The sequence below is a fragment of the Eleutherodactylus coqui genome, chromosome 1, assembly GCF_035609145.1.
Source record: "Eleutherodactylus coqui strain aEleCoq1 chromosome 1, aEleCoq1.hap1, whole genome shotgun sequence".
Taxonomy (NCBI): Eukaryota; Metazoa; Chordata; class Amphibia; order Anura; family Eleutherodactylidae; genus Eleutherodactylus; species Eleutherodactylus coqui.
Genome location: NC_089837.1, coordinates 535,688,557 through 535,760,645, shown reverse-complemented (window position 1 = coordinate 535,760,645; position 72,089 = coordinate 535,688,557). Strand labels below are relative to the sequence as shown.

Sequence of the window (72,089 nt, the reverse complement as noted above, 5' to 3'; positions counted from 1 at the left end):
GCCAGTTACTGCACGGCTGCCTCCACCCTGTGCCAGTCACTGTACCGCTGCCTTCACCTGTGCCATCCACTACCGTTGCCTCCACCCTGTGCCAGTTACTACACCGCTGCCTCCACCCTGTGCCATCCACTAGCGCTGCCTCCACCCTGTGTCAGTCACTGCACCACTGTTCCCACCCTGTGCCAGTCACTACACCACTGCCTCCACCCTGTGCCATCCACTACCGCTGCCTCCACCATGTGCCAGTCACTGCACAACTGCCTCCACCTTTTCCCAGTTACTACACTGCTGTCTCCACCCAGTGCCACTCACTACAACCCTGCCTCCACCCTGTGCCAGTCACTGCACCCCCGCTTCCACCCTGTGCCGGTCACTACACTGCTGCCTCCACCCTGTGCTGGTCACTACACTGCTGCCTCCACTCTGTGCCAGTCACTACACCGTTGTCTCCACCCTGTGCCACTCACAACACCCCTGCCTCCACCCTGTGCCAATCACTACGCTGATGCCTCCACCGTGTGCCAGTCACCACACCGCTGCCTTCACCCTGTGCCAGTCACTACACTGCCATTCCAGTACCCACTGGCATGGACATCGGAAGGGAAATAACAGCCACAGAGAAGGTTATAGTACCTCAGGAGCTCGGGAGCAGTCAGGGCCTGTAACTACTTTACTTCAGAGAAACTTCAACAATACACAAGGCACAAATGACAGGACTTCAATGGTGCAGGACTTAAATGAGCTAGAGTACCTCCACCGGGCAGTCCCAGACTTCAGGACACTGGGGTGTGAACAATGACTGTAGAGTACCTCCACCGGGCGGTCCCAGACTTCAGGGCGCTCGGGTGTGAAACAATTGTTATTGAGTACCTCCACCGGGCGCTCCAGACTTCAGGGCGCTTCAGTGTTAACAATGACTGTAGAGTACCTCCACCCAGCTGTCCCAGGCTTCAGGGCGCTCAGGTGTGAACAATGTCTGTAGAGTACCTCCACCGGGCGGTCCCAGACTTCAGGATACTGGAATGTGAAACAATTGTGACCGAGTACCTCCACTGGGCTGGCCCAGACTTCAGGACACTCGGGTGTGAACAATGACTGTAGAGCACCTCCACCGGGTGGTCCCACACTTCAGGACATTGGAGTGTGAACAATGACTGTAGAGTACCTCCACCGGGCAGTCCCAGACTTCAGGACACTCGGGTGTAAACAATGACTGTAGAGTACCTCCACCGGGTGGTCCCAGATTTCAGGGCGCTCAGGTGTGAAACAATTGTGACTGGGTATCTCTACCGAGAGGTCCAGACTTCAGGGAGCTTCAGTGTGAACAATGACTGTAGAGAGAGTACCTCCACCCAGCAGTCCCAGACTACAGGGCGCTCGGATGTGAACAATCACTGTAGAGTACCTCCACCGGGCGGTCCAAGACTTCAGGACAGTGGAGTGTGAAACAATTGTGACTGAGTACCTCCACCGGATGGTCCCAGACTTCAGGGCGCTGGATTGGGAAACAATTGTGACTGAGTACATCCACCAGGCGGTCCCAGACTTCAGGCCGCTCCAGTGTGAACAATGGCTGTAGAGTACCTCCACCGGGCAGTCCCAGACTTAATAACACTGGAGTGTGAGCAATTACTGTAGAGTACCTCCACCCAGTGGTCCCAAACTTCAGGACACTCGGGTGTGAACAATGACTGTAGAGTACCTCCACCTGGCAGTCCCAGACTGCAAGAGGCTGGAATGTGAACAATGACCATAGAGTACTTCCACCGGGCAGTCCCAGGCTACAGGGCGCTGGAGTGTGAACAATGACAGTAGAGTACCTCCACCAGGCGGTCCCAGACTACAGGACACTGGAGTATGAACAATGACTGTAGAGTACCTCCACCGGGAGGTCTCATACTACAGGACGCTCGGATGTGAACAATGACTGTAGAGTACCTCCACCAGCAGACCCAGACTACAGGACACTGGAGTGTGAACAATGACTGTAGAGTACCTCCACCCGGTGGTCCCAGATGACAGGACGCTGTAGTGTGAAATAATTGTGACTGAGTACCTCTGCACTGGGCCTTGGACAGATGTAGTCACTTGCTGCTCACTCTCTCTTCATTCCAGGAACACACTCAGTGGAATCTCTCTCCTTCTTCCTTCTTCACTGCATGAAGGCTAAAGGTGCCTCCATACAGCTCTGTACTTTCTCTATCAGCTCTAGAAGATGGACCTCCTGACTACGACTCCAGAAGACATGGACTCTCTTCCTGCTCTCAAACACTTTTATACCCTCTCTCATACCACGTGACAGGACATGGAATAAGAGAATATAGATATAAGGGACAGCGCTTCAGTCAATTTTTTATATTTTGTTACGGAATTAAAAGAAAAGATTCCTGCTAAGTCCAGGATTCCACCGGGTCCCTCTTGTTGGAGCACCGAGCCTCTTTTTTCCAGTTTTTTCCACAGGGCATAGAATGATACATTTACATTCTCCAGGGTTTGCAGACATTAACCTCTCACTTGCTGCAGCTGTGCAATACACATAACACAATGACAAGACCGTTCTGCACAGAGCATCTACATAAGGCATACATGTATGACATGATGGAGGGGGCCAGGAAAGCATGTACTAGGCCACTACATGGGCATTGTATGTCAGGTATGTGAGGACTTTATTGCAGCATTATGTGGGCACTGTATGCTAGGGACTATGCAAATCCTGTCCTATGAGGAATGGTTAAAGGATCTGGGAATGTTTAGCAGAAGAGAAGGCTGAGAGGAGACTTAATAGCGGTCTACAAATATCTGAAGGGCTGTCACAGTGCAGAGGGATCAGCCCTATTCTCATCTGCACAAGGAAAGACTAGAAGCAATGGGATGAAACTGGAAGGGAGGAGACACAGATTAGATATTAGACAGTGAGGGGGATCAATGAGTGGAACAGGTTACCACCGGAGGTGGGGAGTTCTCCTACATTGGAAGTCTTCAGAGGCCGGACAGACATCTGCCTGGGATAATTTAGTGATCCTGCACTGAGCAGGGGGTCAGACCCGATGACCACGGAGGACCCGATAATCCTGGAAGACCGAATTATCCCAGAGCACCCTTCCAACTCTACCAGTCTATGATTCTACGTGGGCATTGTATGTCAGTTATGTGGGCACTCACTGTATGGCAATATTATGTGGGCACTTTATTATGTGGGCAATTCATGGAATGCACTATGTGGGCGCTGTATGGCAGTATAATGTGGGCGCTGTATGGCAAGTTTATACTGCATCTCAGTGGCGGTTCTGAGCCCTCAGTAGGTCTTGGCCATGCCTGGCAGTTAAGGGCATCTGTACAATCATCACCTGATAGTTGATGTGTGTCTTACACCCATGCCTTATAATAATGATGTCACCTTCCGGCCGTGGAGCCACACAGGAATGTTGCGCCTCTTTGGTTGGAGAGAACAATCTGTTTCTGCAAGGGAGGCACACGAGCTTGATGGTTATATGCTACAGTAGGGGTTCTTTGTACACAACATTAGGCATGTTATATGCGCCACAGTGTGCAGGTGGAGGTAAAGATGGCGGCAGCACACAGATCTGCAGTCCATGCTGGGAGTTTACGTTGCACCATACGCAGCCTGATTAGGTCCAGCGGGGTCAGCAGACTCATGTAGTCCCGCATACACAACGTGCCGACAAGGCTGGAATCTGAGGGGTCTGTGCAGCACGAGGAGGAAGTTGTTTACCGCAATGTCCATGCATATCAGGATCACAAAAGCAGAAGAGGTCAGAAAAAGGAGAAGTCTGCAGAAGAGCCGGTCAGAGTGTGGCGGCCAGACTTAAAGGGCAACTACTCAATAATGGACTGACAGGACTGACATGGACTGAGAGGATGGGGGTAATCACCCTCCATGGAGTCATGCCAGACTGGTGTATATGGGGCCCGCCCCAGAGGACCCTACACAGAGGCAGCAGTAGAGGATGATGGGGATTACTGCGGGCGCAGCGGGCTCGTCTCCTCACTGCTGTAATTTTGCTAGTTACATTTTGTGACGTTTTCTGCATTTAGTAGATGTAATAAGAACCCAGAAATAAAGTAAGAAGGGCGATGAGGTGATCCTGTGATCTGGTGATCCATTACAGCTATCATTGAGTGATCTGGTCAGCTGATGACCTGATCATGTGACCTGGTTATCTGGTGATGATTATTCAGTGATGCAGTAATCCAGCAATCCTATAATGATTTACTGATGTAATAATCTGGTGCCCCAGGAACAAGATGATCCAGTGATCTAATGATTCTGTGACCCAGTGAATGTCATACTGGATCAATGATCAGGTGAATGACCGGCTGCTCTAATTAGTCAGTGGTATGATAACTCAGTGATTTTGTAAACTAGTGATCTGATGACTCAGTGATCTTGTAAACTAGTGATCTGATGACTCAGTGATTTTGTAAACTAGTGATCTGATGACTCAGTGATCTTGTAAACATGTGTTCTGATGACTCAGCCACAGCATGTAACCGCACGTTCACTATTGGGCCGGCGGGGTGACTGTTCCTCCCATACATTGTTATTGCGTTGCTGTAATGAGGCTCGCTGCATCTGTAACCTTGGAGTGACAATCCTGATCGCCTGTGAACCGCCATAAGTAGGATCAGACGGGTCTCCTCTGTTCATACAGATGTAACATTCACTAACACGACCGGCACATCGTGGCGGGGTGATCTCCAGCACTGCAGTAACGCTTTCTACCTCTATACACCCCAGGAGGTGGCTGAAGCACTAGTTTCACCCCCTCCCTCCTCTGCTGGGACCAGTAGTACACCATCGGAGGAGCTCCAATGATGTAGCCTGGATATTTCTTTTATTCTTCACACTTCAGGCTCCGCCTCCTTCTCAGATTTTGTCCATTTAGGGCAATTAGTTAATTCTGTGCCGCAGGAAGCAACATTTATTCTGTTGGTGCCCCACAGTTCTCATACCGCCCTGCGATGAGTGATTACATGGACAGGCAACTTCCTCATAGTAACTCTGTGTGAGAAGCGAAGGTTCAGCTGTCAGCACCCCAGTAATCAGCGAGGTCACCCACAATCCACTATTTACTATCAATGGTAATGTATGGCAGTATTATGTAGGCACCGCATCACAATACTATGTGGGCACAGTGTGGCAGTATTATGTGGGAACTGTATGGCAGCATTATGTATATATACATACATACACACACTAGCTGATATACCCGCCTTCGCCCGAGTTAATTTGGTACTGGTGTTTATCTGGTGTTCACACGGAAAATCTTATGAAGCCGTGGTTACTTTAGAGATACTGAGGAAAAACATATGTTCACCATTTTGCATAGTTCTCTGCGTTACCCAGGAAACACCACAGGGAGGTAACCATGCGACGTTTCCTTTATATAAAATGACATCAGGAAGTGAGAGATTTAGATTCCGTACATAAAATTTGGACACTAATTCTTTTGCGCTTAGAATTGAATAATCGAGTTGGGACCCATTAGCTTTTCCTATTTATGACATAATCAATGCTCGTGCCAAATTTCCCGTTTCTATGACACCGGAAAGTGAGAAAATTACATTCCGCACGTGAAATTTGGACGCTAATTCTTTTGCGCATAGAATTGAATAATGGAGTTGGGACCCATTAGCTTTTCCTATTTATGACATAATCAATGCTCGTGCCAAATTTCCCGTTTCTATGACACCGGAAAGTGAGAAAATTGGATTCTGTACGTAAAATTTCGACGCCAATTCTTTTGCGCATAGAATTGAATAATCGAGTTGGGACCCATTAGCTTTTCCTATTTATGACATAATCAATGCTCGTGCCAAATTTCCAGTTTCTATGACACCGGAAAGTGGGAAAATTAGATTACGCACGTAAAATTTAGACATCTAATTCTTTTGCGCATAGAATTGAATAATCGAGTTGGGACCCATTAGCTTTTCCTATTTATGACATAATCAATGCTCGTGCCAAATTTCATGTTTCTATGACACCAGAAAGTGAGAAAATTAGATTCCGTACGTAAAATTTGGACGCTAATTCTTTTGCGCATAGAATTGAATAATGGAGTTGGGACCCATTAGCTTTTCCTATTTATGACATAATCAATGCTCGTGCCAAATTTCACGTTTCTATGACACCGGAAAGTGAGAAAATTACATTCCGCACGTAAAATTTCAACACCAATTCTTTTGCGCTAGAATTGAATAATCGAGTTGGGACCCATTCGCTTTTCCTATTTATGACATAATCAATGCTCCTGCCAAATTTCCCGTTTCTATGACATTGGGAAGTGAGAGATTTAGATTATGTACGTAAAATTTTGACGCCAATTCTTTTGCGCATAGAATTGAATAATCGAGTTGCGACCCAATTTTTTTTCCTATTTTGGAGATAATCTATGCTTGCGCCAAATTTCATGTTTCTACGACATTGGGAAGTTGGAGAACTTTTGCCGAGTCAGTCAGTCAGTCAGTCAGTCAGTCAGTCAGTCAGTCAGTGCTTTCAGCTATATACACTACCGTTCAAAAGTTTGGGGTCACATTGAAATGTCCTTATTTTTGAAGGAAAAGCACTGTACTTTTCAATGAAGATAACTTTAAACTAGTCCTAACTTTAAACAAATGCACTCTATACATTGCTAATGTGGTAAATGACTATTCTAGCTGCAAATGCCTGGTTTTTTGTGCAAAATCTACAAAGGTGAATAGAGGCCCATTTCCAGCAACTATCACTCCAGTGTTCTAATGGTACAATGTGTTTGCTCATTGGCTCAGAAGGCTAATTGATGATTAGAAAACCCTTGTGCAATCATGTTCACACATCTGAAAACAGTCTAGCTTGTTACAGAAGCTACAAAACTGACCTTCCTGTGAGCAGATTGAGTTTCTGGAGCATCACATTTGTGGGGTCAATTAAACGCTCAAAATGGCCAGAAAAAGAGAACTTTCATCTGAAACTCGACAGTCTATTCTTGTTCTTAGAAATGAAGGCTATTCCATGCGAGAAATTGCTAAGAAATTGAAGATTTCCTACAACGGTGTGTACTACTCCCTTCAGAGGACAGCACAAACAGGCTCTAACCAGAGTAGAAAAAGAAGTGGGAGGCCGCGTTGCACAACTAAGCAAGAAGATAAGCACATTAGAGTCTCTAGTTTGAGAAACAGACGCCTCACAGGTACCCAACTGGCATCTTCATTAAATAGTACCCGCAAAACACCAGTGTCAACATCTACAGTAAAGCGGCGGCTGCGGGATTTTGGGCTTCAGGGCAGAGTGGCAAAGAAAAAGCCATATCTGAGACTGGCCAATAAACGAAAAAGATTAAGATGGGCAAAAGAACACAGACATTGGACAGAGGAAGACTGGAAAAAAGTGTTGTGGACGGATGAATCCAAGTTTGAGGTGTTTGGATCACAAAGAAGAACGTTTGTGAGACGCAGAACAAATGAAAAGATGCTGGAAGAATGCCTGACGCCATCTGGTAAGCATGGTGGAGGTAATGTGATGGTCTGGGGTTGCTTTGGTGCTGGTAAGGTGGGAGATTTGTACAGGGTAAAAGGGATTCTGAATAAGGAAGGCTATCACTCCATTTTGCAACGCCATGCCATACCCAGTGGACAGCGCTTGATTGGAACCAATTTCATCCTACAACAGGACAATGACCCTAAACACACCTCCAAATTGTGCAAGAACTATTTACAGCAGAAGCAGGCAGCTGGTATTCTATCGGTAATGGAGTGGCCAGCGCAGTCACCAGATCTGAACCCCATTGAGCTGTTGTGGGAGCAGCTGGACCGTATGGTACGCCAGAAGTGCCCATCCAACCAATCCAACTTGTGGGAGATGCTTCTAGAAGCGTGGGGTGCAATTTCACAAGCTTACCTCAACAAATTAACAGCTAGAATGTCAAAGGTGTGCAATGCTGGAATTGCTGCAAAAGGAGGATTCTTTGACGAAAGCAAAGTTTGATGTAAAAACAATGTTATTTCAGATACAAATCATTATTTCTAACCTTGTCAATGTCTTGGCTCTATTGTCTATTCATTTCACAACGCATGGTGGTGAATAAGTGGGACTTTTCATGGAAAACACAAAATTGTTTGGGTGACCCCAAACTTTTGAACGGTAGTGTATATATATATATAATTACTGAGGGCCACATTTTGGGGAACACTATCACTACTGAGGCCACTGTGGAGGCACTATTACTACTGGGGCTACTGTGGGCGAAACTATTACTACTGAGGCCACTGGGGGGATCCCTATTACTACTGAGGGACACTTTTACCCCTGAGGTCACGGGGGTAGGGGGAATCACTGTTACTACTGATGGCACTGGGTGGTCACTATTACTGCTGTGGGTCACTTTGGGGGTCTCTATTACAACTGAAGGCCATTATAGGGAAGACTATTACTACTGAGGCCACTGTGGGGGACACTATTACTACTGAGGCCACTTTGGGGGTCACTGTTACTACTGAGGGCCATTGTGGGGGAGACTAATACTAATGATGCCACCAAGGCATCACTATGACTGTTGAGGGTCACTATTACTACTGCGGGCCATTGTGGGGGTCACTTTTACTGCTGTGGGTCACTGTGGGGGGGGGGGGTCACTATTACCACTTAGGCCACTGTGGGGGACACTATTACTACTAGCGCCACTGTGGGGGTCACTATTACTACTTAGGCCACTGTGGGGGGACACTATTACTACTGAGGCCACTGTGGGGGGACACTATTACTACTGAGGCCACTGTGGGGGACACTATTACTACTGAGGCCACTGTGGGGGTCACTATTACTAGTAATGCCACTGTGGGGGGACACTATTACTAGTAATGCCACTGTGGGGGGACACTATTACTACTGAGGCTACTGTGGGGGACACTTACTACTGAGGCTACTGTGGGGGGACACTATTACTACTGAGGATATTGTGGGGGGACACTTACTACTGAGGCTACTGTGGGGGGACACTATTACTACTGGGGCCACTGTGGGGGACACTATTACTACTAAGGCCACTGTGGGGGTCACTATTACTAGTAATGCCACTGTGGGGGGACACTTACTACTGAGGCTACTGTGGGGGACACTATTACTACTGAGGGCCACTGTGGGGGACACTATTACTACTGGGGCCACTGTGGGGGACACTATTACTACTGAGGCTACTGTGGGGGACACTTACTACGAAGAACTACTGTGGGGGTTCACTATGACTCTGCAATATTGTAGGAAAAAAAGGGAAACAATTAGCTCACCAGTCTTCTTGTGGGTTTCCTGTTTGCTGTAAGCTTGTACAGCTGAAAATATTATTTTCAATAAAGTAGATATGGCCAATAGATATGGCCAATAGATATGGCCAATTAACGAGCAAAAAAAAAAATATTCCTTTATTTGAAGTTTTCACATAAAAGCTTGAGACAAAAGATTAAAATCTTTGTGTCGCATTATGCCATGGCCACTGTGGGGGCCACTACTACTACTGAGGGCCACCATGGGGGACATTATTAGTACTGAGGCAACTGTGGGGGAAACTATGAGGCCCCTGAGGGATCACTATTACTGCTGGGGCCACTATTACTACTGAGTCACTGTGGGGGCCACTATTACTACTGAGGCGACTATGGAACTCACTATTACTACTGAGGCCACTAAGGGGGTCATTATTACTACTGAGGACACTGTATAGGTCATTATTACTACTGAGGCACCGTGGGGGACACTATTAGTACTGAGGCAACTGTGGGGGAAACTATGAGGCCCCTGAGAAATCACTATTACTGCTGGGGCCACTATTACTACAGAGTCACTGTGGGGGCCACTATTACTACTGGGTGACTGTGAGTGCCACTATTACTACTGAGGCAACTATGGAAGTCACTATTACTACTGAGGGCCACTGTGGGGAACACTATTACTACTGAGGACACTGTGGGGGCCACTATTACTACTGAGGGCCACTAGGGGGGCCACTATTACTATTGAGGACCAGTGTGGGGGCCACTATTACGACTGAGGGCACTGTATAGGTCATTATTATACTGAGGCCACTGTGAGTATCACTATTACTACTGAGGGCCACTGTGGGGGACACTATTACTACTGAGGCACTGGGGGGGCCACTATTACGACTGAGGGCTACTGTGGGGGTCATTATTACGACTGAGGGCTACTGTGGGGGTCATTATTACTACTGAGAGCCAATGTGGGGGTCATTATTACTACTGAGGGCTACTGTGGGGGTCATTATTACTACTGAGGGCTACTGTGGGGGTCATTACTACTACTGAGGGCCACTGTGGGGGCCACTATTACGACTGAGGGCCACTGTGGGGGCCACTATTACAACTGAGGGCCACTGTGGGGGCCACTATTACGACTGAGGGCTACTGTGGGGGTCAGTATTACGACTGAGGGCCACTGTGGGGGTCATTATTACGACTGAGGGCCACTGTGGGGGTCATTATTACGACTGAGGGCTACTGTGGGGGTCACTATTACGACAAAGGGCCACTGTGGGGGTCACTATTACGACTGAGGGCCACTGTGGGGGACACTATTATGACTGAGGGCCACTGTAGGGGTCACTATTACTACTGAGGGCCACTATTACGACTGAGGGCTACTGTGGGGGCCACTATTACGACTGAGGGCTACTGTGGGGGCCACTATTACGACTGAGGGTTACTGTGGGGGCCACTATTACGACTGAGGGTTACTGTGGGGGTCATTATTACGACTGAGGGCTACTGTGGGGGTTATTGTTACTACTGAGGGCCGCTGTGGGGGTCATTATTACTACTGAGGGATACTGTGGGGGGACACTATAACTACTAAGGCCACTGTGTGGTCACTATTACTACTTAGTCCACTGTGAGTATCACTATTACTACTGAGAGCCACTGTGGGGGACACTATTACTACTGAGGGCCACTGTAGGGGTCACTATTACTACTGAGGGCCACTATTACGACTGAGGGCTACTGTGGGGGCCACTATTACGACTGAGGGCTACTGTGGGGGCCACTATTACGACTGAGGGCTACTGTGGGGGCCACTATTACGACTGAGGGCCACTGTGGGGAACACTATTACTACTGAGGACACTGTGGGGGCCACTATTACTACTGAGGGCCACTAGGGGGGCCACTATTACTATTGAGGACCAGTGTGGGGGCCACTATTACGACTGAGGGCACTGTATAGGTCATTATTATACTGAGGCCACTGTGAGTATCACTATTACTACTGAGGGCCACTGTGGGGGACACTATTACTACTGAGGCACTGTGGGGGCCACTATTACGACTGAGGGCTACTGTGGGGGTCATTATTACGACTGAGGGCTACTGTGGGGGTCATTATTACTACTGAGAGCCAATGTGGGGATCATTATTACTACTGAGGGCTACTGTGGGAGTCATTATTACTACTGAGGGCTACTGTGGGGGTCATTACTACTACTGAGGGCCACTGTGGGGGCCACTATTACGACTGAGGGCCACTGTGGGGGCCACTATTACAACTGAGGGGCCACTGTGGGGGCCACTATTACGACTGAGGGCTACTGTGGGGGTCATTATTACGACTGAGGGCCACTGTGGGGGTCATTATTACGACTGAGGGCCACTGTGGGGGTCATTATTACGACTGAGGGCCACTGTGGGGGTCACTATTACGACAAAGGGCCACTGTGGGGGTCACTATTACGACTGAGGGCCACTGTGGGGGTCACTATTACGACTGAGGGCCACTGTGGGGGCCACTATGACTGAGGGCCACTGTACGGGTCACTATTACTACTGAGGGCCACTATTACGACTGAGGGCTACTGTGGGGGCCACTATTTTGACTGAGGGCTACTGTGGGGGCCACTATTACGACTGAGGGTTACTGTGGGGGTCATTATTACGACTGAGGGCTACTGTGGGGGTTATTATTACTACTGAGGGCCGCTGTGGGGGTCATTATTACTACTGAGGGATACTGTGGGGGGACACTATAACTACTGAGGGCCACTGTAGGGGTCACTATTACTACTGAGGGCCACTATTACGACTGAGGGCTACTGTGGGGGCCACTATTACGACTGAGGGCTACTGTGGGGGCCACTATTACGACTGAGGGCTACTGTGGGGGTCATTATTACGACAGAGGGCTACTGTGGGGGTCATTATTACTATTGAGGGCTACTGTGGGAGTCATTATTACGACTGAGGCCACTATTACTGCTGGGGCCACTGTGGGATGTCATTATTACTACTGAGGCCACTGTGGGGTAACTATTACTACTGGGGGCACTGTGAGTATCACTATTACTACTGGGGGCCACTGTGGGGGTCATTATTACTACTGAGGCCACTGTGGGGTAACTATTACTACTGGGGGCACTGTGAGTATCACTATTACTACTGAGGGCCACTGTGGGGGCCACTATTACTACTGAGGCACTGTGGGGGCCACTATTACTACTGAGGCACTGTGGGGGCCACTATTACGACTGAGGGCCACTGTGGGGGCCACTATTACGACTGAGGGCTTCTGCGGGGGTCATTATTACGACTGAGGGCTACTGTGGGGGTCATTATTACTACTGAGGGCCACTGTGGGAGTCATTATTACTACTGAGGGCCACTGTGGGGGTCACTATTACAACTGAGGGCCACTGTGGGGGCCACTATTACGACTGAGGGCCACTGTGGGGGCCACTATTACGACTGAGGGCCACTGTGGGGGCCACTATTACGACTGAGGGCCACTGTGGGGGCAACTATTACGACTGAGGGCCACTGTGGGGGCCACTATTACGACTGAGGGCCACTGTGGGGGTCATTATTACTACTGAGGGCTACTGTGGGGGTCATTATTACTACTGAGGGATACTGTGGGGGGACACTATTACTACTAAGGCCACTGTGTGGTCACTATTACTACTTAGTCCACTGTGAGTATCACTATTACTACTGAGGGCCACTGTGGGGGCCACTATTACGACTGAGGGCCACTGTGGGGGCCACTATTACAACTGAGGGGCCACTGTGGGGGCCACTATTACGACTGAGGGCTACTGTGGGGGTCATTATTACGACTGAGGGCCACTGTGGGGGTCATTATTACGACTGAGGGCCACTGTGGGGGTCATTATTACGACTGAGGGCCACTGTGGGGGTCACTATTACGACAAAGGGCCACTGTGGGGGTCACTATTACGACTGAGGGCCACTGTGGGGGTCACTATTACGACTGAGGGCCACTGTGGGGGCCACTATGACTGAGGGCCACTGTACGGGTCACTATTACTACTGAGGGCCACTATTACGACTGAGGGCTACTGTGGGGGCCACTATTTTGACTGAGGGCTACTGTGGGGGTCTCTAATGACTGAGGGCCACGTGGGGGCCACTATTACGACTGAGGGCCACTGTGGGGGCCACTATTACAACTGAGGGCCACTGTGGGGGCCACTATTACGACTGAGGGCTAGTGTGGGGGTCATTATTACGACTGAGGGCCACTGTGGGGGTCATTATTACGACTGAGGGCCACTGTGGGGGTCACTATTACGACTAAGGGCCACTGTGGGGGCCACTATTACGACTGAGGGCCACTGTGGGGGCCACTATTATGACTGAGGGCCACTGTAGGGGTCATTATTACTACTGAGGGCCACTATTACGACTGAGGGCTACTGTGGGGGCCACTATTACGACTGAGGGCTACTGTGGGGGCCACTATTACGACTGAGGTTTACTGTGGGGGTCATTATTACGACTGAGGGCTACTGTGGGGGTTATTATTACTACTGAGGGCCGCTGTGGGGGTCATTATTACTCCTGAGGGATACTGTGGGGGGACACTATTACTACTAAGGCCACTGTGTGGTCACTATTACTACTTAGTCCACTGTGAGTATCACTATTACTACTGAGGGCCACTGTGGGGGACACTATTACTACTGAGGGCCACTGTAGGGGTCACTATTACTACTGAGGGCCACTATTACGACTGAGGGCTACTGTGGGGGCTACTATTACGACTGAGGGCTATTGTGGGGGCCACTATTACGACTGAGGGCTACTGTGGGGGTCATTATTACGACTGAGGGCTACTGTGGGGGTCATTATTACTACTGAGGGCTACTGTGGGGGTCATTATTACTACTGAGGCCACTGTGGGGTAACTATTACTACTGGGGGCACTGTGAGTATCACTATTACTACTGGGGGCCACTGTGGGGGTCATTATTACTACTGAGGCCACTGTGGGGTAACTACTACTACTGGGGGCACTGTGAGTATCACTATTACTACTGAGGGCCACTGTGGGGGACACTATTACTACTGAGGCACTGTGGGGGCCACTATTACGACTGAGGGCCACTGTGGGGGCCACTATTACGACTGAGGGCTACTGTGGGGGCCACTATTACGACTGAGGGCTACTGTGGGGGCCACTATTACGACTGAGGGCTACTGTGGGGGTCATTATTACTACTGAGGGCTACTGTGGGGGTCATTATTACGACTGAGGGCTACTGTGGGGGCCACTATTACGACTGAGGGCCACTGTGGGGGCCACTATTATGACTGAGGGCCACTGTGGGGGCCACTATTATGACTGAGGGCCACTAAGGGGGCCACTATTATGACTGAGGGCCACTAAGGGGGCCACTATTATGACTGAGGGCCACTAAGGGGGCCACTATTACGACTGGGGCCACTGTGGGGGTCACTATTACGACTGGGGCCACTGTGGGGGTCATTATTACTACTGAGGGCTACTGTGGGTGTCATTATTACTACTGAGGGATACTGTGGGGGGACACTATTACTACTAAGGCCACTGTGTGGTCACTATTACTACTTAGTCCACTGTGAGTATCACTATTACTACTGAGGGCCACTGTGGGGGACACTATTACTACTGAGGGCCACTGTAGGGGTCACTATTACTACTGAGGGCCACTATTACGACTGAGGGCTACTGTGGGGACCACTATTACGACTGAGGGCTACTGTGGGGGCCACTATTACGACTGAGGGCTACTGTGGGGGCCACTATTACGACTGAGGGCTACTGTGGGGGTCATTATTACGACTGAGGGTTACTGTGGGGGTCATTATTACGACTGAGGGCTACTGTGGGGGTCATTATTACGACTGAGGGCTACTGTGGGGGTCACTATTACGACTGAGGCCACTATTACTGCTGGGGACACTGTGGGATGTCATTATTACTACTGAGGCCACTGTGGGGTAACTATTACTACTGGGGGCACTGTGAGTATCACTATTACTACTGGGGGCCACTGTGGGGGTCATTATTACTACTGAGGCCACTGTGGGATAACTATTACTACTGGGGGCACTATGAGTATCACTATTACTACTTGGGGCTACTGTGGGGGTCATTATTACGACTGAGGGCTACTGTGGGGGTCATTATTACGACTGAGGGCTACTGTGGGGGTCATTATTACGACTGAGGGCACTCTATAGATGGCAGTGTACCTCAAGCTGACTTACACTATGTTGACACCTGACAGAAATGCTGCAGAATTTCTACATCCCAAAACAGTTACCGTATTTTTCGCTTTATAAGACGCACTTTTTCCGCCTCCAAAGCGCGGGGGGGGGGGGGGGGGAGAGTTGCTGCGTCTTATAGAGCGAATGCGGCAAAAAAATTGTCCCGATCGCCATTTTTAGCGCATCGCTAATTCAATGCGCAATCGCGATTTAGTTAGTGCGATTGCGTGTTCAACTCGCGATCGCACAAAGAAATGTGCGACCAGTCTCCTCCCCACTGCCGTCCATACATACCTCTGATTGGTCATGAGCGCCGGCGAGCACTACTGCTGCTCCCCACCTCCACCAAACCGCTTCCTTCCTTTCTCCGGCTGATGCTAGTCAGGTGAAGATAGTCTGGTCAGGTGATGCTAGTCAGGTTAGGCTAGTCGGGTAATGCTGGTCAGGTAATGCTAGTCTGGTCAGGTGAGGCTAGTCAGGTGAGGCTAGTCAGGTGAGGCTAGTCAGGTGAGGCTAGTCGGGTGAGGCGGGTCGGGTGAGGCGGGTCGGGTGAGGCGGGTCGGGTGAGGCGGGTCGGGTGAGGCGGGTCGGGTGGGGCTGGTCGGGTGGGGCTGGTCGGGTGGGGCTGGTCGGGTGAGGCTGGTCAGGTGAGGCTAGTCAGGTGAGGCGGGTCGGGTGAGGCGGGTCGGGTGAGGCTGGTCGGGTGGGGCTGGTCGGGTGGGGCTGGTCGGGTGGGGCTGGTCGGGTGGGGCTGGTCGGGTGATGCTATGCTGGTCAGGTTAGGCTAGTCAGTTAATGCTGGTCAGGTAATGCTAGTCTGGTCAGGTCATGCTGGTCAGGTGAGGCTAGTCAGGTGAGGCTGGTCGGGTGAGGCTGGTCGGGTGAGGCTGGTCGGGTGAGGCTGGTCGGGTGAGGCTGGTCGGGTGGGGCGGGTCGGGTGGGGCTAGTCAGGTAAGGCTAGTCAGGTGAGGCGGGTCAGGTGAGGCGGGTCAGGTGAGGCGGGTCAGGTGAGGCGGGTCAGGTGAGGCGGGTCGGGTGAGGCGGGTCGGGTGGGGCGGGTCGGGTGGGGCGGGTCGGGTGGGGCTAGTCAGGTGAGGCGGGTCGGGTGAGGCGGGTCGGGTGGGGCTGGTCGGGTGATGTTGCTCAGGTGAGGCTGACGCATTTCTATTTCAAGAAATGTGATTTTCCATGTTGGAATTCTGCCTGTGGCCTTTGCCTAGTGACAGGCCCAATGTGCACATGTGGATCTGCGCCAAAGACTGTCTTAAAAAGCTGCAGATTTTGACCTGTTTTTTAGGTGGATTGTACACGGAAAGTTCCAGAGTGATGTCGGCCATGCGTGGTTGGCCGTGGTTTGGGCGTGGAGTCCTGTAGATCTCTAGGTGTTCCCTGCACACAATGTAACAGACGGCCAGGACAGGAGGGACATTTCTCCTGGTCAGCGTGCGGCCGCCTGCACACAGGAGCGCCGGATCCCGCAGTGGAATCCGGCTCTGTACTGCGGGTGGCCCGCGGCTCGCCGCCGCTCATGGGCAGTGTGGACTTTTCTCTCCTTTTGGTTTGTTTTACCCGACACCGTTGCCAGGCGATGGCGCGAGATCCCCGACCTTTTCCCAATGTCTTAGCAGACGGCTTCCATTGACTTCAATGTCGTAGTCCGCATGAAATCCGCATTACAATGCAGCAGGCTGTGATTTTTCCTCCACGAGTGAAATAGCGATTGATTTCCGCTCGTGGGTCGGAAGCAGCGGGCGGTATTTGTTGTTGCGGTGCGGATGCCAACCATGGATGCCGCAGCAAATATCCATCCGTGAGCCGGAGCCTGACCTCACAGAGGATTCCCTCCACTGTTACACTGTAACAAACCCTCAGCTGTGTGAAATCTTGGCTCAGAACTGCAGCAAGCGGAGATCTGGGGAATTGAATAGCAGAGTATAGAAAGAGACGGCAAACCCTGCGGAAGAGCCATTAGCACAAGCCTGTTCACACATGTGACATGTTACGAAGCGTGTGGGCCCCGGGGGGCGACTCCAGTGTGGCTTCGGCATCTCTATAGGTGGCCGTCCAGTCTATATGGGGTCACCACTTCTCTCCTCTCTGAACGCTGCCTGCCGGGGGCCCCGTAGTATATGGGACCCGACTAAACCTGCGATGAGGTCAGCGGCGGTCCGGGAACACGACATCAGACTGATGGAGCAAAACATCTGAAATATTAATGAGAAGTGCAGTTCATGGAAAACGGATGAAGAGAGAAAAACGTGTCAGTGAGATCCGCAGATCAGTCCCGAATCCCCCAGATCCGCAGATTAGGCCCGCATCCCCGAGATCTGTAGATTAGGCCCGCATCCCCGAAATCCGCAGATCACTCTCGTATCCCTGAGATCCGCAGATGAGTCCCGCATCCTTGAGATCCGCAGATCAGTCCCGTATCCCCGAGATCTGCAGATTAGGCCCGCATCCCCGAGATCTGAAGATTAGGCCCGCATCCCCGAGATCTGAAGATTAGGCCCGCATCCCCGAGATCCACAGATCACTCTCGTATCCCTGAGATCCGCAGATCACTCCCGTATCCCCGAGACCTGCAGATCAGTCCCGCATCCCCGAGAGCCGCAGATCAGTCCCGTATCCCCGAGATCTGCAGATTAGGCCCGCATCCCCGAGATCTGTAGATTAGGCCCGCATCCCCGAAATCCGCAGATCACTCTCGTATCCCTGAGATCCGCAGATGAGTCCCGCATCCCCGGGATCCACAGATTAGTCCCGAATCCCCGAGATCCGCAGATCAGTCCCGCATCCCCGAGATCTGAAGATTAGGCCCGCATCCCCGAGATCTGAAGATTAGGCCCGCATCCCCGAGATCCACAGATCACTCTCGTATCCCTGAGATCCGCAGATGAGTCCCGCATCCCCGAGAGCCGCAGATCAGTCCCGTATCCCCGAGATCTGCAGATTAGGCCCGCATCCCCGAGATCTGCAGATTAGGCCCGCATCCCCGAAATCCGCAGATCACTCTCGTATCCCTGAGATCCGCAGATGAGTCCCGCATCCCCGGGATCCACAGATTAGTCCCGCATCCCCGGGATCCACAGATCAGTCCCGTATCCCCGAGACCTGCAGATTAGTCCCGAATCCCCGAGACCTGCAGATCAGTCCCGTATCCCTGAGACCTGCAGATTAGTCCCGTATCCCCGAGATCTGCAGATCCGTCCCGTATCCCCGAGATCCGCAGATCAGTCCCGTATCCCCGAGATCCGCAGATCAGTCCCGTATCCCCGAGATCCGCAGATCAGTCCCGTATCCCAAAGATCAACAGATCAGTCCCATATCCCCGAGATCTACAGATCAGTCCCATATCTCCGAGTTCCGCAGATCAGTCCCGCATCCCCAAGATCCGCAGATCAGTCCCGCATCCCCAAGATCCGCAGATCAGTCCCGCATCCCCAAGATCCGCAGATCAGTCTTGTATTCCCGTGATCTGCAGATCAGTCCCGTATCCAAAGATCTACAGATCAGTCCCATATCCCCGAGATCTACAGATCAGTCCCATATCTCCGAGTCTAGCAGATCAGTCCCACATCCCCGAGATTCGCAGATCCGTCCCGTATCTCCGAGATTCGCAGATCCGTCCCGTATCCCCAAGATCCGCAGATCAGTCTTGTATTCCCGGGATCTGCAGATCAGTCCCGCATCCCCGAGATCCACAAATCAGTCCCGTATCCCTGAGATCCACAGATCAGTCCCGTATCCCTGAGATCCACAGATCAGTCCCGTATCCCTGAGATCCACAGATCAGTCCCGTATCCCCGAGATCCACAGATCAGTCCCGTATCCCCGAGATCCGCAGATCAGTCCCGTATCCCCGAGATCCGCAAATCAGTCCCGACTCCCCCAGTTCCGCAAATCAGTCCCGTATCCCTGAGATCCACAGATCAGTCCCATATCCTTGAGATCCACAGATCAGTCCCGTATCCCAAAGATCAACAGATCAGTCCCATATCCCCGAGATCTACAGATAAGTCCCATATCTCCGAGTTCCGCAGATCAGTCCCGCATCCCCAAGATCCGCAGATCAGTCTTGTATTCCCGTGATCTGCAGATCAGTCCCGTATCCCTGAGATCCGCAGATCAGTCCCGTATCCAAAGATCTACAGATCAGTCCTATATCCCCGAGATCTACAGATCAGTCCCATATCTCTGAGTCTAGCAGATCAGTCCCACATCCCCAAGATCCGCAGATCAGTCTTGTATTCCCGGGATCTGCAGATCAGTCCCGCATCCCCGAGATCCACAAATCAGTCCCGTATCCCTGAGATCCACAGATCAGTCCCGTATCCCTGAGATCCACAGATCAGTCCCGTATCCCCGAGATCCGCAGATCAGTCCCGTATCCCCGAGATCCGCAGATCAGTCCCGTATCCCCGAGATCCGCAAATCAGTCCCGTATCCCTGAGATCCACAGATCAGTCCCATATCCTTGAGATCCACAGATCAGTCCCATATCCCTGAGATCCACAGATCAGTCCCGCATCCCCGAGATCCGCAGATCAGTCTCGTATCCCCGAGATCTGCAAATCAGTCCCGTATCCCCGAGATCCGCAGATCAGTCCCGACTCCCCCAGTTCCGTAAATCAGTCCCGAATCCCCCAGATCCACAGATCAGTCCGGAATCCCCCAGATCAGCCGTTTAGTCCCGAATCCCCCAGATCCGCAGATCAGTCTCGTATCCCCGAGATCCGCATATCAGTCCCACATCCCTGAGATTCGCAGATCAGTCCCGTATCCCCGAGATTTGCAGATCAGTCCCATATCCTCGAGACCTGCAGATCAGTCCCGTATCCCAGAGATGCGCAGATCAGTCCCGCATCCCCGAGAGTCGCAGATCAGTCCCATATCCTCGAGACCTGCAGATCAGTCCCGCATCCCCGAGAGTCGCAGATCAGTTCCGCATCCCCGAGAGTCGCAGATCAGTTCCGCATCCCCGAGAGTCGCAGATCAGTCCCGCATCCCCGAGAGTCGCAGATCAGTCCCGCATCCCCGAGAGTCGCAGATCAGTCCCGCATCCCCGAGAGTCGCAGATTAGTCCCGCATCCCCGACATCCGCTGGTCAGTCCCGCATCCCCGACATCCGCTGGTCAGTCCCGCATCCCCGACATCCGCTGGTCAGTCCCGCATCCCCGACATCCGCTGGTCAGTCCCGCATCCCCGACATCCGCTGGTCAGTCCCGCATCCCCGACATCCGCTGGTCAGTCCCGCATCCCCGACATCCGCTGGTCAGTCCCGCATCCCCGACATCCGCTGGTCAGTCCCGCATCCCCGACATCCGCTGGTCAGTCCCGCATCCCAGAGATCCGCAGATCAGTCCCGCATCCCCCAGATTCGCAGATCAGTCCCGCATCCCCCAGATCCGCAGATCAGTCCCAAATCCCCCAGGTCCGCAGATGAGTCCCGACTCCCCCAGATCTGCAATCAGTCTCAAATCCCCCAGATCTGCAGATGAGTCCCGACTCCCCCAGAAACGCAAATCAGTCCCGACTCCCCCAGATCCACCAATCAGTCCTGAATCCCCGAGATCCGCAGATCAGTCCCGTATCCCCCAGATCCACAGATCAGTCCCGTATCACTGAGATCCACAGATCAGTCCCGTATCCCTGAGATTCGCAGAAGAGTCGCATATCCCCACATCCGCAGATCAGTCCCAAATCCCCCAGTTCCGCAGATCAGTCCCATATCCCCCAGATCTGCAGATCAGTCCTGTATCCCCTGAGATCCGCAGATCAGTCCCGTACCCCTGACATCCACAGATCAGTCCCGAATCCCTGAGATCTGCGGATCGGTCCCGCATCCCTGAGGTCCGCTGACCAGTCCCGTGGCCCCCAGATTCGCAGATCAGCCCTGAATTCTCTGAGATCCGCAGATCAGTCCGGAATCCCTGAGATCCGCAGATCAGTCCGGAATCTCCGAGATCAACAGATCAATCCAGTATTCCCGACATCCACAGATCAGTCCCGTATCCCCGAGATCCACAGATCAGTCCCGCATCCCCGAGATCCGCAGATCAGTCCCGCATCCCCGAGATCCGCAGATCAGTCCCGCATCCCCGAGATCCGCAGATCAGTCCCGCATCCCCGAGATCCGCAGATCAGTCCCGCATCCCCGAGATCCGCAGATCAGTCCCGCATCCCCGAGATCCGCAGATCAGTCCCGCATCCCCGAGATCCGCAGATCAGTCCTGTACCCCCGATATTGCAGATCAGTCCTGTATCCCCGAGATCTGCTGATTAATCCCATATCCCTGAGATCTGCAGATCAGTCCCGCATCCCTTATATTGGCAGATCAGTTCTGCATCCCCGAGATCCGCAAATCAGTCCCGCATTCCCGATATTTGCAGATCAATCCCGTATCCCTGAGAGCTGCGGATCAGTCCCGTATCCCCGAGATCCGCAGATCAGTCTGGCATCCCCGAGATCCTCAGATCAGTCCCGTATCCCACAGATCCGCAGATCAGTCCCGCATCCCCGAGATCCGCAGATCAGTCCCGCATCCCCGAGATCCGCAGATCAGTCCCGCATCCCCGAGATTCGCAGATCAGTCCCGTATCCCGGAGGTCCGCAGATCAGTCCTGTATCCCCCAAATCCGCAGATCAGTCCCGAATCCCTGAGATCCACAGATCAGTCCCGTACCCCGACATCCACAGATCTGTCCCGTATCGCCAAGATCCGCAGATCAGTCCCGCATCCTCGATATCTGCTGATCAATCCTGCATCCCAGAGATCAGCAGATCAGTCCCGCAACCTGAAGATCCACAGATCAATGCCGTATCCCTGAAATCTGCAGATTAGTCCGCATTCCTGTTATTTGCAGGTCAGTTCTGCATCCCCGATATTTGCAGATCAATCCCGTATCCCTGAGATCTGTGGATCAGTCCCTTATCCCCGAGATCCTCAGATCAGTCCCAAATCCCCGATATTTGCAGATCAGTCCCGTAACCCTGAGATCTGCTGATCAATCCTGAATCCCCGATATTCGCAGATCATTTCCGCATCCCTGAGATCCACTGATCATTCCCGAGATCTGCAGATCAATCCTCAATCCCCGAGATAAGCAGATCAGTCCCATATCCTTGAAATCTACAGATCAGTCTCATATCCCCAAGATTCACAGATCAATCCCGTATCCCTGAGATCCGATGATCAATCTCACATTCCCGAGATCCGCAGATAAAAATCCTTAACCCCTGAGATCCACAGATCAATCCTGCATCCTCAAGATCCGCAGATCAATCCTTAATCCTTGAGATCCACAGATCAGTCCCGAGTCCCCGAGATCTACAGTTCAGTGCCGTATCCCTGACATCCGCAGATCAATCCTGTATCCCTGACATCCACAGATCAGTCCCATATCCCTGAGATCTCCAGATTAATCCCTCACCCCCGAGATCTGCAGATCAGTCCTGTATCCCTGATATTTGCAGATCAGTACCGCATCCCCGAGATCCGCAGATCAATCCCGCATTCTCGAGATCTGCAGATAAAAATCTTTAACCCCTGAGATCCGCAGATCAGTTCTGCATCCCCAAGATCCCTGGAGGACTTGCATGAAATGACCAAAACATGAGAAATAAGGGAAATAATAATTGTAAGACATCTGTGAAATAAGTAAATGCCCCCTTAGTTCTTGCATGTGGTACTAACCATGGCATCTAAGGGGTTACGTGAGGCCACAGGAGGTCCACTGTCAGCCACCATAGTTCTTGAATGCCATCTTTTTCCTCACTGCATTTTGTGGCTTCCTTGACTCTCGTGTTCAGATATTTTGGCCCATGAACAGGACAGTCAGAGGTCTGCAAGGCACGAAGAAGAAAGCTGCGACCGACCTTCACAAGTGTCTCCTCAGGGGAAGACGGACGATTAATGATGGACTTCGTCTTGGAAATGCATTCTGCTGAGCAATAAAACTCTTTCTTGTCTCTTTTACTTTATTTGACCTTCTTTCCATATATTTAACTATGTAAGCCTTAACTAAGCCCAGGAATGCTTATAGATTACTGATCTCAGATGTGACCAGAGACCGACGCCTCTGCATGCGCCAAGCATGAGTAACCAATAATAGACAATTGTAACAAGTTCTGCATCTGTATCAGTCAGGTGACCCCTGGCCTCGTTTTCAGTGTGTTTGTCTAGAGGGATTATAAATACTTCTGCTTGTTAACAAATAAAGAGTCTGTCATGTTTTACACAACTGTGTGTGACCTGCGATTCTCCCAGCAGCTTGACTTAACTTAACCCTGATGTGGAACACAAGAACATACCTGAAGCGCTCCACTGCACTGACAGCAGACATCTCCTGCGGGCACTTTCGCTGGCACAGCTTTTGTGGTTACGCCATCAATATTCTATAGATGTACAGCCCCGTCCATACGCTCAGTGAATTCAATAGGTCAAAATGTAGCTCTGCCCACGATCCTTCTGCACAGTCACGGCTCCAGACCGCTACTGTCTTCAGGATGTGGGATGGGTTATCAGTGTCCAGCACAGAAGAGAGATCCGTGCCGAGCTCAATAAGGTGGTCTGAGCACAGGGCCAGCCAGGGGTAAGATGGCACAATGGCGGAATTGTGATGCCCCATCATAAGAAAAAAACCTATATATATATATATATATATATATATATATTATACTGTAGGCAGTATGCCTGTATCCTGTTTGTGCAGAAAGCAGGAAGATAGCTGCGTAGCCACTCCAGAACAGGGAATAAATACTGTACCAGAACCAAGCTCAACACATTAATACAGAGCCAGAAACAAACTGTTACGGCACTCTGCCCCCCGAGCGCCAGTTGGGGTGCCCTGATCTCCCGCACCCCCACTGTCCCTGCCTACTTGCCTCGGCCCTGGCTAACCCCAGGCGGACAACTGGACGACGGTCCCTGCCCTGGCTAGGGACCTGGCGACTGACAAGCAGGAAACTACCTAATGGGGGGAACAGAGTGCCGACAAAGGAGGCAGCAGAATCAGACCAACAAAACTTACAAGGCTGGAGATGGAGCTCACAGGCAAACTGGCAGGGTGCTGGATAGCAACTAGTGCTGACTGGGCCAGACCAGATTAGGGGCAAACAGAACCAACACAAACAGACAGAGTAATAGGGGACCAGAGGGAGCTGACCGACAACTAGGGACTGGCTGAGGAGAACCGCAGACAGACTGGCTAGGTGCATGCAGAACCAATAACTGGCAATGAGCTCACTTCACTGCCAGTGTTTTAACCACAAGGTTCCGCCCAGGGGCGGAGAGTGGGAGGAGGCAACTCCGCCCACTGCTGTATAAGAAGAACGGAGGAGGGCGGGCGGCACCCTACGGGCGGACACGCCCATGCCGCCGCCCACAGCTGCTGGGATAACCTCGACAAAGGGCTCCAGGCCGCCGGAGCCGACGCCGGAGCGACGCGTCGCGCTGTATGGTAACATTACCCCCCCTCTGACGGGGGACCTCCGGGCCCCCGGAAACTCGACCAGGCTTGTCCAAAAAACGGCTGTGAAAACGCTGTACCAACCCGAGAATGTGACCCTCCCGAGCGGTCACCATGGCCTGATCCTCAGGTCCATGACTTCGGTAGCCTGTGGCTGCCCCATTTCCTTCAGGGGCTCTCCTTTCTACATCTTCTTCAGGACCAACCGTTGACATATCGTCGTGTTTCAGGTCGTCTTCCGAGTCAATGCCCGAACGTTCACCACTATCTCTTGTCCCATCCTCGCTCCCAATGACGCTGCCTTCAAAATATGAGGCAACTCCAATTTTAAAATCACTGTCATCTGAGCTGTCATACTCCAAAAAACTCTTCCGGGGCCCCAAATATTGTAAGGTTCCTGTACCCCGGCGAGAATCCGGGATCTCCTGAGCCTCGTGTTCCACTTCATCACAGACCAGGGTGGGCGGCGGGGGACCGGAGGTGGGCATCACCGAAGAGACAACAGGTTTCGACAACGACTTATGGAACCCCCTGCGACCCCTCCTTTTGCGATTTCCAGAGGACCGGTACCCCTTCAGTCCCACCCTGTACGGCTCAAATACCGACAGACTCTCCTCACAACGCAACTGCATACGAGACCCCACCCCTTTCTTCCGTCCCCTATGCAGGGCATCAGTGGCGACATCAGCAGCAGGGCGGGCGGGGTTTGAAGGTAAGTGAGACCTCGGGGACTGAGTGCGGTATCGACTGGGCAGGGAGGAAGGGAAGCGTGATGGCTATGGCAGGACGGCCCCCACTGGGTTAGCTCCCCAGTGGCCCAATCGAATTGGGGGTTGTGCAACGCCAGCCACGGCATCCCTAGTATCATGTCTACCGACATTTTCTCCATTACCAGGAACGATAGACCTTCCGAATGGCGACCCCCCACCGTGAGTTGTAACACTGGGGTCCTCCATCGTACCAAGCCCGAAGCAAGAGGAGTAGCATCAATGCTAGCAAAACGAATTGGCGTCTTTAGCGCCACAAATTCAGCCCTCAGGGGCTCAACGAGATGCCTGCTTATCAGGTTAGCAGCTGCTCCGGAATCAATAAACGCCTGCCCTAGGCGGGAGAAGTTCCGGAATCTAACCTGGCAGGGTATCAGAAGTCTAGGACGTACCTGAGGTCCTAGGCGACCCTCCCTGCAATCGCCTAGGACTGGAAGTCTTTCTGCCGATTCAGACTGTGGACGCTGAGGCCTCCGGGGGCAGGTTATCACCCGATGTCCAGCTTTCCCGCAGTAGAGACAGAGATGATGTAATAACCGAATCCGGCGTCGCTCCTCGGGGTCCAGCAGGTCCAGTTCCATAGGTTCGGGAACAGAGACTGGTACGGACGGGGAGGGGACAGGACAAATGACCTCCCTGACTCTATGGGTCGGTCTATCTTGCTTCCCAGCCCTGAGCCTCCTATCTGCCTTCACTGCTAACTCCATAGCCTCCTTTAAGGACCCGGGAACGGGATGGGAGATCAACAGTTCTTTGACCGCGTCCGAGAGACCTTGCATAAACACGTCTTTCAGGGCACTATCGTTCCATGCAGTATCACCCGCATAGCGTCTGAAACTGGAGCAATAATCCTCCACACAAAGCGACCCCTGATGCAGCGCCAGCAACCGTGAAACCGCCAACCCCACTCTGTCCGGTTCATCGAAGATGCCCCCGAGTTCCTGAAAAAAGGAGTCCACCGAATGCAGGGAGGGGGAACCCTCGGGAATGGAAAAGGCCCAAGTCTGGGCAGAGCCCCGCAGCAGGGACATTATGAGCCCGACCCTCTGGACCTCCGAGCCGGAAGAGCGGGGACGCATCCGAAAAAACAGGCGACACGCCTGTTGAAAAACGAAAAACTTGTTCCTCTCCCCAGAGAACACCTCGGGAAGAGGGCACTTGGGTTCGGGACTGGTAACGGCATTCTGCTCCTGCGACAACGCCCACTGCTCCTGGGCCACCATGCGAGCTGACAAATCCCGGATCACCGGCACCAGGTCTTGCAGCTGGTTTGCAAGGGCGCTGATCGCTGCCATAAAAAGAAAAACAATATTTTAAGGGCCAGTTATTATGTTACGGCACTCTGCCCCCCGAGCGCCAGTTGGGGTGCCCTGATCTCCCGCACCCCCACTGTCCCTGCCTACTTGCCTCGGCCCTGGCTAACCCCAGGCGGACAACTGGACGACGGTCCCTGCCCTGGCTAGGGACCTGGCGACTGACAAGCAGGAAACTACCTAATGGGGGGAACAGAGTGCCGACGGAGGAGGCAGATGAATCAGACCAACAAAACTACAAAGCTGGAGATGGAACTCACAGGCAAACTGGCAGGGTGCTGGATAGCAACTAGTGCTGACTGGGCCAGACCAGATTAGGGGCAAACAGAACCAACACAAACAGACAGAGTAATAGGGGACCAGAGGGAGCTGACCGACAACTAGGGGCTGACTGAGGAGAACCGCAGACAGACTGGCTAGGTGCATGCAGAACCAATAACTGGCAATGAGCTCACTTCACTGCCAGTGTTTTAACCACAAGGTTCCGCCCAGGGGCGGAGAGTGGGAGGAGGCAACTCCGCCCACTGCTGTATAAGAAGAACGGAGGAGGGCGGGCGGCACCCTACGGGCGGACACGCCCATGCCGCCGCCCACAGCTGCTGGGATAACCTCGACACAGGGCTCCAGGCCGCCGGAGCCGACGCCGGAGCGACGCGTCGCGCTGTATGGTAACACAAACTCATATATACATCACTACAACCAAGCTCATAATGTCAGGGAACCAGGAAAAGCAGGAGTCGGGGGTCCCTGCAACGTAGCCCACAACCACTGTCCCTGCCTACATGCCTCCACTCCTGGCTAACCCCAGGCGGGCAACTGGGCGACGGTCCCTACACTGGCTAGGGGAATGCTGGGGGAATCCACAATCCCTGGAAACAGAAAAACGGACAGACAAACAGACAACCAGAGCGAAGCACAAAGGGAAAACCACAAACCAGTCCAGGAGCAAGCCAGGGTCAAGGACTAAAAGTCAGTCCGGAGAGACGCAGTACAGAAGGAGGAGACGAAGTCGGGTCAGGGGGAAAGCCGAGGTCAATACACTAGAAAAGAGGAGTCCAAGGTAACGCTGGTGAGTGCAGGGAAGCCTAAACCAACACTGGCAGTGTATGGAGGTAACTGAGGGGTTTAAATGCTGTCAGAGCTCCCGCCCCAGCAGCTGATTGGGGCGGAGCACCTGACATCCCGCCCCAGCGGCTGATTGGAGCAGAGCACCTGACATCCCGCCCCAGCAGCTGATTGGAGCAGAGCACCTGACATCCCGCCCCAGCAGCTGATTGGAGCGGAGCACCTGACATCCCGCCCCCGCAGCTGATTGGAGCAGAGCACCTGACATCCCGCCCCAGCGGCTGATTGGGGCGGAGCACCTGATATCCCGCCCCAGCAGCTGATTGGAGCAGAGCACCTGACAGCAGCAGGATGATCAGAAAGTGCTGGGAGAACCTCCCTCAGCACTAGCAGACCAGACTAGGTCAGAGGAGATGCAACAGGCTGCCATGGAAACAGGAACACGGCGCCGGGCAGCAGCCGCCATGCTCCTAGCACCTCTGCGCCGTGTAGGAGCCGGGCGGCCAGGAGTGATGACCAGCGTAGGAGTCCCCCTGCGTCACGCAATCGCAGCAGGGGCGACAGTGTCTGCCGTGCGGCCACGGCAACCCCGATAGCAGCCAATCCTGACATATAACATCAGAGCAGCACCAGAACCAAGAACAGGACAAATGTGAACAAGAAAGGGTCAGAAAAGAGATTTACTGCATGCTGCTAACGACCACTTGTCTGTCCGTCCGTGTGTGACGTGTGAGTTAATCCACCCCTGATCACATGGTGGCGATGTCATCGCAGGTCCTACAACATACATAATAAAATGTACAGAGCCTGACAGCAGCCGTGTGCTCACAGGACCTGTGATGATGTCATTGTCATGTCAGCAGTCATCTGGCTCTGACCTCCACCCCTGATGATTACATCACAGTGACATCATCACAGGTACTTCACTTTGCAGAGCCTTGTGTGTAACAGACAGATGGAGCAGCAGGGCCGTGCATGTGATAGATGGAGGAGCATGTGATCAGTTAACTGTGTGCGAGGAGACATGTGACATGTATGTAGCAGAACTGTGTTACGATCGTCTGGGCAAAACCAAGCATGAGGACCCACACGATCGTACCCAAATGGTAGTCGTAGTAGTAGTTGTAGTATGCATGCACACGGGAACACAGGAGATTCACATGGATTTCACACAGGTTTAAGGCAACTGACCCTGTGCTACAAGGGGGGTAACAGTGGCCCTACCTAAGCGGGGACATCACCACAATGGAGGGCGGAACTGGGCCCTAGCTGATCCTAGGAGCCACGCCACAGAACAGGAGACATACACATGCCACATGACAAAGACAGAACAACAGGACACACAGAGCCAGAATACACAGCAGCACAATGCAACCACTAGTAACAGATGATAAGCTGAATGTAAATACCAGGTATTAGTTGACATTTTGTACAAGATGTGAAAGCTAGCGGGCCACTTCACGGCTCCTGGTTATACTGCTAGTCCCTACACTAACCAGGAGTCCAGCAGAACCGGACACAGGTCACACAGCAAGCTGCAACAGGACAGGACACAGATAGCAGGTCACACAGCAAGCCAACACAAAATAAACGTACCCTGCAGCGGGTTTAGTCTCCACAGGGGCTGCAATGTGAGGAACCAAAGAGTTTGAAAATGTACTAAAGTAAGGAAACTGCAAAGTGGACATCCGGAGCCCCTCTTAAAGGGATTTCCAGAGTTTTGTTTTAACTGCAGGCAAGTGCAAAAAATAATGAAAGCCTCATTCTGAGACCCTCAATCCTCCTGCCGGCTCGGCTTACATGCTGCACCTGGTAATATTCCGTATACACAATGAGCACTGCAACCAATCACAGTCCTCAGCGGTGCAGCAAGACGGACCCCTAGCCCATTCGGCAGCTGTGGGATGAATGGGGCCGACTCCCACAAATGCAGCACAGATTGGCACAGACGCCCCGTCGGATCCGCCGCTTCTCCATTCCGCTAGTGTACCGCTCAGCAGTTTGCAGCAGTTCCCACTCAGCTCTGTGATGAAAGTTACTAGATACTAGGAGAAGGTTGAAGAAAGTACTGGTACCTGTGGTGGTTCTGTCTACATGTCCGGGCTGACCACGGGTCTACCGACCCAACCCTACAGCACTGTGGATCCCCATGCAGCTCAGCTTAGTAACACACAGCCCGGCCGGGACACTAATCCCTGTTACTGGGGCATAGATGCCTACATTTACCCAGAATAGTTCATGTGAAACTAGCTACAATCTGCTCCTCCACCCCGCAAGGCTGCTCTCCCCATACAGTAACCCCTAGATATGAGATCTGGTAAGGGCTAACAAAGAGGCGTGACCTTACAACCGCATGGGAGGATTCTGGCTTCTTCATCAGGCTTAAAAAAGATTATAAACCTGTACATAAATACAGCACCAGAACCAAGGTCACTGCATCAGTACAGCACCAGAATCAGGCTCGGTACATAAATACAGCACCAGAACCAAGCTCATAACACAAATACAAAACCAGAGCCAAGGTCACTACATAAGTACAGCACCAGAATCAAGCTCCATGCATAAATACAGCACCAGAACCAAGGTCACTACATCAGTACAGCACCAGAACCAAGGTCACTACATCAGTACAGCACCAGAACCAAGGTCACTGCATCAGTACAGCACCAGAATCAGGCTTGATACATAAGTACAGCACCAGAACCAAGCTCCATACATAAATACAGCACCAGAGCCAAGGTCACTACATAAGTACAGCACCAGAATCAGGCTCGGTACATAAATACAGCACCAGAACCAAGCTCATAACACAAATACAAAACCAGAGCCAAGGTCACTACATAAGTACAGCACCAGAATCAGGCTTGGTACATAAATATAGCACTAGAATCAAGATTAGTGCATAAGCTAAATTTTAAAAAATGACACTAATAAAAAAGTTGTGAATAAATCCGCTGTTGTCATTTTTTTTTTATTTTTCACTTTTCATAAAATGCAGAAATGTTTGCAGGATAATTTTTCCCCCTTCGGGACAAGAGATGGCGGTGCACATACTGAGTCCCATTATTATAAGCGTGTAGCCCATGAAGGAGGTGGTGGGCGGCTCGGTGGGTATAAGGTGGGCGGTGGGCCGTCTGCTCTCACATCACTCGTCGTTGTCAGGGGTCAAAGGGCGATTTATCACAGCTGGGATGATTATTGGCCTTCGGGTTAAGGGTGGCGGCATTTCTCACACGTTTGCGTGCTGCTGAGGTTAAGGCGTATCGTGAGCGGACAAATGGCGCCATTGGGAATAACCAGCATACAAACTGCAGAGCACCACCGCCTCTGATGTGAGAGATGACCGTCGGCTACGAGGGCCGACATATACGACACAGAATGAAAATGAACCGGGGGGCTCCCAGACCTGGCTAACACAACTGCTCAATGAACCCTAATGGGTACGGGCGGTCACCGCGCCTGCGCTAACAGAGGGGCTTCGGAAGAAAAGCCTTTAATCTGAACGGCAGGATCGGAGTTGGGCCACCGCTGATTGGCTGAGGGCCGCCTCCTCCAATAAGTCACATTTTCTGCTTCATGGAACGGATGGACACGAGAGTCATGCCAGAAATATCAGACGACACACACTCTGCGACCGTTGCTGGAAGACCACGAGCGTGCGGCGGCAGCGTTATGGTTGCGGCGTTCTCTGGCATCCATGTGGAAGGCACTCTGTGTGCTTATGGATCCCTCCTTGCAGATCTCGTACTCCCATACATGATGTCTCTTCCCCGGAGCAGATGGGATCTTACAGGTAGACATGCCACATGGCTAGAAATGTCCGACAGCGGTTGGAGGAGCCGGACCGAGACTTCTAGGTACCTCCTGACCACATAATTCCCCAGACTGGAGCCCAATTGAGCATCGGAGGGACCACCTCGATTGTCGTGTTTGATCTCTGGATCCTCTGCACAATTCATTCTCCAGCAACTGTGGAATACACAGCAGTCAGCATGGCTCCAGCTACCTGAGACCACCTACCTGCACCTCATTGTGCCGCTCCCTGTTGGTCTACTGTCCATGCGGCACACGGCGGTTCCTCTGGATATTAGCCGGGGGTCCTAGTAATATGGCTCCATTCTGTAATACAGGAATTCTTTGACATTGAGAGTAAAAATTCCTTCTTCCTCTACAGCGTCCCCTATAGGAGTGAGAATGGATGTGGTCGGTATAGATATACAACCAGCATCCAGCAGCGGGTTTGACCTTATGGATGAATGTTCATCTTTCCCAGCACTCTCTGCCGGATCTCCTTGGTCAGGACCCCGTACACCATTGGGTTGAGAGCTGGAGCCAAGAGATGATGGAGAAGAGAAAGCACAACGTGTGCCGGCCGGGGAATCTCCTTGACTACTCGATTGGACACTATTGTGGTGGCGACCGTGATGTAGAACATGCAGATGACAATGAGGTGAGAGACACATGTGCGGAAAGCTTTGCAGGCAACGCTGCCAGAACGAGTTGCTGCCACAGTTCGTAGAATGGCCAAGTATGATATGATGATGAGGAGTCCATCACTGCCACCCACCACAATGAAGGCCACCAAGCCGTAGAGGCTGCTGGGAGTAATGTCGCTGCAGGACAGCTTCTCTACAGTCATGCTCTCACAGAAACAATGCAGAATTTCTCGGCTGGAGCAATAATCCAAATTTACTGCCAGCAGAGTTAACGGCAAAGCCACAGCCGTGTTTCTGACCACCATGAACACTAAAGCTTTGGCCACAAATTGTTTGGTCATGACCGAAGGATAGCGGAGAGGATCACAGATGGCCACATAGCGGTCGAAAGCCATGACCATGAAGATAGAGGATTCTGAGGCCGAAAACATGACGGTGAAGAACATTTGGGTGAAGCAGGCACTGGCGGTCACAGTCATGGAGCCCGTCCACAGCATCACCAGGATCTTGGGGGTGACGACAGAGCTAAGACAAATATCTACCATCGAGAGCATGGCCAGTAAATAGTACATGGGATGGTGGAGCCTGGGCTCGATGACAATCACTGCCAACAGCATCACATTGGAGGTGAGGGCCGCCAGAAGAAAGAACAGGAGAAGTCCAGAGATGTCCCAGCTGTGGACCTCAGGGAAACAGATGAAGGTGAACTCCAGGGCAGAAGTGTTGGCGCCATGTGTGTCCGAGTTGTTATCCAGTAACAGGCTGCCTGGAAGAGATCACATCACGGTTAGACCTTACCCAGAGCTGACGGGGCTATATGTACATGGCATGAGTCAATACCATCGTGTTCTCTAATTTACATCCCTTCAAATCATTTTTCTGGGCTCCTGTCTCTGAATCTAAAGGGACATTCCCGTCTTTATTACCTGATGTCCCCTGGATAGGTCAATAACCGTCACAGTGCAGAGGGATCAGGCCTATTCTCATCTGTACAAGGAAAGACTAGAAGCAATGGGGTGAAAGGGAGGAGACACAGATTAGATATTAGACAGTGAGGGGGATCAGTGAGTGGAACAGGTTGCCACGGGAGATGGGGAGTGCTCCTTCAATGGAAGTCTTCAGAGGCCGGACAAACATCTGTCTGGGATGAGTTAGTAAATCCTGCACTGAGCAGGGGGCTGGACCCGATGACCCTGTAGGACCCAATGACCCTGTAGGATCCGATAACCCTGGAGGTCCCTTCCATCTCTACCAGTCTATGAGTCTATGAGTAGTTGATGGATGAGGCTGCACCACATGGGACCCCCATCCATCAGTTGATCATCCGGCCCGCTGTCACCAGTTGAAATCAATAGAAGCGCCGCACTTTTCCTACACTTCCTACTTAGGACAGGACATCCTCACCATGAGAGGAGCAGGAAGTAGCGCAATGCTCCTATTCATTTCAGTGCTGCCTTGCTTCCTCTGACCACTGATGACAGTGGATCAGATGATCAGCTGATGGATGGGGGTCCCGAGCTACATACCCTCATACATCAACTACTGATGACCCATCCAGAGGCTAGATCATCAGTGATAAAGGCCCAGAATACCCCTTTAAAGTGAAATGTCTCCTGTCCATGAAGTGTAGAACAGGCGGCTCCTGTAGAGTGCCCCCTGGCGCTGCCAGTCTCTCCGCTGGTCCCTATGAGGTGTCAGGATTGTCATGAATAAAGAAGAATTGACATGTGAATTAATGATGTGGGAACGGCATGGTGTGGCGGTCTGCGGACGACCCGCTGGATGTGCATCCACATGGACGTATGCGGCAGAATTCAGGCCTCCGAGTCCTGCCATGGGTGACGGGTGCAGTTACCCGGGCGGATGCCACATCGATCTGACTCACTTGCATCATAAATCCAATAGTAGAAGGTGGACACTACACCGCGTGGAGTGTGAGCGCAGCCCGGTTTATTCTGCTCCCCAAACTAGGCCGGCGCCATCTGTATGCTCAGGTAAGTAAAGGCAACTAACGGGTCCCATCTCCGTCTAAGGCCGTACTTACACTGGCGAGACCATGGGAGGCTGCGAAACACGGACCGCCACAGCGCTCTTATATCTGAGATTTACCTGCGAGTGCGATGTGCTTTAGGAGAGAATCGTATCCCTGGCCGTGCAGGCGATTTTCACGCGTGGTTTTCATGTGCGTAAAGATTGCATGTTGTTTCAATAGGAGAAAACACAGAAGACACTCGGCGGCAGCAGATAATGAGCGCGTTTCCTGTGATGCCGCAGAAAAATGGAACATGCTTCAGTTCTTCCACCTCGCAACAAGAGAGTAAACGCTGTGTAAATTAGCGCACTGCAAACAATGAGTAAGTGCGCTGCTTGAGTTGTGAGTGCCATGCAAACGAGCGGAGACGTGCATATGCTGCGTGACATAGTAGCGCTGTGAAGGGGTATTGCGGGCTATCGCACGCGGCCGCGCAGTGTTCTGTACGTTTTAGCGCTGGTAGTGGTGGTGGCACAATACAGTGCATGCCCTGCCAGTTGGGTTCTGTGTGCCGGAGTGATAGTGGGGGTTGTAGTACCATTATATAGGGCAGTTGGTTCTCCTGTGGAGCGGCATGCAGGGGCAGGAAGAGGATAGGAGGGTATTAGTGTCTCTTCTCAGCCCTGTTGGAGGGGTTGGTCAGGGGGGGGGGGGGGATTGCTTCGGTCCTCTTGTGAGATTGAGGACTTTCTGAAGCACCAAGGGGATGGAGATGTCCTCCTGCTGCTCACAGGAATGTCTGGAGGGCTGATAATGATACCCTGTGGGGTGAGGGTGTAATGACCCACAAGCACATCCGATCCCCCCCATAAATGTCATACATGTTTGTCCCATGTGGATGCATCGTGTCCTGTCACATCCAGTGCGTGTTGCACAGCTGCGGCGCTTGAGAGTTTATCTCTAATACAATCATAGTCTGCATGTAAATGTATCAGTCTGTCATGTCATGTGGGACAGGGGAGTGACTGAGAGCGGCAATGGAGTCCATCTTCTGGGTGGAGAGGGTCTAACGCACAGAGCCGTATGCAAGCACCTTTAGCCTCCTTGTGGTGAAGATGGAGGAGGAGGGATTTCCCTGCTGATTGTGTTCTGGATGTGACTGGAGTAAGCCCCAAGAATAAGAGAGAGCAAGTGTAACTACTTCTGATAAGGCCAGTGCAGAGGTGCTATCTGATATCTAATTTTCCTACGCGGCCGTCCAGAGCCAGGATCCCCGCGTAGAGGTACGACCTTTAAGTGTCATGCCCACGCATCTCTGAGCCAGGGTGGAGGTACTGCAAGAAAATAATCTTTACTTTGTTTGAAAGTCATTTGCCTGCACTGTAAAGTCTCTGATTGAACTGCCTTGTATAATCTGTTGCTGCCCGGCCCTAACCGTTCCTAGGGACCTTTGGTACTCAAAGACTGTCTCTGTATTTATTCTCTGCCGAAGGTCATTCTGGTGTGTAGGAACGGTGGCATCACCCGTGACAACTACAACCCTTATTCTCCTGTTGATTGGTATTCCCTATACTAGGGGTGTCCTTGGTCGCCTGCCGTTATACTCTGGCCGTGGCTGCATGTTTCCCTCTGGGAAAGCAGTCTGGTAAGTATTGCCGTGACAAGCCAACACTTAACCCTCCCAGCTCCTCACGTATGTCAGTCGTCCGGGATTTCCCTATGGGACACTGCAATGGCGGTGTCCGGTGGCGTGATAATGGTACCCTGTGGGGTGATGACGATGTCCAAAAGGGTGATGGCAGTAAGTGTCAAGTAAGTGTCCGGTGGAGTGTTGGCAGTGTCCGGAGGGGTGATGCTGGTGTCCGGAGGGGTGATGCTGCTGTCCGGAGGGGTGATGCTGCTGTCCGGAGGGGTGATGCTGCTGTCCGGAGGGGTGATGCTGCTGGCCGGAGGGGTGATGCTGGTGGCCGGAGGGGTGATGCTGGTGGCCGGAGGGGTGATGCTGCTGTCCGGAGGGGTGATGCTGCTGTCCGGAGGGGTGATGCTGGTGGCCGAAGGGGTGATGCTGCTGGCCGGAGGGGTGATGCTGCTGTCCGGAGGGGTGATGCTGCTGTCCGGAGGGGTGATGCTGCTGTCCGGAGGGGTGATGCTGCTGTCCGGAGGGGTGATGGTATAGCGGCCCAGAGTGGATACTACATAATATCTCACAGTCTGTTTTTATGCATTTATGATGAGATTTTGTTGGTTGGATAAAAAAAGGGTTAATTACAATCTGCATGACAACCACTCTGTTCCCCAATTGGCTGTCCATTACCCAGCTCCCCATTGGCCATTCTGCTGTATGGCAACAGCTTAGGGATTGGCTGGCAGACAGTGGGGTGATTGTGAGTGGGATTCTCTGATTGGTAGAGAACAAGAAAAGCCCCTTATGGGAGGAGAGCTAGGGGGCCGTCAGTGAAAGAATCAGTGAGTGAGGAGCGAAGAAAAAGCAAACATCGAGGAAGAGGAGACAGGGGAGGGGACAGGGGGGACAGGAGGGGAGACAGAGTGAGGAGACAGAGGAGGTCACAGGGGAGGAGACAGGGGGGGAGACAGGGGGGGAGACAGGGGGGGGAGACGGGGGGGGGGGAGACAGAGGAGGAGACAGGGGAGGAGACAGGGGGGGAGACGGGGGGGAGACGGGGGGGGGGAGACGGGGGGGGAGACAGGGGGGGGAGACAGGGGGGGAGACAGGGGGGAGACAGGGGGGAGACAGGGGGGGAGACAGAGGAGGTCACAGGGGAGGGGATGGAAGAGGAGACAGGGGAGGCGACAGGGGAGGCGACAGGGGAGGCGACAGGGGAGGCGACAGGGGAGGCGACAGGGGAGGAGACAGGGGAGAAGACAGAGGAGAAGACAGAGGAGGTCACAGAAGAGGAGACAGGGGACGAGACAGGGGAGGTCACAGAAGAGGAGACAGGGGAGGTCACAGAAGAGGAGACAGGGGAGGAGACAGAGGAGGGGACAGAGGAGGTCACAGACAAGGAGACAGGGGAGGAGACAGGGGAGGAGACAGGGGAGGGGGCAGGGGAGGGGACAGGGGAGGGGACAGGGGAGGTCACAGAAGAGGAGACAAGGGAGGAGACAGATGAGGTCACAGAAGAGGAGACAGGGGAGGAGACAGGGGAGGAGACAGGGGAGGAGACAGGGGAGGAGACATGGGAGGAGACATGGGAGGAGAAACAAGAGGAGACAGGGGAGGGGACAGAGGAGGGGACAGAGCTGTGAAAAGGAAGGGTGGAGCGTAATACAACAGAGGATTATAGAAAAAAAGATGGAGAAAGACCTGTGAAGGGAGAAGAAAATTATTAATTTAAAGAAAGTAGATATTTCTCCAATCCCCAATTCCAGTAAGGACCTCTGCTACCTGTCACCGTCTAAAGTCAATGAACATTAAGAATAAACATGAGTTGTATTCTTTTACCTGTTAACCCGACTCCTGCAGCTTCTTTCTCACCCAAGACCACCTGCACTGCACTAAGTACTACACCTCCCTCCAGGGGGAGGGACTACAACCCCCAACATCACCAAATCCCCTTACAAACACTTTGTTCACAGTGAGCTCAGGCCTGGCTATCAACTGGCGTCACAACAACAGTTACCACCATTCCCGACTCGAGGCACGCTCATTCAAAGCCAAATATACTGTTGGTTGTGGCCTGCTTGGGAAATAGCAAAACGTTCGCTAACACCCTGACCCCTGCCGCTAACAATGCACCACAATGGCGGTGTCCGGAGGGGTGACGGCGGTGTCCAGAGGGGTGACGGCCGTGTCCGGAGGGGTGAGGGCGGTGTCCGGAGGGGTGACGGCGGTGTCCGGAGGGGTGACGGCCGTGTCCGGAGGGGTGACGGCCGTGTCCGGTGGGGTGACGGCCGTGTCCGGAGGGGTGACGGCCGTGTCCGGAGGGGTGACGGCCGTGTCCGGTGGGGTGACGGCCGTGTCCCGAGGGGTGACGGCCGTGTCCCGAGGGGTGACGGCCGTGTCTGGTGGGGTGACGGCTGTGTCCGGTGGGGTGACGGCGGTGTCTGGAGGGCTGATGAGGGTGTATGGTCGGGAGAAGGCGGTGTCCGGAGGGGTGACGGCGGTGTCCGGAGGGGTGACGGCGGTGTCCGGAGGGGTGACGGCGGTGTCCGGTGGGGTGACGGCGGTGTCCGGAGGGGTGACGGCGGTGTCCGGTGGGGTGACGGCCGTGTCCGGTGGGGTGACGGCCGTGTCTGGAGGGCTGATGAGGGTGTATGGTCGGGTGAAGGCGGTGTCCGGTGGGGTGACGGCGGTGTCCGGTGGGGTGACGGCGGTGTCCGGAGGGGTGACGGCGGTGTCCGGTGGGGTGACGGCGGTGTCCGGAGGGGTGACGGCGGTGTCCGGAGGGGTGAACGCGGTGTCCGGTGGGGTGACCGCGGTGTCCGGTGGGGTGACCGCGGTGTCCGGTGGGGTGACGGCGGTGTCCGGTGAGGTGACGGCGGTGTCCGGTGAGGTGACGGCGGTGTCCGGAGGGGTGACCGCGGTGTCCGGTGGGGTGACCGCGGTGTCCGGTGGGGTGACCGCGGTGTCCGGTGGGGTGACGGCGGTGTCCGGTGAGGTGACGGCGGTGTCCGGTGAGGTGACGGCGGTGTCCGGTGGGGTGACGGCGGTGTCCGGTGGGGTGACGGCGGTGTCCGGAGGGGTGACGGCGGTGTCCCGAGGGGTGACGGCCGTGTCTGGTGGGGTGACGGCTGTGTCCGGTGGGGTGACGGCGGTGTCTGGAGGGCTGATGAGGGTGTATGGTCGGGAGAAGGCGGTGTCCGGAGGGGTGACGGCGGTGTCCGGAGGGGTGACGGCGGTGTCCGGAGGGGTGACGGCGGTGTCCGGTGGGGTGACGGCGGTGTCCGGAGGGGTGACGGCCGTGTCCGGTGGGGTGACGGCCGTGTCCGGTGGGGTGACGGCCGTGTCTGGAGGGCTGATGAGGGTGTATGGTCGGGTGAAGGCGGTGTCCGGTGGGGTGACGGCGGTGTCCGGTGGGGTGACGGCGGTGTCCGGAGGGGTGACGGCGGTGTCCGGTGGGGTGACGGCGGTGTCCGGAGGGGTGACGGCGGTGTCCGGAGGGGTGAACGCGGTGTCCGGTGGGGTGACCGCGGTGTCCGGTGGGGTGACCGCGGTGTCCGGTGGGGTGACGGCGGTGTCCGGTGAGGTGACGGCGGTGTCCGGTGAGGTGACGGCGGTGTCCGGTGGGGTGACGGCGGTGTCCGGAGGGGTGACCGCGGTGTCCGGTGGGGTGACCGCGGTGTCCGGTGGGGTGACCGCGGTGTCCGGTGGGGTGACGGCGGTGTCCGGTGAGGTGACGGCGGTGTCCGGTGAGGTGACGGCGGTGTCCGGTGGGGTGACGGCGGTGTCCGGTGGGGTGACGGCGGTGTCCGGAGGGGTGACGGCGGTGTCCGGTGGGGTGACGGCGGTGTCCGGTGAGGTGACGGCGGTGTCCGGTGGGTTGATGGCGGTGTCTGGAGGGGTGACGGCAGTCACAGCAGATGGCGTCCCCACAGGAGTCACAGCACAAAAGCGCCCCCACAGGAGTCACAGCAGATGGCGCCCCCACAGGAGTCACAGCAGACGGCGCCCCCACAGGAGTCACAGCACAAAAGCGCCCCCACAGAAGTCACAGCAGATGGCACCCCCACAATAGTCACAGCAGATGGCGCCCCCACAGGAGTCACAGCAGATGGCGCGCCCACAGGAGTCACAGCACAACAGCGCCCCCACAGGAGTCACAGCAAGATGGCGCCCCCACAGGAGTCACAGCAAGATGGCGCCCCCACAGCAGTCACAGCAGGACCGTGCCCCCACAGGAGTCACAGCACAACAGCGCCCCCACAGGAGTCACAGCAGACAGCGTCCCCACAGGAGTCACAGCAGGACGGGGCCCCCACAGGAGTCACAGCACAACAGCGCCCCCACAGGAGTCACAGCGGACGGCGCCACCACAGGAGTCACAGCAAGATCGCGCCCCCACAGGAGTCACAGCAAGACGGGGCCCCCACAGGAGTCACAGCAGGACGGGGCCCCACAGGAGTCACAGCAGGACGGGGCCCCACAGGAGTCACAGCAGGACGGGGCCCCCACAGGAGTCACAGCAGGACAGCGCCCCCACAGGAGTCACAGGAAGATGGCGCCCACACAGCAGTAACAGCAGGACGGGGCCCCACAGGAGTCACAGCAGGACCCCGCCCCCACAGCATGACGAGACCCCCACAGGAGTCACAGCACAAAAGCGCTCCCACAGGAGTCACAGCAGGACGGGGCCCCCACAGGAGTCACAGCGGATGGCGCCCCCAAAGGAGTCACAGCGGATGGCGCCCCCACAGGTGTCACAGCACAACAGCGCCCCCACAGGAGTCACAGCAGATGGCGCCCCCACAATAGTCACAGCGGACGGCGCCCCCACAGGAGTTACAGCGGACGGCGCCCCAACAGGAGTCACAGAGGACGGCGCCCCCACAGGAGTCACAGCACAACAGCGCCCCCACAGGAGTCACAGCAGATGGCTCCCCCACAGCAGTCACAGCACAAAAGCCCCCCCACAGTACTCACATCGGATGGCGCCCCACAGGAGTCACAGCACAACAGCGCCCCCACAGGAGTCACAGCACAACAGCGCCCCCACCGGAGTCACAGCACAAAAGCGCCCCCACAGGAGACACAGCGGATGGCACCCCCACAGGAGTCACAGCGAGATGGCGCCCCCACAGGAGTCACAGCAGAAGGCGCGCCCACAGGAGTCACAGCACAACAGCACCCCCACAGGAGTCACAGCACAACAGCACCCCCACAGGAGACACAGCGGATGGCTCCCCCACAGGAGTCACAGCGGATGGCGCGGATGGCGCCCCCACAGGAGTCACAGCGAGATGGCGCCCCCACAGCAGTCACAGCAGGACGGGGCCCCACAGGAGTCACAGCATGACGGGGCCCCCACAGGAGTCACAGCACAACAGCGCCCCCACAGGAGTCACAGCGGACGGCGCCCCCACAGGAGTCACAGCAAGACGGGGCCCCCACAGGAGTCACAGCAGGACGGGGCCCTCACAGGAGTCACAGCAGGACGGGGCCCTCACAGGAGTCACAGGAAGATGGCGCCCACACAGCAGTAACAGCAGGACGGGGCCCCACAGGAGTCACAGCAGGACCGCGCCCCCACAGCATGACGAGGCCCCCACAGGAGTCACAGCACAAAAGCGCTCCCACAGGAGTCACAGCACAACAGCGCCCCCACAGGAGTCACAGCGGATGGCGCCCCCACAGGAGTCACAGCAGGACGGGGCCCCACAGGAGTCACAGCAGATGGCGCCCCCACAGCAGTCACAGCAGGACGGGGCCCCCACAGGAGTCACAGCGAGATGGCGCCCCCACAGGAGTCACAGCGAGATGGCGCCCCCACAGAAGTCACAGCGAGATGGCGCCCCCACAGGAGTCACAGCAGGACCGCGCCCCCACAGTAGGACGGGGCCCCCACAGGAGTCACAGCATAAAAGCGCCCCCACAGGAGTCACAGCATAAAAGCGCCCCCACAGGAGTCACAGCAAGATGGCGCCCCCACAGCAGTCACAGCAGGACAGGGCCCCCACAGCAGTCACAGCAGGACGGGGCCCCCACAGCAGTCACAGCAGGACGGGGCCCCCACAGGAGTCACAGCACAACAGCGCCCCCACAGGAGTCACAGCGAGATGGCTCCCCCACAGGAGTCACAGCAGGACGGGGCCCCCACGCATATTAACACATTCTGCCGCAGTTCTACAGCGCGGCCGATTCAGCCAATCAGCTGGCTGGAATCGGCACCACGTGACACAGCGGCGTGCCCGCGCATTGCCGTGCACGATGAGCTGTGCCCGCGCGTCACGTGGGCTGTGACGTCACCGTGCCTTGCATTTGCCCGCGGATTTTGAACAGTATTGATCTACGGAGGAAGCAAGCTGATGGTTGGAGCCTTTTCCCCAATTTACAAGATGGGAGAGTAAGATTTGTGCTCTACGTGTGGTGAGTACCTACCTGAGATTTGTGCGCTACGTGTGGAGACGCGGTTACCTGAGATTTGTGCGCCGTGCGCTACGCTGTGCGCTACGTGTGGAGACGCGGTTACCTGAGATTTGTGCGCCGTGCGCTACGTGTGGAGACGCGGTCACCTGAGATTTGTGCGCTACGTGTGGAGACGCGGTTACCTGAGATTTGTGCGCCGTGCGCTACGCTGTGCGCTACGTGTGGAGACGCGGTCACCTGAGATTTGTGCGCCGTGCGCTACGCTGTGCGCTACGTGTGGAGACGCGGTTACCTGAGATTTGTGCGCCGTGCGCTACGCTGTGCGCTACGTGTGGAGACGCGGTTACCTGAGATTTGTGCGCCGTGCGCTACGCTGTGCGCTACGTGTGGAGACGCGGTCACCTGAGATTTGTGCGCCGTGCGCTACGCTGTGCGCTACGTGTGGAGACGCGGTTACCTGAGATTTGTGCGCCGTGCGCTACGCTGTGCGCTACGTGTGGAGACGCGGTTACCTGAGATTTGTGCGCCGTGCGCTACGCTGTGCGCTACGTGTGGAGACGCGGTTACCTGAGATTTGTGCGCCGTGCGCTACGTGTGGAGACGCGGTCACCTGAGATTTGTGCGCTACGCTGTGCGCTACGTGTGGAGACGCGGTTACCTGAGATTAATGCGCCGTGCGCTACGCTGTGCGCTACGTGTGGAGATGCGGTTACCTGAGATTAATGCGCCGTGCGCTACGCTGTGCGCTACGCTGTGCGCTACGTGTGGAGACGCGGTCACCTGAGATTTGTGCGCCGTGCGCTACGTGTGGAGACGCGGTCACCTGAGATTTGTGCGCCGTGCGCTACGTGTGGAGACGCGGTCACCTGAGATTTGTGCGCCGTGCGCTACGTGTGGAGACGCGGTCACCTGAGATTTGTGCGCTACGCTGTGCGCTACGTGTGGAGACGCGGTTACCTGAGATTTGTGCGCTGTGCGCTACGTGTGGAGACGCGGTTACCTGAGATTTGTGCGCTGTGCGCTACGCTGTGCGCTACGTGTGGAGACTCGGTTACCTGAGATTTGTGCGCTGTGCGCTACGTGTGGAGACGCGGTTACCTGAGATTTGTGCGCTGTGCGCTACGTGTGGAGACAACACCCAAGATTTGTGCGCTACGTGTGGTGAGTACGTCACCTGAGATTTGCGCGACGCCACCTGGCGCAACCTGTCTTTTTTTGCAGATTTGTGTGCCTTATTGCAAAATTACGTGTGGAGAGGATCCTGACGTTTGGATGCGTTTCGAGAAGAATTTCGCTTCGCTCGGACCCCACCTGACATCACTCAGCGAGGTAAGCTGCTGCATCTGCCCAAATTTTCATCGCGTGCATCTGCTGATATGCGCATATTTGGCGCATATTTGCAGGTTTTCGCTTGCATCTGCTGATATGCGCATATTTGGCGCATATTTGCAGGTTTTCGCTTGCATCTGCTGATATGCGCATACTTGGCGCATATTTGCAGGTTTTCGCTTGCATCTGCTGATATGCGCATACTTGGCGCATATTTGCAGGTTTTCGCTTGCATCTGCTGATATGCGCATATTTGGCGCATATTTGCAGGTTTTCGCTTGCATCTGCTGATATGCGCATATTTGGCGCATATTTGCAGGTTTTCGCTTGCATCTGCTGATATGCGCATACTTGGCGCATATTTGCAGGTTTTCGCTTGCAGCTGCTGATATGCGCATACTTGGCGCATATTTGCAGGTTTTCGCTTGCATCTGCTGATATGCGCATACTTGGTGCATATTTGCAGGTTTTCGCTTGCATGTGGTGATATGCTCTCCGTTTTCCACAGGACGACTCGTGTGGAGAGGAACCTGACATTTGGCTGCGTTTTGTACAACGTACGGAACCGGAGATTGGCGTTTTAGGTGCTGATCTCACATTTGCCCCCCGCCTTTTGGAGAGGACGACTCTTCTGGAGAGGAATTTCGCTTCGCTAGGACACCACCTGACGTCACTCGGCAAGGTAAGCTGCTGCATCTGCCAAATTTTTCATTGCTTGCATCTGCTCATATGTACACGCATGCCTGTATGCGTACACGCATGCCTGTATGCGTACACGCATGCCTGTATGCGTACACGCATGCCTGTATGCGTACACGCATGCCTGTATGCGTACATGCGTGCGTGCCTGTATGCGTATATGCGTGCGTGCCTGTATGCGTACATGCGTGCGTGCCTGTATGCGTGCCTGTGTGCGTACATGCGTGTATGCGTATATGCCTGTATGCGTACATGCGTGCGTGCCTGTATGCGTATATGCGTGCGTGCCTGTATGCGTATATGCGTGCGTGCCTGTATGCGTATATGCGTGCGTGCCTGTATGCGTATATGCGTGCGTGCCTGTATGCGTACATGCGTGCGTGCCTGTATGCGTGCATGCCTGTATGCGTACGTGCGTGCCTGTATGCGTACATGCGTGTATGCGTATATGCCTGTATGCGTGCCTGTATGCGTGCGTGCCTGTATGCGTATATGCGTGCATGCCTGTATGCGTATATGCGTGCATGCCTGTATGCGTATATGCGTGCATGCCTGTATGCGTATATGCGTGCATGCCTGTATGCGTATATGCGTGCGTGCCTGTATGCGTGTATGCGTGCATGCCTGTGTGCGTGCCTGTATGCGTGCGTGCCTGTATGCGTACGTGCGTGCGTGCCTGTATGCGTGCGTGCCTGTATGCGTGCATGCCTGTGTGCGTGCCTGTATGCGTGCATGCCTGTATGCGTGCCTGTACGCGTACGTGCGTGTCTGTATGCGTGCGTGCGTGCCTGTGTGCGTGCGTGCCTGTATGCGTGTATATGTGCGTGTATGCGTGTATACGTGCGTGTGTGCGTGCATGCGTGCGTGTATACGTGCGTGTATACGTGCGTGTGTGTATGCGTGCATACGTGCGTGCACGCATGCGTGTGTGCGTGCACGCATGCGTGTGTGCGGGCGTGCATGCCTGTATGTATACGTGCGGGCGTGCATGCCTGTGTGTATACGTGCGTGCGGGCGTGCCTGCCTGTGTGTATACGTGCGTGCGTGCGTGCCTGTGTGTATACATGCGTGCGTGCGTGCATGCCTGTGTGTATACATGCGTGCATGCCTGTATGTATGTATGTCTAATTCTTCTGTCCAGGTTGGGGGAGTAGTGGTCATTGTAAGTGGGTTGAGCGGATCTAGGAATCAGTAATACTGGTGGGATGTGACTGTTAACCTGCTGTTTTCTCGTCATTTCCTGCAGATCTGACGTCCTTGAGAACGGGAAGGCTGGCAGACAGTGAAGAGACCCTCAACGTTCAGCAATCTTGAAACCCTTCTTTTTATGAACTGTTTTTTTCCCAGTGACTCCCTTTTTTTAGATACGCTTTTTCTTTAAAAGAATTATGACGGAGGATCCTGAAAAACTGCGCAATATTTTACTGCAATGCATTAAACAGAAAAGAGCCATAAACACAGCGGCCTTTGGTCTAGATAACGGAATGAACCTTGTTGTAACATCCACACTAGCAATAAATTATGAAATCCGAATTGGGTGGAGTCTGTCGTGTTTTCACTATACGTTGCAGTTGGCGGTGTGCCCTGTCCTGCTCCTGATGCAGTTGGCGGTGTGCCCTGTCCTGCTCCTGATGCAGTTGGCGGTGCGCCCTGTCCTGCTCCTGATGCAGTTGGCGGTGCGCCCTGTCCTGCTCCTGATGCAGTTGGTGGTGTGCCCTGTCCTGCTCCTGATGCAGTTGGTGGTGTGCCCTGTCCTGCTCCTGATGCAGTTGGCGGTGTCTGTTATGTGGCATGTGTATGACTCCTGTTCTGTGGTGTGGCTCCTCGGATCTGCTAGGGCCCAGTTCTTAAGATCGCTGGGCCGCCCTCTTACTCGGCTGATGTCCCCGCTTAGGTAGGGCCACTGTCATCCTCCCTGTATCACAGGCTTGGTTGCCTGGATTCTGTGTGACTCTCCTGTGTTCCCTGTGTGCGTGTATACTACTAGACTACCACTCCTTCGGTCACGATCGTGTGGGCCCTCTGCTTTATCTGCTCACACGATTGTAACAGTCTCTTCAGAAAGCCACTGACTACTCCTTTCTTTTTGGGCCCAGTGGTGCATACAGACATAACATTAGGGCCACAATGTGTATACTTGTGAACACGAGACAAAACAGGGGTGTCCATTTCGGAGGTTCAATCCTCCTTTTGATGTGCAATATAGAAAAAAAAAGGTCTTGAAAAGGACATGTTTTCTAAAAATTAAATATTATTTGGTCTCCTAAATTGCATTAATTCCTAAAAATAAATGTGGGGTCAAAATACTCCTGACCCTCTCAGAGAATACATTAAGGGGTGCAGTTTTTAAAATGTGGTAATTTGTAAGTATCTATCATTATGACTAAGGATGAGCGAGTACACTCGGTAAGGCACTACTCGTTCGAGTAATGTGCCTTAAACGAGTATCTCCCTGCTCGTCCTTAAAGATTTGGGGGCCGCCGCGGGGGAGAGCGGGGAGGAACGGAGGGGAGATCTCTCTCTCCCCTGCGACTCACCTGTCAGCCGCGGCGGTCCCCGAATCTTTATGGACAAGCAGGGAGATACTTGTCTAAGGCACATTACTTGAACGAGTAGTGCCTTAGCGAGTATACTCGCTCATCCTTAATTATGACACCTAGCAGCCTTTGCAAACTTGGATTGGTGGAGGAAAACTAAGGCCTCATGTCCACGGGCAAAATAAGAATTAAAATCTGCAGCGGATTTTAACTCTTCTCCCGCGCGCGGATCCGCACCCCATAGGGATGCATTGACCACCCGCGGGTAGATAAATACCCGCGGATCGTCAATAAATGTGATTTAAAAAAAAAATGGAGCATGAAAAAATCTGGACCATGCTCCATTTTCGTGCGGGTCTCCCGCGGGGACGGCTCCCGCAGGCTTCTATTGAAGCCTATGGAAGCCGTCCGGATCCGCGGGACACAAAAATCAGATTTTACTCACACGCTCCGGTTCTTCTCTTCGCCGCGGCGCCATCTTCTCTCATTCGCGGCCGGATCATTTTGCTTCGGCATGGCGCATGTGCGGGGCACGTCACCGACGTCATCATGCACATCCGCCGAGCCGAAGAAAGAAGATCCGTCCGCGACGAGAGAAGATGACGCCGCAGCGAAGGAAGTATCCGGAGCGTGTGAGAGGTAAGTTAATTCTGATTTATTCCTATTTTCAGCGCTCATGTCCGCGGGGCAGGAGGGACCCGCTGCAGATTCTACATGGAGAATCCGGAGCGGGCCTGATTTTCCCCGTGGACATGAGGCCTAAGTGTTCCTCTAAATTCTGAAAAGAAATGTTAAATTTGTACGTCTCCTAAATGGAAAAAATAAATTTACAAAAGTTTTAAACCGTGCATCCAGAATAAAGTGAACAGATGGAAATCTATATGTTCGCACAGATTTGTACAGCATGTTTGCACTTATTTTATGACATTTGACAATGTGAAAAAATGAAAATTCAAAATTGTGCAAAGTAGCAATTTTAATAAATATACACAACTTTTAACAGTCCTTTTTTACTACCTAACAGAAGTACAACAAGGGGAAGAAAACAATGTCAGTCACTTGGATGTGCAAAACCTTTACGGACTTATGATATGTCAAGTGACACATGTAAAGTTCCAAATTTTCGGTCTGTCACTAAGGCGCAAACAGCCTGGTTCTCTAAGGGGATAAATAGCTTAGTGTATAAACTGTGAACCGACTAACGAGGGACAGTGAGCAGCATCACATGCATCGTACTGCTCCATCAGATCCTGATGTACTTCCATAGCAGGTGATGGGCCATTTCCAGCTTTTAAGCGTCCCCCAGAGCCAACATCTGGGAACTTTTGGCTCTCTGGTGATTCAACTCTGTGGTTGCGAGCACCGGAAACGGTTACCACAGTGCAGTATTCTGACCAAAACGTATCAGCTGACCTATAACGAGGAAGAGAAAAAAAATTAACCCTGCCTGCAATTGGCTTAATTCCGTGGGTTTTCCTAGTTATTGCACTGTCCCTGCTTTTCTTCACTCCTACTTTAATAGATAAAGACATCGTATTTGGACAATTGGTATGGTTCTCCGAAGGTTTGTTCAGTTAGTGCAGATTAGGTGCAGTATTGTGATGGAACCGGTACGAGTGCTAAAAAAAGGAATTAAATGCTCAAATCTAATGTAATGTCTTTCGGCCAATAAGACGAATTTAACACAGCAAGTGTGTGTGTGAGAGAGAGGGGGTGGCTGAGTAAGTGGGTGAGCATACATGCATGTACGCATACAGGCATGCACGCATACAGGCATATAAGCATACAGGCACGCACATATACACGCATACAGGCACGCACGCACGCATACAGACACGCACGTACGCGTACAGGCACGCATACAGGCATGCACGCATACAGGCACGCACGTACGCATACAGGCACGCACGCATATACGCATACAGGCATGTACGCATACAGGCACGCATACAGGCACGCACGTACGCATACAGGCACGCACGCATATACGCATACAGGCATGTACGCATACAGGCACGCACGCATATACGCATACAGACATGTACGCATACAGGCACGCATACAGGCATGTACGCATACAGGCACGCACGCATGTACGCATACAGGCACGCACGCATGTACGCATACAGGCATGCACGCATACAGGCACGCACGCATGCACGCATACAGGCATGTACGCATACAGGCACGCATACAGGCATATACGCATGTACGCATACAGGCACGCACACAGGCACGCATACAGGCATGCACGCATGTACGCATACAGGCACGCACGCATACAGGCACGCACGCATGTACACATACAGGCACGCACGTACGCATACAGGCATGCACGCATACAGGCATATAAGCATACAGGCACGCACGCATACAGGCACGCACGCATGTACGCATACAGGCACGCACGCATATACGCATACAGGCACGCACGCATGCACGCATACAGGCATATACGCATACACGCATGTACGCATACAGGCACGCACACAGGCACGCATACAGGCATGCACGCATGTACGCATACAGGCACGCACGCATACAGGCACGCACGCATGTACACATACAGGCACGCACGTACGCATACAGGCATGCACGCATACAGGCATATAAGCATACAGGCACGCACGCATGTACGCATACAGGCACGCACGCATATACGCATACAGGCACGCACGCATATACGCATACAGGCACGCACGCATATACGCATACAGGCACGCACGCATATACGCATACAGGCACGCACGCATATACGCATACAGGTATGCACGCATATACGCATACAGGCATGCACGCATATACGCGTACAGGCATGCACGCATATACGCATACAGGCATGCATACAGGCATATACGCATGTACGCACACAGGCACGCACGCATGTACGCATACAGGCATGCATGCATTACGCATGCATGTACGCATACAGGCATGCATGTACGCATACAGGCATGCATGCATGTACGCATACAGGCATGCATGCATGTACGCATACAGGCATGCGTGTACGCATACAGGCATGCATGTACATATGAGCAGATGCAAGCAATGAAAAATTTGGCAGATGCAGCAGCTTACCTTGCCGAGTGACGTCAGGTGGTGTCCTAGCGAAGCGAAATTCCTCTCCAGAAGAGTCGTCCTCTCCAAAAGGCGGGGGGCAAATGTGAGATCAGCACCTAAAACGCCAATCTCCGGTTCCGTACGTTGTACAAAACGCAGCCAAATGTCAGGTTCCTCTCCACACGAGTCGTCCTGTGGAAAACGGAGAGCATATCACCACATGCAAGCGAAAACCTGCAAATATGCACATATCAGGTGATGCAGGAGAAAACCTGCAAATATGCACCAAGTATGCGCATATCAGCAGATGCAAGCGAAAACCTGCAAATATGCGCCAAATATGCGCATATCAGCAGATGCACGCGATGAAAATTTGGGCAGATGCAGCAGCTTACCTCGCTGAGTGATGTCAGGTGGGGTCCGAGCGAAGCGAAATTCTTCTCGAAACGCATCCAAACGTCAGGATCCTCTCCACACGGAATTTTGCAATAAGGCACACAAATCTGCAAAAAAAGACAGGTTGCGCCAGGTGGCGTCGCGCAAATCTCAGGTGACGTACTCACCACACGTAGCGCACAAATCTTGGGTGTTGTCTCCACACGTAGCGCACAGCGCACAAATCTCAGGTAACCGCGTCTCCACACGTAGCGCACAGCGTAGCGCACAAATCTCAGGTGACCGCGTCTCCACACGTAGCGCACGGCGCACAAATCTCAGGTGACTGCGTCTCCACACGTAGCGCACAGCGTAGCGCACGGCGCACAAATCTCAGGTGACCGCGTCTCCACACGTAGCGCACAGCGTAGCGCACGGCGCACAAATCTCAGGTGACCGCGTCTCCACACGTAGCGCACGGCGCACAAATCTCAGGTGACCGCGTCTCCACACGTAGCGCACGGCGCACAAATCTCAGGTGACCGCGTCTCCACACGTAGCGCACGGCGCACAAATCTCAGGTGACCGCGTCTCCACACGTAGCGCACGGCGCACAAATCTCAGGTGACCGCGTCTCCACACGTAGCGCACAGCGTAGCGCACGGCGCACAAATCTCAGGTGACCGCGTCTCCACACGTAGCGCACGGCGCACAAATCTCAGGTGACCGCGTCTCCACACGTAGCGCACAGCGTAGCGCACAAATCTCAGGTGGGTACTCACCACACGTAGAGCACAAATCTTACTCTCCCATCTTGTAAATTGGGGAAAAGGCTCCAACCATCAGCTTGCTTCCTCCGTAGATCGATACTGTTCAAAATCCGCGGGCAAATGCAAGGCTCGGTGACGTCACAGCCCACGTGACGCGCGGGCACAGCTCATCGTGCACGGCAATGCTCGGGCACGCCGCTGAGTCACGTGATGCCGATTCCAGCCAGCTGATTGGCTGAATCGGCCGCGCTGTAGAACTGCGGCAGAATGTGTTAATATGCGGCCCCCACAGAAGTCACAGCACAACAGCGCCCCCACAGGAGTCACAGCGAGATGGCTCCCCCACAGGAGTCACAGCAAGATGGCGCCCCCACAGCAGTCACAGCAGGACGGGGCCCCCACAGCAGTCACAGCAGGACGGGGCCCCCAAAGGAGTCACAGCACAACAGCGCCCCCACAGGAGTCACAGCACAACAGCGCCCCCACAGGAGTCACAGCACAACAGCGCCCCCACAGGAGTCACAGCGGACGGCGCCCCCACAGGAGTCACAGCACAACAGCACCCCCGCAGGAGTCACAGCACAACAGCGCCCCCACAGGAGTCACAGCAGATGGCGCCCCCACAGGAGTCACAGCGGATGGCGCCCCCACAGGAGTCACAGCGGATGGCGCCCCCACAGGAGTCACAGCACAACAGCGCCCCCACAGGAGTCACAGCACAAAAGCCCCCCCACAGGAGTCACAGCGAGATGGCGCCCCCACAGGAGTCACAGCGAGATGGCGCCCCCACAGGAGTCACAGCAAGATGGCGCCCCCACAATAGGACGGGGCCCCCACAGGAGTCACAGCATGACGGGGCCCCCACAGGAGTCACAGCATGACGGGGCCCCCACAGGAGTCACAGCAGGACCGCGCCCCCACAGCAGGACGGGGCCCCCACAGGAGTTACAGCATGACGGGGCCCCCACAGGAGTCACAGGACAACAGCGCCCCCGCAGGAGTCACAGCACATCAGCGCCCACACAGGAGTCACAGCAGACGGCGCCCCCACAGGAGTCACAGCACAACAGCACCCCCGCAGGAGTCACAGCACAATAGCGCCCCCACAGGAGTAACAGCGGACAGCGCCCCCACAGGAGTCACAGCGGACGGCGCCCCACAGGAGTCACAGCAAGATGGCGCGCCCACAGGAGTCACAGCACAACAGCGCCCCCAGAGGAGTCACAGCGGACAGCCCCCTGCAGGAGTCACAGCACAACAGCGCCCCCACAGGAGTCACAGCACAACAGCGCCCCCACAGGAGTCACAGCACAACAGCGTCCCCACAGGAGTCACAGCGGATGGCGCCCCCACAGGAGTCACAGTAGACGGCGTCCCCACAGGAGTCACAGCACAACAGCGCCCCCACAGGAGTCACAGCAGGACAGGACCCCCACAGGAGTCACAGCACAACAGCACCCCCACAGGAGTCACAGCGGATGGCGCCCCCACAGGAGTCACAGCGGACGGCGCCCCCACAGGAGTCACAGCGGACAGCGCCCCCACAGGAGTCACAGCAGATGGTTCCCCCACAGGAGTCACAGCAGGACCGCGCCCCTACCTCCGGACGGCGCCCCCACAGGAGTCACAGCAGACTGCGTCCCCACAGGAGTCACAGCACAACAGCACCCCCACAGGAGTCACAGCAGGACGGGGTCCCCGCAGGAGTCACAGCACAACAGCGCCCCCACAGGAGTCACAGCAGGACGGCGCCCCCACAGGAGTCACAGCAGGACGGCGCCCCCGCAGCATGACGGGGCTCCCACAGCAGTCGCAGTGGGACGGGCCCCCACAGCAGTCACAGCAGGACGGGGCCCCCACAGCAGTCACAGCAGGACGGGGCCCCCACAGCAGTCACAGCACAACAGCGCCCCCACAGGAGTCACAGCGGATGGCGCCCCCACAGGAGTCACAGCGAGATGGCGCCCCCACAGGAGTCACAGCGGACGGCGTCCCCACAATAGTCACAGTACAACAGCACCCCCGCAGGAGTCACAGCGGATGGCGCCCCCACAGGAGTCACAGCGAGATGGCGCCCCCACAGGAGTCACAGCGGACGGCGCCCCCACAGGAGTCACAGCGGACGGCGCCCCCACAGGAGTCACAGCGGACGGCGTCCCCACAATAGTCACAGTACAACAGCACCCCCACAGGAGTCACAGCAGGACAGCGCCCCCACAGGAGTCACAGCGAGATGGCGCCCCCACAGGAGTCACAGCGAGATGGCGCCCCCACAGGAGTCACAGCACAACAGCGCCCCCACAAGGGTCACAGCAGGACGGCGCCCCCACAGGAGTCACAGTAGGACTGCGCCCCCACAGGAGTCACAGCAGGACGGCGCCCCCACAGCATGACGGGGCCCCCACAGGAGTCACAGCACAACAGTGCCCCCACAGGAGTCACAGCGGATGGCGCCCACACAGCAGTCACAGCAGGACGGGGCCCCCACAGCAGTCACAGCACAACAGCGCCCCCACAGGAGTCACCGCGGATGGCGCCCCCACAGGAGTCACAGCGAGATGGCGCCCCCACAGAAGTCACAGCGGATGGCGCCCTCACAGGAGTCACAGCACAACAGCGCCCCCACAGGAGTCACAGCACATCAGCACACCCACAGGAGTCACAGCACAACAGCGCCCCCACAGGAGTCACAGCACAACAGCGCCCCCACAGGAGTCACAGCGGATGGCTCCCCCACAGGAGTCACAGCGGATGGCGCCCCCACAGGAGTCACAGCACAAAAGCGCCCTCACAGGAGTCACAGCACAAAAGCGCCCTCACAGGAGTCACAGCACAACAGCGCCCCCACAGGAGTCACAGCGGATGGCTCCCCCACAGGTGTCACAGCGAGATGGCTCCCCCACAGGAGTCACAGCACAACAGCGCCCCCACAGGAGTCACAGCGGATGGCGCCCACACAGGAGTCACAGCGGACGGCGCCCGCACAGGAGTCACAGCACAACAGCGCCCCCACAGGAATCACAGCAGATGGCGCCCCCACAGGAGTCACAGCGGATGGCGCCCCCACAGGAGTCACAGCGGATGGCGCCCCCACAGGAGTCACAGCACAAAAGCCCCCCCACAGGAGTCACAGCGGACGGCGCCCCCACAGGAGTCACAGCGAGATGGCGCCCCCACAGGAGTCACAGCGAGATGGCGCCCCCACAGGAGTCACAGCGAGATGGCGCCCCCACCGGAGTCACAGCAAGATGGCGCCCCACAGGAGTCACAGCAGGACCGCGCCCCCACAATAGGACGGGGCCCCCACAGGAGTCACAGCATGACGGGGCCCCCACAGGAGTCACAGCAGGACTGCGCCCCCACAGCAGGACGGGGCCCCCACAGGAGTCACAGCATGATGGTGCCCCCACAGGAGTCACAGGACAACAGCGCCCCCGCAGGAGTCACAGCGGATGGCGGCCCCACAGGAGTCACAGCACATCAGCGCCACCACAGGAGTCACAGCAGATGGCGCCCACACAGGAGTCACAGTGGACGGCGCCCCCACAGGAGTCACAGCACAACAGCGCCCCCACAGGAGTCACAGCGGAAGGCCCCCCGCAGGAGTCACAGCGGACGGCCCCCCGCAGGAGTCACAGCAAGATGGCGCCCCCACAGGAGTCACAGCAAGATGGGGCCCCCACAGGAGTCACAGCAAGATGGGGCCCCCACAGGAGTCACAGCACAACAGCGCCCCCACAGGAGTCACAGCAAGATGGCGCCCCCACAGGAGTCACAGCACAACAGCGCCCCCACAGGAGTCACAGCAAGATGGCGCCCCCTCAGGAGTCACAGCAAGATGGCGCCCCCACAGGAGTCACAGCAGGACGGGGCCCCCACAGTAGTCACAGCAGGACCTCTCCCCCACAGGAGTCACAGCAGGACCTCTCCCCCACAGGAGTCACAGCAGGACGGGGCCCCCACAGCAGTCACAGCAGGACGGGGCCCCCACAGCAGTCACAGCAGGACGGGGCCCCCACAGCAGTCACAGCAGGACGGGGCCCCCACAGCAGTCACAGCACAACAGCGCCCCCACAGGAGTCACAGCAAGATGGCGCCCCCTCAGGAGTCACAGCAAGATGGCGCCCCCACAGGAGTCACAGCAATACGGGGCCCCCACAGGAGTCACAGCAGGACGGGGCCCCACAGGAGTCACAGCAGGACGGGGCCCCCACAGGAGTCACAGCAGGACGAGGCCCCCACAGGAGTCACAGCAGATGGCGCCCCCACAGGAGTCACAGCAGATGGTGCGCCCACAGGAGTCACAGCACAACAGCGCCCCCACAGCAGGACGGGGCCCCCACAGGAGTCACAGCAGGACGGGGCCCCCACAGCAGTCACAGCAGGACGGGGCCCCCACAGCAGTCACAGCAGGACGGGGCCCCCACAGGAGTCACAGCACAACAGCGCCCCCACAGGAGTCACAGCGGACGGCGCCCCCACAGGAGTCACAGGAAGATGTTTTGTCATCAGAAGCAGGAGGAATAGAGTGAAGAAAAAGGAGAGAAAGGAAGAGAGGAAACTAAGGAACGATAGAAAGAGAGAGGAAGCAGGAGAGAAAGACGACAGAGAGCTATAAGACGGAGAGAGAGGAAGAGAAGGAGAGAAAAAGAGAGGGACGTGAAAGAGAGAGGGAGAGAGGAGAAAGGAAGACATGCAGAACACGAGACAGCTGTACAGATGGATCGCCCCGCATGTGGTGAGTGTCCGCAGGTAGAGCAGTCACATGACCTCAGTATAACATCAGTATATAGTCATTGTAAGTTACAGGGAGGTCATGTGATCCAGGTCTGATAGATTGTCAGCTCTTGGGTCAGGGATAAGTCTTCCATCTGTACAGATATAGAGTGTGAGAGTTACTCACTCATGGCTGAGACGCCTCTCCCTCCTGAAGATGACTGATGTGGAGGAGGGTGTGACTCTCAGCTCATTAGTCGGTGGCAAGGAGAAGATTCCTGGAAGTGCTGACCACAGACAGAGGAGAGGGCCCGTCCAGCACCAACCCCCTCACCAGCCAGTACCACCCACCATTACTATAGGGGAGACTTATACCGCAGGATTATATCACTGCCATCATCCCTGACCCCAGGAGCTCACAATCTAACACCCCCACATAATATACAATGTATCACTCCCATCATCCCTGACCCCAGGAGCTCACAGTCTAACCCTCCCTATCATACAATATATCACTGCCATCATCACTGACCCCAGGAGCTCACAATCTAATCCCCCCATCACACACAATGTATCACTCCCATCATCCCTGACCCCAGGAGCTCACAATCTAATCCCCCCATCACACACAATGTATCACTCCCATCATCCCTGACCCCAGGAGCTCACAATCTAATCCCCCATCACACACAATGTGTCACTCCCATCATCCCTGACCCCAGGAGCTCACAATATAATCCCATCACACACAATGTATCACTCCCATCATCCCTGACCCCAGGAGCTCACAATCTAATCCCCCCATCACACAATGTATCACTCCCATCATCCCTGACCCCAGGAGCTCACAATCTAATCCCCCCATCACACAATGTATCACTCACATCATCCCTGACCCCAGGAGCTCACAGTCTAACCCTCCCTATCATACAATGTATCACTGCCATCATCACTGACCCCAGGAGCTCACAATCTAATCCCCCCATCACACAATGTATCACTGCCATCATCCCTGACCCCAGGAGCTCACAATCTAATCCCCCATCACACACAATGTATCACTGCCATCATCCCTGACCCCAGGAGCTCACAATCTAATCCCCCCATCACACAATGTATCACTGCCATCATCCCTGACCGCAGGAGCTCACAATCTAATCCCCCATCACACAATGTATCACTCCCATCATCCCTGACCCCAGGAGCTCACAATCTAATCCCACCACATCACACACAATGTATCACTCCCATCATCCCTGACCCCAGGAGCTCACAATCTAATCCCCCCATCACACACAATGTATCACTGCCATCATCCCTGACCCCAGGAGCTCACAATCTAATCCCCATCACACAATGTATCACTCCCATCATCCCTGACCCCAGGAGCTCACAATCTAATCCCCCATCACACACAATGTATCACTCTCATCATCCCTGACCCCAGGAGCTCACAATCTAATCCCCATCATACACAATGTATCACTCCCATCATCCCTGACCCTAGGAGCTCACAATCTAATCCCCCATCACACACAATGTATCACTCCCATCATCCCTGACCCCAGGAGCTCACAATCTAATCCCCCATCACACACAATGTATCACTCCCATCATCCCTGACCCCAGGAGCTCACAGTCTAACCCTCCCTATCATACAATGTATCACTGCCATCATCACTGACCCCAGGAGCTCACAATCTAATCCCCCCATCACACAATGTATCACTGCCATCATCCCTGACCCCAGGAGCTCACAATCTAATCCCCCATCACACACAATGTATCACTGCCATCATCCCTGACCCCAGGAGCTCACAATCTAATCCCCCCATCACACAATGTATCACTGCCATCATCCCTGACCGCAGGAGCTCACAATCTAATCCCCCATCACACAATGTATCACTCCCATCATCCCTGACCCCAGGAGCTCACAATCTAATCCCACCACATCACACACAATGTATCACTCCCATCATCCCTGACCCCAGGAGCTCACAATCTAATCCCCCTATCACACACAATGTATCATTCCCATCATCCCTGACCCCAGGAGCTCACAATCTAATCCCCCCATCACACACAATGTATCACTCCCATCATCCCTGACCCCAGGAGCTCACAATCTAATCCCCCATCACACAATGTATCACTCCCATCATCCCTGACCCCAGGAGCTCACAATCTAATCCCCCATCACACACAATGTATCACTCCCATCATCCCTGACCCCAGGAGCTCACAATCTAATCCCCCCATCATATACAATGTATCACTCCCATCATCCCTGACCCCAGGAGCTCACAATCTAATCTCCCCATCACACAATGTATCACTTCCATCATCCCTGACCCCAGGAGCTCACAATCTAATCCCCCATCACACACAATGTATCACTCCCATCATCCCTGACCCCAGGAGCTCACAATCTAATCCCATCACACACAATGTATCACTCCCATCATCCCTCACCCCAGCAGCTCACAATCTAATCTCCCCATCATACACAATGTATCACTCCCATCATCACTGACCCCAGGAGCTCACAATCTAATCCCCCCATCACACAATGTATCACTCCCATCATCCCTGACCCCAGGAGCTCACAATCTAATCCCCCCATCACACAATGTATCACTCACATCATCCCTGACCCCAGGAGCTCACAGTCTAACCCTCCCTATCATACAATGTATCACTGCCATCATCACTGACCCCAGGAGCTCACAATCTAATCCCCCCATCACACAATGTATCACTGCCATCATCCCTGACCCCAGGAGCTCACAATCTAATCCCCCATCACACACAATGTATCACTGCCATCATCCCTGACCCCAGGAGCTCACAATCTAATCCCCCCATCACACAATGTATCACTGCCATCATCCCTGACCGCAGGAGCTCACAATCTAATCCCCCATCACACAATGTATCACTCCCATCATCCCTGACCCCAGGAGCTCACAATCTAATCCCACCACATCACACACAATGTATCACTGCCATCATCCCTGACCCCAGGAGCTCACAATCTAATCCCATCACACACAATGTATCACTCCCATCATCCCTGACCCCAGGAGCTCACAATCTAATCCCCCTATCACACACAATGTATCATTCCCATCATCCCTGACCCCAGGAGCTCACAATCTAATCCCCCCATCACACAAAATGTATCACTCTCATCATCCCTGACCCCAGGAGCTCACAATCTAATCCCCATCATACACAATGTATCACTCCCATCATCCCTGACCCTAGGAGCTCACAATCTAATCCCCCATCACACACAATGTATCACTCCCATCATCCCTGACCCCAGGAGCTCACAATCTAATCCCCCATCACACACAATGTATCACTCCCATCATCCCTGACCCCAGGAGCTCACAGTCTAACCCTCCCTATCATACAATGTATCACTGCCATCATCACTGACCCCAGGAGCTCACAATCTAATCCCCCCATCACACAATGTATCACTGCCATCATCCCTGACCCCAGGAGCTCACAATCTAATCCCCCATCACACACAATGTATCACTGCCATCATCCCTGACCCCAGGAGCTCACAATCTAATCCCCCCATCACACAATGTATCACTGCCATCATCCCTGACCGCAGGAGCTCACAATCTAATCCCCCATCACACAATGTATCACTCCCATCATCCCTGACCCCAGGAGCTCACAATCTAATCCCACCACATCACACACAATGTATCACTCCCATCATCCCTGACCCCAGGAGCTCACAATCTAATCCCCCTATCACACACAATGTATCATTCCCATCATCCCTGACCCCAGGAGCTCACAATCTAATCCCCCCATCACACACAATGTATCACTCCCATCATCCCTGACCCCAGGAGCTCACAATCTAATCCCCCATCACACAATGTATCACTCCCATCATCCCTGACCCCAGGAGCTCACAATCTAATCCCCCATCACACACAATGTATCACTCCCATCATCCCTGACCCCAGGAGCTCACAATCTAATCCCCCCATCATATACAATGTATCACTCCCATCATCCCTGACCCCAGGAGCTCACAATCTAATCTCCCCATCACACAATGTATCACTTCCATCATCCCTGACCCCAGGAGCTCACAATCTAATCCCCCATCACACACAATGTATCACTCCCATCATCCCTGACCCCAGGAGCTCACAATCTAATCCCATCACACACAATGTATCACTCCCATCATCCCTCACCCCAGCAGCTCACAATCTAATCTCCCCATCATACACAATGTATCACTCCCATCATCACTGACCCCAGGAGCTCACAATCTAATCCCCCCATCACACAATGTATCACTCCCATCATCCCTGACCCCAGGAGCTCACAATCTAATCCCCCCATCACACAATGTATCACTCACATCATCCCTGACCCCAGGAGCTCACAGTCTAACCCTCCCTATCATACAATGTATCACTGCCATCATCACTGACCCCAGGAGCTCACAATCTAATCCCCCCATCACACAATGTATCACTGCCATCATCCCTGACCCCAGGAGCTCACAATCTAATCCCCCATCACACACAATGTATCACTGCCATCATCCCTGACCCCAGGAGCTCACAATCTAATCCCCCCATCACACAATGTATCACTGCCATCATCCCTGACCGCAGGAGCTCACAATCTAATCCCCCATCACACAATGTATCACTCCCATCATCCCTGACCCCAGGAGCTCACAATCTAATCCCACCACATCACACACAATGTATCACTCCCATCATCCCTGACCCCAGGAGCTCACAATCTAATCCCATCACACACAATGTATCACTCCCATCATCCCTGACCCCAGGAGCTCACAATCTAATCCCCCTATCACACACAATGTATCATTCCCATCATCCCTGACCCCAGGAGCTCACAATCTAATCCCCCCATCACACAAAATGTATCACTCTCATCATCCCTGACCCCAGGAGCTCACAATCTAATCCCCATCATACACAATGTATCACTCCCATCATCCCTGACCCTAGGAGCTCACAATCTAATCCCCCATCACACACAATGTATCACTCCCATCATCCCTGACCCCAGGAGCTCACAATCTAATCCCCCATCACACACAATGTATCACTCCCATCATCCCTGACCCCAGGAGCTCACAGTCTAACCCTCCCTATCATACAATGTATCACTGCCATCATCACTGACCCCAGGAGCTCACAATCTAATCCCCCCATCACACAATGTATCACTGCCATCATCCCTGACCCCAGGAGCTCACAATCTAATCCCCCATCACACACAATGTATCACTGCCATCATCCCTGACCCCAGGAGCTCACAATCTAATCCCCCCATCACACAATGTATCACTGCCATCATCCCTGACCGCAGGAGCTCACAATCTAATCCCCCATCACACAATGTATCACTCCCATCATCCCTGACCCCAGGAGCTCACAATCTAATCCCCCCCCCCCCATCACACAATGTATCACTTCCATCATCCCTGACCCCAGCAGCTCACAATCTAATCCCACCACATCACACACAATGTATCACTCCCATCATCCCTGACCCCAGGAGCTCACAATCTAATCCCCCTATCACACACAATGTATCATTCCCATCATCCCTGACCCCAGGAGCTCACAATCTAATCCCCCCATCACACACAATGTATCACTCCCATCATCCCTGACCCCAGGAGCTCACAATCTAATCCCCCATCACACAATGTATCACTCCCATCATCCCTGACCCCAGGAGCTCACAATCTAATCCCCCATCACACACAATGTATCACTCCCATCATCCCTGACCCCAGGAGCTCACAATCTAATCCCCCCATCATATACAATGTATCACTCCCATCATCCCTGACCCCAGGAGCTCACAATCTAATCTCCCCATCACACAATGTATCACTTCCATCATCCCTGACCCCAGGAGCTCACAATCTAATCCCCCATCACACACAATGTATCACTCCCATCATCCCTGACCCCAGGAGCTCACAATCTAATCCCATCACACACAATGTATCACTCCCATCATCCCTCACCCCAGCAGCTCACAATCTAATCTCCCCATCATACACAATGTATCACTCCCATCATCACTGACCCCAGGAGCTCACAATCTAATCCCATCACACACAATGTATCACTCCCATCATCCCTGACCCCAGGAGCTCACAATCTAATCCCCCCACATCATATACAATGTATAACTCCCATCATCCCTGACCCCAGGAGCTCACAATCTAATCCCCCCATCACATACAATGTATCACTCCCATCATCCCTGACCCCAGGAGCTCACAATCTAATCCCCCCATCACACCCTGGCTGCACTCTGGGGGGCATATAATGTGTTGTAGATGTTACTGGCTGCACTATGGGGGACATATAATGTGTATTAGATGTTACTGGCCACACTCTGGGGGACATATAATGTGTTGGAGATGTTACTGGCCGCACTCTGGGGGGCATATAATGTGTTGTAGATGTTACTGGCTGCACTATGGGGGACATATAATGTGTATTAGATGTTACTGGCCACACTCTGGGGGACATATAATGTGTTGGAGATGTTACTGGCCGCACTCTGGGGGACATATAATGTGGTGGAGATGTTACTGGCCGCACTCTGGGGGACATATAATGTGTTGGAGATGTTACTGGGCGCAATCTGGGGGACATATAATGTGTTGGAGATGTTACTGGCTGCACTCTGGGGGACATATAATGTGTTGGAGATGTTACTGGCTGCACTCTGGGGGACATATAATGTGTTGGAGATGTTACTGGCTGCACTCTGGGGGACATATAATGTGTTGTAGATGTTACTGGCTGCACTATGGGGGACATATAATGTGTATTAGATGTTACTGGCCGCACTCTGGGGGACATATAATGTGTTGGAAATGTTACTGGGCGCACTCTGGGGGACATATAATGTGGTGGAGATGTTACTGGCCGCACTCTGGGGGACATATAATGTGTTGGAGATGTTACTGGGCGCACTCTGGGGGACATATAATGTGTTGGAGATGTTACTGGCTGCACTCTGGGGACATATAATGTGTTGGAGATGTTACTGGCTGCACTCTGGGGGACATATAATGTGTTGGAGATGTTACTGGCTGCACTCTGGGGGACATATAATGTGTTGAAGATGTTACTGGCTGCACCCTGGGGGACATATAATGTGTTGAAGATGTTACTGGCCGCACTCTGAGGGACATATAATGTGTTGGAGATGTTACTGGCTGCACTCTGGAGGACATATAATGTGTTGTAGATGTTACTGGCTGCACTCTGGGGACATATGATGTGTTGTAGATGTTACTGGCTGCACTCTGGGGGACATATAATGTGTTGTAGATGTTACTGGCTGCACTCTGGAGGACATATAATGTGTTGTAGATGTTACTGGCTGCACTCTTGGGGACATATAATGTGTTGGGCATGTTACTGGCCGCAATCTGGGGGACATATAATGTGTTGTAGATGTTACTGGCTGCATTCTGGGGGACATATAATGTGTTGGGCATGTTACTGGCCGCAATCTGGGGGACATATAATGTGTTGTAGATGTTACTGTCCGCACTCTGGGGGACATATAATGTGTTGTAGATGTTACTGGCCGCACTCTGGGGGACATATAATGTGTTGGAGATGTTACTGGCCGCACTCTGGGGGACATATAATGTGTTGGAGATGTTACTGGCCGCACTCTGGGGGACATATAATGTGTTGGCGATGTTACTGGCTGCACTCTGGAGGACATATAATGTGTTGGAGATGTTACTGGCTGCACTCTGGAGGACATATAATGTGTTGGAGATGTTACTGGCTGCACTCTGGGGGACATATAATGTGTTGAAGATGTTACTGGCTGCACTCTGGGGGACATACAATGTGTTGTAGATGTTACTGGCTGCACTCTGGAGGACATATAATGTGTTGGAGATGTTACTGGCTGCACTCTGGGGGACATATAATGTGTTGAAGATGTTACTGGCTGCACCCTGGGGGACATATAATGTGTTGGAGATGTTACTGGCTGCACCCTGGAGGACATATAATGTGTTGTAGATGTTACTGGCTGTACTCTGGGGGACATATAATGTGTTGGGCATGTTACTGGCCGCAATCTGGGGGACATATAATGTGTTGGAAATGCTACTGGCTGCAATCTGGGGGACATGTAATGTGTTGGAAATGTTACTGGCTGCAATCTGGGGGACATATAATGTGTTGGAGATGTTACTGGCCGCACTCTGGAGGACATATAATGTGTTGTAGATGTTACTGGCTGCAATCTGGGGAACATATAATGTGTTGGAGATGTTACTGGCCGCACTCTGGAGGACATATAATGTGTTGTACATGTTACTGGCTGCACTCTGGGGGACATATAATGTGTTGGAGAGGTTACTGGCTGCAATCTGGGGGACATATAATGTGTTGGAGATGTTACTGGCTGCAATCTGGGGGACATATAATGTGTTGGAGATGTTACTGGACGCACTCTGGGGGACATATAATGTGTTAGAGATGTTACTGGCTGCACTCTGGGGGACATATAATGTGTTGGAGATGTTACTGGCTGCACTCTGGGGGACATATAATGTGTTGGAGATGTTACTGGACGCACTCTGGGGGACATATAATGTGTTAGAGATGTTACTGGCTGCACTCTTGGGGACATATAATGTGTTGGGCATGTTACTGGCCGCAATCTGGGGGACATATAATGTGTTGTAGATGTTACTGGCTGCACTCTGGCGGACATATAATGTGTTGGGCATGTTACTGGCCGCAATCTGGGGGACATATAATGTGTTGTAGATGTTACTGTCCGCACTCTGGGGGACATATAATGTGTTGGAGATGTTACTGGCTGCACTCTGGAGGACATATAATGTGTTGTAGATGTTACTGGCTGCACTCTGGGGGACATATAATGTGTTGTAGATGTTACTGGCTGCACTCTGGGGACATATAATGTGTTGTAGCTGTTACTGGCTGCACTCTGGGGGACATATAATGTGTTGTAGATGTTACTGGCTGCACTCTGGAGGACATATAATGTGTTGTAGATGTTACTGGCTGCACTCTTGGGGACATATAATGTGTTGGGCATGTTACTGGCCGCAATCTGGGGGACATATAATGTGTTGTAGATGTTACTGGCTGCATTCTGGGGGACATATAATGTGTTGGGCATGTTACTGGCCGCAATCTGGGGGACATATAATGTGTTGTAGATGTTACTGTCCGCACTCTGGGGGACATATAATGTGTTGTAGATGTTACTGGCCGCACTCTGGGGGACATATAATGTGTTGGAGATGTTACTGGCCGCACTCTGGGGGACATATAATGTGTTGGAGATGTTACTGGCCGCACTCTGGGGGACATATAATGTGTTGGCGATGTTACTGGCTGCACTCTGGAGGACATATAATGTGTTGGAGATGTTACTGGCTGCACTCTGGAGGACATATAATGTGTTGGAGATGTTACTGGCTGCACTCTGGGGGACATATAATGTGTTGAAGATGTTACTGGCTGCACTCTGGGGGACATACAATGTGTTGTAGATGTTACTGGCTGCACTCTGGAGGACATATAATGTGTTGGAGATGTTACTGGCTGCACTCTGGGGGACATATAATGTGTTGAAGATGTTACTGGCTGCACCCTGGGGGACATATAATGTGTTGGAGATGTTACTGGCTGCACCCTGGAGGACATATAATGTGTTGTAGATGTTACTGGCTGCACTCTGGAGGACATATAATGTGTTGTAGATGTTACTGGCCGCAATCTGGGGGACATATAATGTGTTGGAAATGCTACTGGCTGCAATCTGGGGGACATGTAATGTGTTGGAAATGTTACTGGCTGCAATCTGGGGGACATATAATGTGTTGGAGATGTTACTGGCCGCACTCTGGAGGACATATAATGTGTTGTAGATGTTACTGGCTGCAATCTGGGGGACATATAATGTGTTGGAAATGTTACTGGCTGCAATCTGGGGAATTTAGAATGTGTTGGAGATGTTACTGGCCGCACTCTGGAGGACATATAATGTGTTGGAGATGTTACTGGCCGCACTCTGGAGGACATATAATGTGTTGTACATGTTACTGGCTGCACTCTGGGGGACATATAATGTGTTGGAGAGGTTACTGGCTGCAATCTGGGGGACATATAATGTGTTGGAGATGTTACTGGCTGCAATCTGGGGGACATATAATGTGTTGGAGATGTTACTGGACGCACTCTGGGGGACATATAATGTGTTAGAGATGTTACTGGCTGCACTCTGGGGGACATATAATGTGTTGGAGATGTTACTGGCTGCACTCTGGGGGACATATAATGTGTTGGAGATGTTACTGGACGCACTCTGGGGGACATATAATGTGTAAGAGATGTTACTGGCTGCACTCTTGGGGACATATAATGTGTTGGGCATGTTACTGGCCGCAATCTGGGGGACATATAATGTGTTGTAGATGTTACTGGCTGCACTCTGGCGGACATATAATGTGTTGGGCATGTTACTGGCCGCAATCTGGGGGACATATAATGTGTTGTAGATGTTACTGTCCGCACTCTGGGGGACATATAATGTGTTGTAGATGTTACTGGCCGCACTCTGGGGGACATATAATGTGTTGGAGATGTTACTGGCCGCACTCTGGGGGACATATAATGTGTTGGAGATGTTACTGGCTGTACTCTGGGGGACATATAATGTGTTGGGCATGTTACTGACCGCAATCTGGGGGACATATAATGTGTTGGAAATGCTACTGGCTGCAATCTGGGGGACATATAATGTGTTGGAAATGTTACTGGCTGCAATCTGGGGGACATATAATGTGTTGGAGATGTTACTGGCCGCACTCTGGAGGACATATAATGTGTTGTAGATGTTACTGGCTGCAATCTGGGGGACATATAATGTGTTGGAAATGTTACTGACTGCAATCTGGGGAATTTAGAATGTGTTGGAGATGTTACTGGCCGCACTCTGGAGGACATATAATGTGTTGGAGATGTTACTGGCCGCACTCTGAAGGACATATAATGTGTTGTACATGTTACTGGCTGCACTCTGGGGGACATATAATGTGTTGGAGAGGTTACTGGCTGCAATCTGGGGGACATATAATGTGTTGGAGATGTTACTGGCTGCAATCTGGGGGACATATAATGTGTTGGAGATGTTACTGGCTGCAATCTGGGGGACATATAATGTGTTGGAGATGTTACTGGCCGCACTCTGTAGGACATATAATGTGTTGGAGATGTTACTGGCCGCACTCTGTAGGACATATAATGTGTTGTAGATGTTACTGGCTGCACTCTGGGGGACATGTAATGTGTTGGAGAGGTTACTGGCTGCAATCTGGGGGACACATAATGTGTTGGAGATGTTACTGGCTGCACTCTGGGGGACATAAAATGTGTTGGAGATGTTACTGGCTGCACCCTGGAGGACATCTAATGTGTTGGAGATGTTACTGGCTGCACCCTGGAGGACATATAATGTGTTGGGCATGTTACTGGCTGCAATCTGGGGACATATAATGTGTTGGAAATGTTACTGGCTGCACTCTGGGGGACATATAATGTGTTGGAGATGTTACTGGCTGCACTCTGGGGGACATATAATGTGTTGGACATGTTACTGGCTGCACTCTTGAGGACATATAATGTGCTGTAGATGTTACTGGCTGCAATCTGGAGGACATATAATGTGTTGGAGATGTTACTGGCTGCACTCTGGGGGACATATAATGTGTTGGAGATGTTACTGGCCGCACTCTGGGGTACATATAATGTGTTGGAGATGTTACTGGCCGCACTCTGGAGGACATATAATGTGTTGGAGATGTTACTGGCTGCACTCTGGGGGACATATAATGTGTTGGAGATGTTACTGGCTGCACTCTGGAGGACATATAATGTGTTGTAGATGTTACTGGCTGCAATCTGGAGGACATATAATGTGTTGGAGATGTTACTGGCTGCAATCTGGAGGACATATAATGTGTTGGAGATGTTACTGGCTGCACTCTGGAGGACATATAATGTGTTGTAGATGTTACTGGCTGCAATCTGGGGGACATATAATGTGTTGGAGATGTTACTGGCTGCACTCTGGGGGACATATAATGTGTTGTAGATGTTACTGGCCGCACTCTGGGGGACATATAATGTGTTGGAGATGTTATATCCGCACTCTGGGGGACATATAATGTGTTGGAGATGTTACTGGCCGCACTCTGGGGGGCATATAATGTGTTGGAGATGTTGCTGGCTGCACTATGGGGGACATATAATGTGTTGGAGATGTTACTGGCCGCACTCTGGGGGACATATAATGTGTTGGAGATGTTACTGGCCGCACTCTGGAGGACATATAATGTGTTGGAGATGTTACTGGCCACACTCTGGGGGACATATAATGTGTTGGAGATGTTACTGGCTGCTCTCTGGGGGACATATAATGTGTTGGAGATGTTACTGGCTGCACTCTGGGGGACATATGTGTTGGAGAGGTTACTGGTCGCACTCTGGGGGGACATATAATGTGTTGGAGATGTTCCTGGCCGCACTCTGGGGGACATATAATGTGTTGTAGATGTTACTGGCCGCACCCTGGAGGACATATAATGTGTTGGAGATGTTACTGGCCGCACTCTGGAGGACATATAATGTGTTGGAGATGTTACTGGCTGCACTCTGGAGGACATATAATGTGTTGTAGATGTTACTGGCCGCACTCTGGGGGGCATATAATGTGTTGGAGATGTTATATCCGCACTCTGGGGGACATATAATGTGTTGGAGATGTTACTGGCCGCACTCTGGGGGACATATAATGTGTTGGAGATGTTGCTGGCTGCACTATGGGGGACATATAATGTGTTGTAGATGTTACTGGCCGCACTCTGGGGGACATATAATGTGTTGTAGATGTTACTGGCTGCACTCTGGGGGACATATAATGTGTTGTAGATGTTAGTGGCTGCACTCTGGGGGACATATAATGTGTTGGAGATGTTCCTGGCTGCACTCTGGGGGACATATAATGTGTTGGAGATGTTACTGGCTGCACTCTGGGGGACATATAATGTGTTGGAGATGTTCCTGGCTGCACTCTGGGGGATATATAATGGGTTGGAGATGTTACTGGCTGCACTCTGGGGGACATATAATGTGTTGGAGATGTTACTGGCTGCACTCTGGAGGACATATAATATGTTGGAGATGTTACTGGCCGCACTCTGCGGGACATATAATGTGTTGGAGATGTTACTGGCCGCACTCTGGGGGACATATAATGTGTTGGAGATGTTACTGGCCGCACTCTGGGGGGCATATAATGTGTTGGAGATGTTGCTGGCTGCACTCTGGGGGAAATATAATGTGTTGGAGATGTTACTGGCTGCACTCTGGGGGACATATAATGTGCTGGAGATCTTACTGGCCGCACTCTGGGGGACATATAATGTGTTGGAGATCTTACTGGCCGCACTCTGGGGGACATATAATGTGTTGGAGATGTTACTGGCTGCACTCTGGGGGATATATAATGTGTTGGAGATGTTGCTGGCCGCACTCTGGGGGACATATAATGTGTTGGAGATGTTGCTGGCCGCACTCTGGGGGACATATAATGTGTTGGAGATGTTACTGGCTGCACTCTGGGGGACATATAATGTGTTGGAGATGTTACTGGCGGCACTCTGGGGGACATATAATGTGTTGGAGATGTTATGGCTGCACTCTGGGGGGCATATAATGTGTTGGACATGTTACTGGCTGCACTCTGGAGGACATATAATGTGTTGTAGATGTTACTGGCTGCACTCTGGGGGACATATAATGTGTTGGAGATGTTACTGGCGGCACTCTGGGGGACATATAATGTGTTGTAGATGTTACTGGCTGTACTCTGGAGGACATATAATGTGCTGTAGATGTTACTGGCTGCAATCTGGAGGACATATAATGTGTTGTAGATGTTACTGGCTGCAATCTGGAGGACATATAATGTGTTGGAGATGTTACTGGCTGCACTCTGGAGGACATATAATGTGTTGTAGATGTTACTGGCTGCAATCTGGGGGACATATAATGTGTTGGAGATGTTACTGGCTGCACTCTGGGGGACATATAATGTGTTGTAGATGTTACTGGCCGCACTCTGGGGGACATATAATGTGTTGGAGATGTTATATCCGCACTCTGGGGGACATATAATGTGTTGGAGATGTTACTGGCCGCACTCTGGGGGGCATATAATGTGTTGGAGATGTTGCTGGCTGCACTATGGGGGACATATAATGTGTTGGAGATGTTACTGGCCGCACTCTGGGGGACATATAATGTGTTGGAGATGTTACTGGCCGCACTCTGGGGGACATATAATGTGTTGGAGATGTTACTGGTCGCACTCTGGGGGGACATATAATGTGTTGGAGATGTTCCTGGCCGCACTCTGGGGGACATATAATGTGTTGTAGATGTTACTGGCCGCACCCTGGAGGACATATAATGTGTTGGAGATGTTACTGGCAGCACTCTGGAGGACATATAATGTGTTGGAGATGTTACTGGCTGCACTCTGGAGGACATATAATGTGTTGGAGATGTTACTGGCTGCACTCTGGGGGACATATAATGTGGTGATGTTACTGGCCGCACTCTGGGGGACATATAATGTGTTGTAGATGTTACTGGCCGCACTCTGGGGGACATATAATGTGTTGGAGATGTTACTGGCTGCACTCTGGGGGACATATAATGTGTTGTAGATGTTACTGGCTGCACTCTGGGGGACATATAATGTGTTGGAGATGTTACTGGCTGCACTCTGGGGGACATATAATGTGTTGTAGATGTTACTGGCTGCACTCTGGGGGACATATAATGTGTTGTAGATGTTACTGGCCGCACTCTGGGGGACATATAATGTGTTGGAGATGTTACTGGCTGCACTCTGGGGGACATATAATGTGTTGGAGATGTTACTGGCTGCACTCTGGAGGACATATAATGTGTTGTAGATGTTACTGGCCGCACTCTGGGGGGCATATAATGTGTTGGAGATGTTATATCCGCACTCTGGGGGACATATAATGTGTTGGAGATGTTACTGGCCGCACTCTGGGGGGCATATAATGTGTTGGAGATGTTGCTGGCTGCACTATGGGGGACATATAATGTGTTGTAGATGTTACTGGCCGCACTCTGGGGGACATATAATGTGTTGTAGATGTTACTGGCTGCACTATGGGGGACATATAATGTGTTGTAGATGTTAGTGGCTGCACTCTGGGGGATATATAATGTGTTGGAGATGTTACTGGCTGCACTCTGGGGGACATATAATGTGTTGTAAATGTTACTGGCTGCACTATGGGGGACATATAATGTGTTGTAGATGTTAGTGGCTGCACTCTGGGGGATATATAATGTGTTGGAGATGTTACTGGCTGCACTCTGGGGGACATATAATGGGTTGGAGATGTTACTGGCTGCACTCTGGGGGACATATAATGTGTTGGAGATGTTACTGGCTGCACTCTGGAGGACATATAATATGTTGGAGATGTTACTGGCCGCACTCTGCGGGACATATAATGTGTTGGAGATGTTACTGGCCGCACTCTGGGGGACATATAATGTGTTGGAGATGTTGCTGGCTGCACTCTGGGGGAAATATAATGTGTTGGAGATGTTACTGGCTGCACTCTGGGGGACATATAATGTGCTGGAGATGTTACTGGCTGCACTCTGGGGGACATATAATGTGCTGGAGATCTTACTGGCCGCACTCTGGGGGACATATAATGTGTTGGAGATGTTACTGGCTGCACTCTGGGGGACATATAATGTGTTGGAGATGTTATGGCTGCACTCTGGGGGGCATATAATGTG

General features: G+C 53.2%; 1 protein-coding gene and 1 long non-coding RNA gene across 2 annotated transcripts; both read right to left on the bottom strand.

The window, feature by feature from the left end:
• Positions 1-31,176: 31,176 nt before the first annotated feature.
• Positions 31,177-56,303, bottom strand: LOC136615475 (olfactory receptor 56A4-like). The gene is made up of 2 exons (XM_066594167.1): positions 56,294-56,303; positions 31,177-33,367 (listed from the first exon to the last, which is right to left on the bottom strand). Exons 1-2 carry the CDS (start codon positions 56,295-56,297, stop codon positions 32,412-32,414), a joined length of 960 nt encoding a protein of 319 aa, XP_066450264.1. The 5' UTR covers positions 56,298-56,303; the 3' UTR covers positions 31,177-32,411.
• Positions 48,480-51,663, bottom strand: LOC136615449 (uncharacterized). The gene is made up of 4 exons (XR_010790981.1): positions 51,403-51,663; positions 50,641-50,748; positions 50,264-50,437; positions 48,480-48,595 (listed from the first exon to the last, which is right to left on the bottom strand). It is a non-coding gene; the product is annotated as an uncharacterized lncRNA (long non-coding RNA).
• Positions 56,304-72,089: the final 15,786 nt, after the last annotated feature.